Consider the following 72089-nt stretch of genomic DNA (forward strand, 5'->3'; position numbering starts at 1 on the left):
TATGAATAATGTTTTTTCTCTTTGTTATAATTCTTCTTTGAACATGGCATAGTGGGAAATAATTTTTCTCCATGCATAATGCCTTAATTTCTAACCACATAAGAATGGAGAAGAGCGAGATAGAACAAGTAATTTCAATACATTTCAAAAATAAAGTTCTCTCTCATGCAAGTTGGATACCTACATATAAAATATATAAATAATATATATATATAAAATAAATATATATACATATACGTTCCCCGCGTTTCCAAGTATCTGTGAATTGCTCACTTACCTGTCTCTTTAGCCAATTGAATTTTAAGGTGGCATTCACCTTGATGAACTGGGGACAGATATCTCCGAGGCCATTATTTCGCATCTGTTGGATTGTGAATAGCATTTACAATTTTTAACAAAGACTAAATACATATACATATGTGACAGCAACATCAAATCCCACGACTCATTTTAATCTTCATGATACTCATGTTGTTTCAAAATTACATCTTTTATTTCCTAAGCTGTCCAAATGTTTATGATAATTTGGTTTTCAATGTTGTCACAATGGAGCCCAAGCAATGTGCTTCCTGTTTAGTTTCAAGATCAACTCCAAAAAATATTTAAGTTTCAAATTTAAAAGTGTTCCTCAATTTTAAGCTAAGTGCAGTTTATAACGGACCACGTTTCACAGTTGTTACAAAAAATGAGTGTAATCATGAATGCAGTGAAAGTAATTCTTTGAAAATTTTTTGTTTGAAAGTACTGTAAACGTTATGTTCAGAATAATCTGCGCGACTAATTCTAATTATATACACTGCCAGGACTTCTAAATGTGATCAGAGTTATATCTATTAATAGAAATGCCGGACGGATGCAAGATATGTATGCCTCTGTAAATAACCTTTAGATGAATAGAGCCTTCTCTTATATAAGATTATGGAAAAAAAAGGACGGAGGATGTGGTGGATTTTTCATTTTGTGTACATGTGAAACTGACGTCGTCACCAACGTTCAGGTGCTCAATTTTCAATAGTTGTCACCAAGAAGTTAACTTAGGTAGTAAAAAAATCAAAAGTTAGAGTATATATATATATATATACATATATATATGACATGGATTTGGGTGTGATTGCAGGGGAGATGGAGGGGGTAGGGGTTTGCAGAGTATGGTGGATGAATGAATGGATTGTGTTACAATGTTGGCATGTTTTTTCGGTTAGGGCTGCCAGAAGTGGGACAGGGTTGAGGAGATATTTGAGGGGTTTTCAAAGGGGTTTTTCAGGAGGAGGTTGGAAGGGGTTCTGGGGGAAAGGGGTGTGGTAAGAGGCTTATGGGTGTGCAATTGTGTGGAGTGTGCATGGAGGTGGTTGGGGGGGTGGTGGGAGGGATGGGGAAGGAGGGACAGAGGGGATGGGGGAGGGGAGCACGCACAATTCTCTCCCTCTCCCCCTCCTCCCCCCCTCTCACTCTCTCTCCGTCCATCTTGTCTTGTCTTCTTGTGCCCTCTCAAAAAAAAGGTATCTCCATTTTGTCTCGTGTGCGCGTCTCTCCTCCAGCCCGGAAGAGACTCCCGATTGTTTTGCCCGTGCACGATTGCACTTTCACCGGGTTGTCATCGCCGTTGTGAGTGGGTGACTGGGGGGTGGGGGGGAGGAAAGGAATAAAGGGGCAGGGGATGACAAGAAAAGGGGGAAAGAAGATCAAGGAGAAGACCCAAGAGGGTAGTGTGTTTGGTGGTTAGTGGGGGATCACATCATCATGTTGTACATGTCTTCCCCACTCTTTCCCCATTGGCTATTGCCTGTGTGTGCTTACTTGGTGGCGTGCACTATCAAGGAAGGGTGAATGTTCTTGTGCATGTGTGTCTGTTGGTTCACACTGGCGCTGCAGTCCATCTCATGGTGCCTCTGAGGGTTGCAGGGTTTAAACTGAATCAAGTGTTGGAGATGAAGAAGGGGTTTAGGATGGGATTTTTCACATTATGGAATGGATTGCAACGGACGAGAAGGGGGGGGGGATAACGTGTGTGCCCGTGAGTGCTATGAACGAGGGAGTGTGCCGAGTGAATGGTTTTAATTTTAAAACAGTTGGTTTTGGTGCTCCTCACTTTGAAGGGCATTGGATCTCATTGAGAAATAAAAATAAAAAAAACATGAGCATCATGGGAAATGTTTGGACACATTTGAACTCAAGATGATGATGTTTTATAAAATGAAAACAATGGTATATAAAGTTATTGAAATTTGTTTTATTGTGGGTGAAGAATTTTGAAAGCGTGTAACTCAAAAATGAATGGTTTGCTCATAACCGTACCGTTGTCATTAAGTTTGAGATATGTAAGAGAAGGAGGAGAAGTGTATCTGATACTGGGGGGAGTGTGCCACCGACTTTGCCTTCTTTACAAGTGCAAGTTGCTGTGAGGAGTTGTAATACATGATCAATTTATTTATTGATACTTCAAGTTTTTAGATACCAGATGTCACTGATCAAATTATAAGCCCATATATGGCCATCAAAAGCAAACAGGAGAAGCAAACAGTAGACTTTAGCCAGTTATGTATGCAAAATTGGAAGTGATCTGTTATTTATAAGGAGTCAAGAAACAGGAAAAATAAAATAGCTAGTTCATTTCACTTCAGCCATTGTCATGACTTGGACGGGGTCATGCTATCTGTGGGGTGAAAGCTGAAGTTAGCTATTAATGATTATGGCATTGAACAAGTATTAGTTGCATTTTGGAATCAGAGCTTAGATTAGGAAAAAAATCAAGTTTAATCTAAAAGTTACCATCTTTCTTCTAACACTGACCTTGTGTAGCTGCTCTATGTATATTATATCTTTCTTAATTTGCTATGTAAAAATTTTAAAAATTATCACACCACTGTAGATTCCTGGAATTTGGAAAAAGAATTCTTAATATAATTGCATTTAATCATGTTGTAAAACTTTAACGAAGGTACCAGCATCTATTTAAGTCTTGCAATGGCTATATTAAATTGAAGTGACAGTGACATCTGGGTACCATGTGAGTGAATCTTCTCATAAAACAAATGCACGCCAGTACTGAAAATCACCTAGTGCTGATTAAAAAAGAAATGTTTGTAAATTGCTGTTGATAACCTTGAAGGAAGGAACAGAATTGCCCTATTTCAATTGTTGGGGTATTTTTTTTAAGTTAAAGAAGTTCTAACTCAAATATTAGATCTCTTTGGGGTTAAAAAAATCATTTGCAACAATGAAAAATTTATTATTAGAAAACATTAAAATGAGAAAATAGGGGATTAATACTTCTGGAAATTCACTGAAAAACAGATCTGTTTATAAAATTGAAAATGAGTTGTTTAAGGGAGGTGGAGAAAGAAAGATGGGGTTTCCTTCAATCTTTCCAACAGCTTCATGTAAATGGTAAAAGAAAAAAAACTGGAGGAACTTGGAGTGACGAATGCTATTCTAAATGTAAATATCGTTAAACACTTGAAAATCGTATTCCTGACGAATGAACTGTATATTTGTGTTCATCGTTTTTTATTTCCGTGTATGTATGTATGCAAGCATTATCAGTAGTGCAATTTCTAGGCAAAAGATAAGTCCTGTTTGAAAATGTAGCGAGTGTGAGAGAATAAATTGGGGGAATATGAGTGCTCTTCCTCTGTTGGTGACTTTAAAAAAAACTGAAATCTGAAAATGCGCCCAATTTCAACACTACACCACACGAGATGACATATACATCATTCAAGTACATACAGTGACACACACACACACACAAACATAACAGACAGATACATGATATATCAGCTAAATAAGGATGTTAACCAAAGGAGACATGATACACTTTAACATAGAGACATACATTAACACATAATATATACACACATTATACATGCACACACAAAACAAGACAAAAAAAACAAATTATTCAAAGACACTCGACAGTTGTGATCAAAGGAAAGATGCAGTTAAGGTAGTCATAAATCCTTTACATAACAAGGAGGACAGAGCTGTGGGAGTCTTCATGTTTTTATCCATGGAGACGAGCACTTGCTCTCTTTCTCTCTCTTCAGAAATCAATTGCTTGTAAAGTGAATGCCTCATGAAGTCAAATGGCAAGCGAAGGAATATGTGTCACTATGAAAAAAAAAGGTTTTACTGGACTTTAAGGAAGGTTTCCACCTGGCTGTTTTTTTTGTGGGGAAAGTGTCACGACCGAGTAGCTGTCACAAAGTGTTGCCAAAAAAGAATGATGAAGTGTGTATAAGTTCCATGAATGCAATAAAATTCTATCTCTATAAAAAAATCAGCATCAACACTTTATTTCTCTATTTAATCCAATACAATAAAAATCTGGCACCTTTCTTCCCATGATGGAAATATTATTTCCGATGGTGAAGAGGGAAAATATATTGTACACTGCATTGTTGGAAAAGAGAAGGCCACAACCAGGATCAAAACATCGATCCATTAAATTAAGACCCTGAAGTAAAAACATTAAAATTTCTTTGGTATGTTCATCAATGTCAATGCGCAATCATTTTGCAATTTTGTCAAAACAAACTTTGTAATATGTTAGTCACTGACTAGTTTTGAGTGAGCTGTTACTCACTGCTAAACCCACATGCTCACGAAAGTTCAACTGTGGGTTCATGCAGGCGAATGGCTGCTTCACATCCCGAGGGATTTGGTATGCTTCCTTTCCTCCAAAAGGTACAGCTCAAGTTCTTTCAGACTCCTCACCACATGTCCGGGGTCCACCTCAAAGCGCTCATCCATAGATTTCTGATCTTTGCTGACCAGGACAGCATGCCATCCAGCACCCTTGGCCCCCACATAGTCAGAGGAAGGCGTGTCACCTACATGACATGCTTCATGAGGCCCCAGTGTCCCTCTCAGTACCCCTCCAGCCTTCCTGAGTGCCTCCTGGAATATCCTGGCATCTGGTTTGGCCACGCCCAACTCATAAGAAGCCATGGCAAACGCGAAGAAATCCCGGAGTCCCACTGATGCCAGGAGGCGGTCAAGGCGGGAGTCAAAGTTGGAGATGACCCCAAGGAGGAGACCTTCCCTTTGGAGGCTTGTCAGGGTGCCCACTGCCCCTTCTGCCACACTCCAGCACTCATCGGTTGAGTAAGCCTCAATGAGACGATCTGCCACCGATGCCAGCCTCGTCTCTGCTGATTGCCCCAGGCCTTGGATGTCGTTGATCCTCAGGGACGGAGCAGAAAGGAATGTTTGCCTCACCAGAGTCGACCACCATGAGTGCCAGGGGAGCCCTGTGGCTGCTCCAAAGTTTGGATGTTGCTTGCAGAGGATTCGCCACTGCCTCATGAAACCATCAGCCAACTCAGAGGGCTCAGCATGGACTCCCATCTGCATGGCCACATCTGAGTACTGCTCACCAGGTGAGCGGCGGAAATTCAGCAGGGTGCCTGTGATGTCAAAGGTCACAAGTCGAAGCTGGCGAGCTGTGGCCGCAGGCAATGACTTGATGGACATGCTGCAGCCACTCCCACCTCTTAAACCATGAAATGGAGGAATAAATTAAGGAAAACTTGTCTCAGAGGAAAAGAGGTGCATTTATGCATGAGATCAAAGTCCCTTTAAGAGACCCACTTCTTTTACATGGATGTACAATGAAACACCTGGAAATTGAAAAGAGTTACACCATGCTGACATAGATTATTCAATTATTCTAAATAATAATTTGCAGAGTACACTTAATGCATCAATATTTAACAGAAATTAGACCCATTACATGAAATGGTCAAAACTATTAGCGCTGATATCATAATAGTCTTCATTCAAAACATTAAGTATTTATAATTTAAAAATATTTAGAATTAAGCAAACAGTTTGAGTAACTGGTTACCCACCGTACCACAGCTATAGTTGCCTACCTTGTAGGGTCATATAAGTTGATTGTTAGAATTAGAGTATCAAAATTACATCAAATTAGAGCATAGAATAAAAAGCATCTTCAGCTCCCACCTACTGGAAACTTCTAATCCACTGATGAACAACATTTAGAAGTACCTGGGCTGACTAATGCTTTTTAAATGATTTTATCATATAAATCTGGCATTCATCAGTTGACAGATGATGTTATGCCTTAAAAAATGTTGTCAATATTAATGCAAGGTGTGTTCAAAAAGTAAGGTAACTTTTCAAAGTTTGTGGGTAGCATACATTCGATTTTGTTGTTTTGTTTTTTGGTACATTTGTCTCAAACATTTATTTACCGTTTTTTTCATTCATAGCATATTTAGTTTGTTATTGACAGATACAAATATTAGACGTGTTTTGTGGGCTTGGCGATTTTCTACTATAGCAAATATGTATCAAAGAATTGGCATAAAATTTTGTGTAAAAAATGGAATTAAATGCTCCAAAACAATTGAAACGTTGAAAGTGGCATACGGTGAATTTGTTCTGAGTATAAAAATGTTTATGAGTGGTACAAGCTCTTCCAAGATGGTCGAGAAGATGCCAATGACGAATCTTGCTCTGGATACCCCAGCCTGTCAACAACATGAAAACGTTGAAGCAGTGAAGAAAATTATTTTGAAAAATCGTCGAATCACTATTAGAGAAGTTGCTGAGGATGTTGGCATATCATTTGGCTTGTTCCATACAATTTTTTCGAATGTGTTGGGCATGAGACGTGTGTCAGCAAGGTTCGTTCCGAAGCTGCTACTTTTACCAGAAGAACTGTCAATAAGCATTGCTCAGGGGCTGTTAAATTATGCCAATGATGACCCTGATTTGCTCAAAAGGATTATAACTGGCGACGAATCATGGGTTTATGGTTATGACGTCAAAACCAAAGCCTAATCCTCCCAATGGAAGAACCCAGGAGCAAAAGCCTAACTGCTGAGGACTTCCAAGGGTGCTTTAAACAATGGAAAAGAAGATTGAATAAGTGCACAGCAAAGGATAGAGAGTACTTGGAAGAGGACAAAATCAATGTCGACTAAATTCTGCAAAATAAAGTTTTTATGGCCTCAGTTCACGTATTTATTGGACAGACCTCGCAAGAGGGAATTAATTACCTTTCTTAACAATTTTTACAGGTACGTTTTACGCTATCCAACTCCATCCTTTCTCCACTCATCACAGGGAAAGGAAATAATCCCCGGACTCTGATGTGTGGATTTCACATGCCATAGGGTTTAATACTGGGTGAGCTCTACCATCACCTACAAAACCAACCTTCGGGTTGATTAATGTGTGTTTATAACTAAACATACACATCCACACCTATATAGAGCGAAAATACAGAAATGGGATAGGAAGACATAAAGGAACCCCTATTGCGTGTTAGTCCATTTCTCTTGCATTAGTTGAAATAGATCCCGAGCGCCATATTTTGGCCAGAGAATTGGGTCTCTTGGTTGCATAAAACCCTAAGGATTTCACTTAACTCTTTCTTTATTGCTTAATTGGTAGAACCCGGCAAGTCGAAGGTCCGTGGTTCGAGTTCCAGCCAAAGGAAACTTATTATGGATATGAATTCGCAATCGACGGGCAATTTTAGAACGGGATTTAGTTGCAACGGGAGGTGACCGTTGTGAATGTGTCGAAATCATTGACAGGTACACACATATTCACCAGAATTGTTGCGTCAACGATTAAAATTAATTTGGCTGATATTATCAATCGCAATGATATCAACCTAAAATTATCGTGTATATGGTCCACTTAGACGAATTAAAGTTTAAGCTGTCACACCCTGTATTCAACTCGACAAAAATATGCCGCGTTACGTAGAAAATGTATTGGAAAATATATTGACGAGTTAAGTGTTACTCGGTAAAATAATTGCTAAGAAATCAATATTTAGCAAGCTACTTATCAAAAGGCATTACATGTGGGTATTATAAAAATATGTCTGGCTAAATATATCTCGGAAAAAATCTGTAATTATGTGGATGAAAAGTTCCCTAAATTATACTTTTCCCCAATCAAATCTATGCTACACACGGACCTCCATGCTTCAGTCCGTTTCACCATCGACAAATAGAGGCTGATTGCGGATTTCCCGATTACATCATTTGTATTTCATCAGCAAGAATAGACAACCATATTTGGTGAATTTAAATAAATGATTATGAAAATATCTTTCAAGCTTACAACCAGCAGGTGGCTATTATGACTAATTGTTAATTATAATTCAATAATTATAGGTAAATGATTGCAGGTCAAGTCTGATTATTGCAGCTGGTTAAAGCTGATGATTAACGATACATTTTTGAAACCGGACCTTTAAGTTGCATTTGTTCAATCAACCGCAGCGATCAACTGGAAGGCTGATTCTGAAAAAAATGAGGATAGAGCTTTCCCCGATATAAGGCTCGTACATGGTGTCATATTCACACATTGAGCTGTTAATTTATTCAACCAATCCATGGCATCAAGCATTAATGCCCAGGAAATTGCACTGCTTGGATTTTAGATGGAGTTATCGTCTGACGCTAAGCGGGACCATTAGTCAGAAACCGAACATTCTTAACAACCACGCTGTCCCGCCCCCTTAAAGGACAAACCTACAAATAAAATTTCCCCATCAACACTAACCCGGGTTAATTATTTCGTTGTCTTTGATTTCCTCGTGACTATAGAAATGCCGGTTTTTTTCGCGCTATCCCAACTTCCCCCCTTCCCCCTCACTCCCAACCTGGGGTTACAACATACAGCCTGGTAGCTAGGTTGGTAGTCTGCAGAAGTCTCAAAGCAATTGATAGTCATCAGTTCCTCACCTGACTTAGATCAAATTGACGCGCACAACGAAAAATTTGGGGCCCGTGGCTATACCTAACCCCACGATCTGCCTATTACCACTCAAGAATTTCTGAAAGCAAGCACCAGACTCCTCCATGTGTACATAACTTATCGGCCCCATCGCTTCTACCTGAAGTAGCCCATGGCAACGCCTCATCGGCCCGCGGACTAATGTAAATCGCATGCTATCTCTCTTCTCAGCATGGAAAGAATAATAACAGCATAGACTCTTCTCCGAAATGTGATAACAACATACTCTTCTCCTGCGAAGACGAGATATCACTCATATTAGATATTAATGCAGGATCCAAGAAAATTTGCTACTTTGTCCTACTAATTCGTTACCCGAGTTCGTCACTACATTCCTAAAATTTAATTGCCATTTCAATGGCCTAGGAAGTGATGTCAATACATTCCGTAGAAAAAAATTCCTCTCCTATCTCCGATATGCAATTCCAACTCTTTACGGGTTGTAGGAGCTAACGAGATGCATCCATATCACAAGAACTTTTAAGTGCAAGCTATGGGTATTGACTTTAAAATTGGCGATTTTTTTCTTGCTTGTGAACATATGATGCCTCTTACCCCCTGGTGAATTTTATGCATCAAAGGGACTCAAAAATTTCGTATTAACTCAGTACGTTCAAAAAGATTAAAACCAGGAAAAAGAATAATGTCACATCAGAATATATGTGAAATATTTTCATTAAATCACGACTGCAAATGTCTGAGCCAAAAATCGTGAGTGTTTGCGAACTATAACTATAGCCCCAATAAAATCAAAAACAATATCTACTGTGAGCTGACGAGGATTCCGTTTACTGCTTATATTATAAAACAAAGTTGATTTCGTATTGTTTTATAGTAATTAATGGAATTTTAATACCTGACAAAAATATATCTGCATTGTTGGGGAAGTAGGAAAATAAAATGTAGGTTCAGGACGTAATTGGGGTCTTCTAGTAAATGTGATGGCGGGTAAATTATTTACTCAGATTTTTACCGTAATTTTACCGCGATAAATGGAAATTTCAGCACTCGTGCCGATAAAAAAACATCTACCATTTCCTCGAAATTTGACGCTCAATTATGGTAACCTCTGAGACCCTCCCTGTCAGTTCGGAAAGAGAAGCTCGCTATCACTCACTCCGGCACTTTTCTTGTATCGTACGATCTGCTAATGTCGTCACTCTGGCGGAAACATTGTCCTCTTATCAAGTATAAAGCGCAATGAAACCGCATCCTATCTCCCTAGACTGTTTATGTAAATATTAAGATTGTCGCTCTATATCGGAAGATATAGAGCGACATCTTAATATTTACATATACATTCGATACAATGGAGACAAATCTTCTCTTATCAAGACGTCACCCGAAGAGATTTCCTCAGATCACGCAACTAATAACCGAGCCATTTTTTCAAGTTTGCAAAAATAAAATAATCCGAGGGGGCTAAATCTGGCGAATAGGGGGCATGAGGTAGTAAAAGTAAATTTTAATTCATGAATTTTGGCCATTGCAATAACGGATTTGTGAGCTGGTGCATTGTCTTGATGAAACAACACTTTCTTCTTAGCCAAATGTGGTTGCTTTTTCTTGATTACTTCGCTCAAACGTTGCAATAAGTTCGCATAATACTCGCCGTTCATAGTTTTTCCTTTTTTAAGATAGTTAATGCAAATTATTCCACGAGCATCCCAAAAAACCAATACGATGACCTTACTTGCAGATGAATCGGTCTTCGCCTTTTTTGGAGCCGATTCCCCCCTTTTGAATCCATTTTTTCGATTGTTATTTTGTCTCGGGAGTGAAGTAATGGACCCATGTTTCACCCATGGTTATGGAACGACGCACAAATTCTACTTTGTTGCTGTGAAAGTTTGCTAAACACTCAATTGAAACATCTTCACGACACTGGTTTTCCTTGAGTGTGAGCAAACGCGGCACCCATCTTGCACACAGCTTTCTCATGTCAAATTTTCAGTTAGTACGCGATGTACGGCACCTATTGAAATGCCTACTATGTCTGCTAGCTCGTACACTTTCAGTCGACGATCATCCAGTATCACTTGGTGGATTTTCCTCGCCGTTTCTGATTCCTCACCATTTGATCGACCAATGCGTTGCTCGTCTTGACAGCTCGTACGGCCTCGTTTAAACTCTGCTACCCAATGTTTTACTGTTGTAAACGAAGGAGCAGACTCCCCAGAGTAGAATCCAGTTCAGCTTTTATATTGGTTGGGCTGAGGCCTTTCAAATAACAGTATTGTATCACATAACGATGGCCAATTTTCTCCATTATCACTAATTCACTGAAAACGTTCACTATTCATGGCTGCCAAACAAGTACTAAACAACGTGGGGTCTTCAAACTTGAAACATATGCTTAATAGATAGTATACTTTCTAATACAGTGATATTTTTAGAACAACTACCGCTATTCCTAGGTCAGGCCGGGTACCTATGGGACCACCCTCGAATTACCTAACTTGTAAGCCCATGTTCGATACCCAAGAGCGACGTGATTTTCTACTGTACAATAGACAATATTAATCTGCATCGAAATAAGAATACCAAATTCCTGATCCAGTAAATACTCTGTCATGTCGGTCTTTAAGTATATGATCCGTTGCGGTCCTTAGACGATTGCAATCCACGGGAGAGCACACGCTGGGCTAGCGTAGGAGTCTCGGGTTCGAGATCAGGCTCACCTTGGACCGCCTAGTGTGGAACTGGCAGGATGACCGGTAGAAAAAGCTATCTCAGGAAGGCGGCTGGTCTCCTCTAGTAGCCTCTTTCAATTGCGTACACAGGTTCTGTCATTAAACAGCGGTGCTTTATTCCTAATGATAACCAAAGCGGATCTCTTGACTCATTTCCGCATCCTGTGATACGTCGACTTCGAAGAACGGTGTTAACCGTCTCTAGTAATTTTTTTATTACACCTTCGCCACCAGGAAATTCATGACACTATCTTTGAGCATATTTTCAATATCAGGCACCTAATGACAAACCCTGGAATCATATTAAAATACCTAATCTGCAACCACTATTTCTGAGAAATATGGATCATGTAAAACAATAACTTCCCTCTAAATAAGCATCACAGCATTAACCATTTTAAAGAATTAACAGTGACTTTATCACTAAGCACTTAAAGGCTAACTTTATCTGTTATTAAAAAGTAACGTGCGGCTCACCTATACTAAATGCTTTTTACTTTTTGATGTGTCGCCTTCCTTAACCCTTTGTGCTACGTTCCAGGCCTTCAGCTAGCACTCGAACTCTATCACCAGACATCTGAGCTTGTTAGCAATCACAATGTTGAAGCGCCGTGAACTTTCTGCGTTCAGCTGCTCAAATATAAAGAATACCAACCTTTTCATTTTAATTATTTATCCATATAATTTTTATGCAAAATTAAATTACCGTAAGCTCTCAGAATTGAACACGTTTTATATATATATCCCCCATAAACTTGAAAAACCGCACTACAATTATCGTTTTTGTACAAAAAACAATTGTTTTTTATGAACTGAAATGATGACTAAAATTATTTTAATTTCTACAGTTCATCGAATCAATATCTTATCTATTTCGAAGCCTTTTCAATTCGCAAATTATTGGTAAAGTACCACACACTGAATAATGTATGAATAATATATGTTGTCATAGTCGTTATAGAAGCAATTAAGTTGAAATCTACGTGAGATTTAGTGCCTTTGGTCATATGCATGCATTTTAGAATCCTTTGGAAACCTTTTAATTTACATTATTTTCAAAATCAAGGCGAAATGCATTTAATTACAAACGTCATTAAAATTATCTAATAACAAAAAGATTTATCTTTAGGTGTGGCTGCAATGGTATTCTCGCTGCGCTCTTTTTGAATCGTAGCAGCAACTTTACTCCGTAGCTTGCCGTCGAAGAGTGAACGTAAACAAACATGGGTAGTTCAAGAGGTTCCAAAGTAGTTCGAAGAATTATTGTGACAATGCTCTATTTATTAATTCTTCTCTGTGGTTTCACTAAATTTGGCTATTCGGACAATGTGGAGAGTCCCCGAAAATGGAGAGACCCGACCGTTGTTATTGCAATTCTTGCGAGGAACAAGGCTCACACACTCCCCTTTTTTCTTACGTCATTAGAAAACATGGACTATCCTAAAAGCCGAATATCACTGTGGTTAGTTTTTCGTTTAATTTTATTATACTTTGCCGTGTTTGTGGCCGCTCTTGTTTAAGATGTTTAGGGTGTCACTCATCTATTATTTTATGATAGTTGCTCTTGGAAATTTGCTGGTTTTATTATTAGGGTTTACTATTCACTAGGTGAAAATACGTGGCAAATACCGCACTTAAGAATTGATCTCTGATGTCATATTTGTTGATTTTTAATTTCAGGCTAAGGAGTGACCACAACGAAGATGGTACGTTAGATGTGTTGAAGAAATGGTTAAACGCAGTGCAGTCTAGCTATCACTGGGCAAATGTGGTACTGTCAACATCTGTTCCGAACCGCTTTCCCGATGAAAAAGGGCCTGCTCACTGGTCAAATTCTCGATTTGACAATGTCATCCGTCTTCGTGAAGAAGCATTGGAGACTGCAAGGAAATTGTGGGCAGATTACCTCTGGGTGTGTACACTTTGCCATTCACAGTAAAATAGACATTGCTTTGTCACTTCGGCATCATCCCGAGGTCTGCCCATGCATTGACATTATTTCATGGCCTTAATTTTTATACATGCCGGTGATGTTATATCACTCGATGTAAGCGATGTAGATATATTGAAAATGACCCGGTTCACTTTCGGGTTAAACCTAAAAATAGTATAGTGATGCCAAAATTAAAATTGAAACTATTGTATGTAAACCTTTTTGCTGATTTCAAATTATGACAGAAACATCGTTGTTATAATTCTATAGACATTCGCAACAAGTAACGTTAGTATGTTAGTGACGTATTGCCTCCCAATGCAGTATACATATTTCCATATTGCAACCTGAAGAGTGAGACTCAGTGGGCATCATAATGGATTCACCTCTCAATTTGTAAATATGTGTCAGGTTCTCATCCTTTCTTCTTAAAATAATTATATATTATATTAAAAAAACGTGCATTATTGAGCATCTTAGCTTATTACCTTTCTCTCTCTCTTCCTTCGTGGTGTAATTTTATGAATTAGAATTTTTCAGTTGGTCTCTAGACGTGGCTGAGAATCATATTGAAGTAAAATTTAAATGCAGCATGTCACTCTCCAACTGATGTATCAAGCAATGGATCACCGATCATTAATTAATTGCACAAGTGAATTCCATGTGTCACAGAAACACATAGTTTCTCAAACATTCCAAAATTCATGTTAGTATTACATATAATCAAAAGAGGGTGGAGTACTGGAATTCAATCTGAAAAATGTTTCTTGTGATTTAAAACTTTATTGATGGGATATATTCCTTTGTCATGCATATTTAATGTGACAAATATTATAAAACTTCACCATCATAAAATACATCCCTGATGTATTCTCTCAATGGCCAATTCTCCTAACCTGTGTGATGTGTAATATTTTGAAGCTGACTACAGAGCAGAGAGCAGTAGACTTTGGAAAGCTACAGGAACACAATCCTCAGATTGATAACCCATCACAACAATGAATTCTGCCTAAATGTCCATCACCAACATTCATTTTAAACACAAATTAAGTCTTTCCCTGAAACCGTTGAATGTTCTCCATGCATAAAAATACCAACCAGTTTTTTCAAGTGCAATGTTGCTTATTATTAAATCTATGCTGAGCTATTTTCATTAAGGAAAAATAAATGGTTGGTGTGTGGCCTTCAGCATATTTTTTTCCTCGATCCAATAATCCTACCTCATTTGTAATCACCCGTACAGTGGAATACCTCCACTCTTGTTATAATTTTTTATGCTCCTGCATTGAAATTAATATGAAGTATGAAGTAAATACTAGGCTTGAATGGATACAGGGAAGATAACAGAATAATCCAATTAATAGTAAATATTGATAAACAATATTTTTTTAATAATTGTAGAGGTCTATAAAGACTGAAAAACACTAATTTTCTGAATTTATTTACTAGGTACCACCTCATCCTACATTTTGTAACACATAGTAAACCATTAATCTGATCATTCTTAACATAGTGAAGAACACTCCATTTTCATGCTAATGTTAATTGATGGTAGGTGGTGGATGAGTTCATGACAAGTTTTAAAACCATACCAGTTTTTTCACATTGACTCTATTAGAACTTTGCAAATTCAATGTAAAATATTGTATGTATGGTACCCTATTTTCTTCATGTTTATTTGATCATTGCATGAAATTAATTTTTTATGGCGGTTGGTCATATTTGGGTCCAAATAAGTCTGATGTGTATCTAACTCCTGCCACACAGCCTAGCAGTGCCTTTCTGGGTACTAAAATTCAAATATCTAATAATAAAATCCTTTATTTTCAGTTCTTGGACTGTGATACATTTCTGATCAACAACCAAACCCTGAGGAATCTGATGTCCAAACAACTTACAGTTGTGGCTCCAATGCTCAAGTCAGATGGAATGTATGCAAACTTTTGGTGTGGAATGACAGATGATTATTATTACCAGAGGACTGATGAATACAAACCAATATTAAATCGAGAGAGAAAAGGCTGCTTTGATGTGCCCATGGTACATTCATCTGTATTGATTGATTTACGGCATGAGGCTTCGCTATCTCTTTCCTTCAAACCACAGAATCTTGCTGGATACGATGGCCCTAATGATGACATTATAGTGTTTGCTCAATCAGTGAAAGCATCAGGTAAGCTTGTTTGCCTTTGTGTTTTCTTTTAATTAGTGATAATAGTCATGTTACAAATTGCATGTTAGAAATTGCAAAACATAGTTTCCATGACCAGGCATCTTATTGTATTATTGATTGAATATACTTTTGAAATTGGCAATTGCAATCCCATTGAGAAAATTAAGGACTGTTGACTATTTTGGTACAAGTTTCGGGTCCTGGAATACCCTTCAGACCCATTCACGGTGTTGTGTTTAGTACAGGTATGTAGCCTGTATGTGAACTTCATTTGCTCTTGAGGAAAAGTTTGCCTGCAAAATTATGAATTTACCATATGGATTGTAGTATTGGTCAAAGTTACTTTTCATTTGAAAATATTGACCAAAATCTTTGGCTCATGTGCAGTTATCTTCAGCCAAGTAAATGAGTATAGTTTGTGCAAAGAAACATTTTGTACCAATTACAATGAAGATGCATGCAAAAATACCCAGACAATTTATTTATTAGGTAAAGCAGGTTTGATCATTATTTTTTGTTCAATTTCTTCTACATGTATATTTTCATGTATTTAATTGTCTTGTCTTACAAATTGAGTAGCTTCAGGCATGATTTGGTCGAAGTCGAACATAATGAATAACTGATCTTAGCACTTTTCCATTTGATAAGATTTTTATTTGACGACTGGGTTTCGATGTATTACATCAATATCAGTTAAAAAAATGAAATTTGTTGCCAGATTATTATGTAATACATTGAACCCTGGTCGTAAAATTAATATTTTATCAAGTGGAAAAGTGCTACATTCAGTTATTCATTACCTAGTCTTGTATTGTTTGGAAAAACAAGATTGGACAATTTAATAAATGGAAATACGTAACTAGAAGAAATTGAACAAAAAACATGATATTTGAAGAGTTTTGAAATTGTTAGTTTTATTTGAGTTCTTTATAGTTGATTTCACTTTTCATCGTAATTCATGCAGGATTTCTGCATAATTTTATATGATTTCCTAGGATTAAGATGCATGTATGCTTAAACTCAGTAAAATTGTCAATAGCTAAAATTGTAAATTTTAAACAGAATGGTTACAACAGGAAAGTGACACACAGACTTTGCATTTGCCATGCAAAGTCTTGTGTATCACTTTCCTATCATTATAATGGAATCACACAAGCTAGTAGCTACAAAAATCTTGCAAAAAAGAATTTCATTGCTTAATGGCAGAGCTGAATGACTCTGGGAAATTTTTAATGAGTTAATTCATAGTTGTACAAGTCAGGAATAAATATCAGCGAGTCATTATTAATTTGATGTCTCTCTGTCTACGCATTTAAAGTATTCCATTGCATTGTGATGGATAATATATTTCATTCTTGTGCTCATTATTATTATTAGTAGCCTTTCATTAGAATTGGACTCTCCCAATTATCACCATTTTTTAGTGATAAGCCCAAAAATAAGTAGCATTAAATTTATTGGGTATTATTATTGTAATAAATGCTTCTGTTATGTCACTGTAATCTATGTAATTCCTTTCTCTGACTCACATTGAAACTTATTACTTCATTACTTGAGATCACTTACCTCTCACCTGACTTGATGATGTATGATGCTAATGTTGTAATCCTCATGTGTATAGTTCTTTCATTGCTGAACTATCTTCCAAATAATCTTTATTTTTATTTTCACTGTTGCTGTGTATGGATTAATGACTTCAATACATGTTCTAGCATCATCTTATCTGATTATAATTTTAAATAGATAAAATGTTTCTTTATCTGTTTGATATCTAATTCTATACTTGTTTTACCCAATGCTCCATCAGTTAAGGATATGATCAAGGATGTTCATGTCAGGACTTTCCTTCATTTACGCGGAACCTATGAAGTAGCTTGATATCTGACTTCTCCATCTGCTTTTTTTGATCTAATATACCAAATGTGAGAGAGGAAAGGAGGAATGGAGAGGTCCAGGAAATAAGACAACTCACAAAAGTTATAAATTTTATATCACTTCTCAAATGCATATGCTACATTTTACATATAATATCTTTCACCTCTTGATTATATATTAAAATATCAATAGTATTTTGGTAAATAAATTTTACCTCAAATTAATACACTGTTTAATCCATCATGAAGGAGGCTTTGTGGGAATAGGGCTTAGTTACTCACCAAAGGGCTTAGTTACTCACCATATTCCAATCCAGGTGTTGCCTTTAGCACTTCTAGGTAAAAATCACACAAGCTATGTGATTTTTATGGGAACCAGAACTTTATGAGATACTGCAGGTGGAACAGGAAAAGGAGGTGGTCCTACTTATATTTTGCTAACTGTGTACAAGACTCCCCAATATTTGTGTGCTAATATTCATTCATAAAAAACGAAAGCAAATGCAGAATTTCATTCTGTAAGTGGAGAAAATTTCACTCAAGGTGGCAGTAGAGCCTGCATACTCTGAATATGTTGGCAAACATCTACCACCAAATCAGACAATGGCAGATTTGTTTGCATAGATGTTTCTTTACAGGAGAAGGCACCTGCCTTAACAGCTTCCTAACTAGCTCCATTCTTTCATCTTTTAGAAGTCCACTTTCAATATTGCCTTCTACCATCATTCATTCCATATCAGGTTGTTATTCCATGACTTTTTATCACTATTTTGTGTCTGTTGGATGGATAGCCTATGATTGAGTTTCTCCCTCTGTGTATGCTTTTCATCTGTTGTTTTATGTTTCCAAATCTATTTAAATTTAAAGTGGTTCTTTATGATAACAAAGTTGTGGTGATGGTCTATGTTTGAAAAAGAATTGCTTTTGTGGCCTTTTGACTTGGGTTCTGAATCTACATTACAGGAAGTAGTTCATTTTGAATGATGTTCTGCCTACTGGTATTTTTCATTTATTATTTTTCCTTGGTCAGTTCTTGTCAAGCTACCAATATATTATGGGTTGGATTTCATGGACTTTTTTCATTTCTTCCCACATCATATTATAATCTTGGTTTTTATTATTGGCTTTCTCTGCAGAATCAGTCTAATCAATTAGAATTATAAGATTTATGAATTAATTTATTTATTTATTCAGTATTTGTCCGAAAACAGCACATTTTGGCCTTTACATCGAACTATTAACAATGATAACAATGGTCACATTTACAAACACCCAAGCCCTAGATGGAGGGAAACTCACGGAGGCGGAAATCAAACCCGAGACCCTTGGAATGGCAGACGAGGACGTTACCCTGCCGCCACCGGGGTCGGCAATTAATTAATTCACATTTTATGCTTTCATTACTTTCTAAGTACCATAAAAGAGACCTTCAATTTTATTTAATTAACTTCTTTTAGATATTTGTATGTTTTTAAATATTTTACCTGTGGATTCTTTAATTACTTCATTGATGACCTTTGATTGTCCTCCAGGAAATTACACTTTCATTCGTACTCATTTGGAATGCCATACCCTCTCCTGGATCAAACAAATTAAGGTTCAATACAGACGGGAAGGCATGAGAGTAACTTAAACTTGATTTGATGAGGTGATCCTTAGTATATTCCAAAAAATCCTGTAATTTGAGTTTGCCATTCCATTGAATTTCTGTACCAAGAATGTAAGACATTTTCATTGTAATTATTGTTAGTCAGTCTGGTATTGGAGGATATATGTGAATCCCAGAAATAATTACTACCATGGTCTTTTAAGGAATGTTGCACTTTTGAGTGCAGCTTGACATAAAATCCCTTTGCATACAGAAAATTATTTTCCAGTTCCACGGGCTTTATACTTGCATTCATGATGCCCAAAAGACACATTATTTTTCTCCCTCTACCTTATTCTCAGAACATTCTCCGTTCTGATATGTTCTTTGACATTCCATAGCTTTGCTAATACTCCTGCATTTACTTGTACTGCCACTAGATTTCTCCCTGCAACCTTCTCTCTTCCCTAAAATAAATAGCTCTACTTGGTTTGTTTTTCTTTCAACATTTCATTTTCTCGATTCTTGGTCATATTCAACCCTGGAAAGAGCATCCATGCTTATCTTCTTGCCTCAACAGCCAAGTTTTGGCACTTAAACAACAAAAACACATCCCCCGATGTTGAAAATTTAGTTGATCTTTTCATTATATCTCTTCTTGCAAGGGTTATCCCAGAAGTTCCGGACCCAAAGAAGAAAACTCAAAAATTTTGGAGAAAAATGTATTTATTTTTTGACATAATCTCCTTGCAGCTCTGTATACTTTTCCTGGTGATATTCAATAAGTTCAATACCCTTTTCATAATAAGAACTGACTTGCTCCTCAAAATAGTCCATAACTGCCGGCATCACTTCTTCACGGTTAGAAAATCTTTGACCACCGAGCCATTTTTTCAAGTTTGCAAACAGAAATTAATATGAGGAGGCTAAATCTGGCGAATAGGGTGCATTAGGTAGCAATTCAAAATTTTAATTCATGAATTTTGGCCATTTTAATAACGGATTTGTGAGCTGGCGCATTGTCTTGATGAAACAACACTTTCTTCTTAGCCACAAGTGAGTAACTCATTATAATCTTCGTTTGGAGCTCCAAGGATCAGAGAGGCATGGAACATTGGAAAAATGGACCAACAAAGAATTAAGTCCATTAAACATGGTGCTGGAGGAGAATTCAGTAGATTAAATGAAAAAGAAAAAATCAGGAATGAGGAAGTATATCAAAGAGCAGAGGAAAAGACTAAGGGGAGAACTCTACAACAAACAAGAACTAGATGAATGGAACCCAATGGATTAGTTGGAAACAACTTCTATAAGGACACTCACATTTGAGAGAGTTTGAGCTTTCAGCCTTCTCTGAGGTTTCCTTAGTTCAGACTGGAAGGTCTTTTTGGGGAATATGGAGTCTGGGAGGGGGGAGGCGCAGGTTAAGTTGGGAAGGGAATTAAAGATGGCAGTTAAGGGTGGTAATTTTAAAAGATCGGAAAGCTAGTATATATGTGGACTCGCGAATTCTCACCTCTATATCAGTGGTTGAAACGGGGAGGGATTCTAGGATGTTTAGGGAGAAACACTGGTCGATGGAAAGGTTGTGGGAATATGCGTGTGAAGGGATAGGAAGAGAAGAGAGTGAGGCAAAATTACAGGAGTAGGGGTGATTGCTCATTCGAATGAATAAGGGGGGAAAACATTCACCTATGCAAAATTAAGTGCATTGTTTGCATGACAAATGATATATAATGTTTTTTGAGAGGCAATTGGCACGGGACCAAGGTGAGGGGCCAATGAGGGGATGTGGGGAGAGGGCAGTAGATCTGATACGCAGGCATGTTTTACATCAGGGGCGGTTGCAAGAAGGGGAAAGATGAATAAACTTTTCAGGGGGAGGGTGGCAAAGGGTTTGTGGAAGGTTTTTGAGATTAGCGGGTCGTCTGCATGCGAAATAGGTGGCATTGGGGCAGTAAAGATCAGGTGGTCTCCTTGTCGTGTAAAATAGGAAACAGTTGTTTCAGTAAGGTTTTCAGTCTGTGGGATCCAGGAATATAGGTGGTTCAAAGGTTGAGTCCCGCATCAGATGAGGGGTCATTTTTCTGTGGTGTGTGAGGTTGGGTGGAGTGGTGGATTTTATTTTGTCGGAGCTTTTCTGGGTAACTGCGTTTGTGGAGTGAATGGTGTAGATTGTGGAGGTATTTGTTCATCTACATCTACATCAATACCCTGCAAGCCACCAAAAAGGTGTGTGGCAGGGGGTGCAGCACCAGGAGGAAAGGGTAAGGGATGAGGGGATTAGGGTTTTTCAAATGGATGAGGTGAGGGGAACCTGCAAAAAAAATATATAAATATAATCGTATAACCATGCGCAGTCGTTACCTTGTAGGTTAATACTTATTATGTCGAGCCAGCTCCTGGGGGATTTCGATTGCAAGCATTCTGGTTGCTTATTGTTCTTGGAAAAAATGACCATTTAAACCTATCTGTCTTGCAGTCTATCTCTCTAATCTTATATTCGTGATCCCTCCGCCCGTAATACGTTGGGGTTCGTATTATGCTCTTGATGTCATCGGAAAAGGACCCATCTTTAAATGTTTTTAATAAGTTTAATCTATATTGTAAACGTCGCTGTGTAAGGGAATCCCCGCCTAGATTTTCTAGCAAAGTAGTTACGCTACTGCGTTGGTCATAACAATTTTTGACAAATCCAGCCCCCCTCCGCTGAACTCGATCCAATTCCGAAATCAAATTTATCTTTTGAGGATCTCATATACTGGCAGCATACTCTAGGTGGGCCTGACTAGGGCAAGAAAACATCGTTAAGGGTGGCTGTGGTGTGGCAAATTCGGTGTCCGCGGATAGAGAGAGAGAGTTGGGAATCAAGAGTTTGGTTAGAGAAAGCTACAGCTAGTAAAGTTTAGGTATTGCTCATGGTCAGTGGCTTTGATATGTACTGAAGTTGTGAACTTGTTACTGTGAAGTGAGATGTCTGTATCAAGAAAGGTGATAGTGGAGTCTGAAATGGGAGAAGTGAATTAAACTGTAAAAGAAGAATTTAAGGCCTTTAAGAAATTATTGAGGGACTCAAGAGTATTGTGTCCAGAGAATAAAAATGTCGTCTATGTAGCGGACCCAGAAAAGAGGTTGGAGGGGTTGCTGTGAAAAGGAAGTCTCTTCAAGGTGGCCCATGAGGAGATTGGCGTATAATAGCGCCATCCTCGTTTCCATCGCTGTGTCTTTGGTTTGCAAATATGAACAATTTAGAACGAAAATGCGTTTTTTGTTGGGACGAAAGTGGCTCGATTGAGGAAAAATTCGGTGGAAGGGTACTGGGGTGGGGGGCGTAGAGGAAGATAATGTCGGAGAAAGGATAAGCTTTCTGCATGGGGAATAGAGATATAGATGGAATTAACGTCGATGGTGGCCATAATTAGGTTGGAGTTGTGGGGAATGGAAACAGAGTTTTAACGGTGGAGGAAGTAGTATGTCTCCAACAACCAACAACAACATTTTCTAAGCTGAAATAATTTCGAATTGAATCTCATGGGAATCGAACCAGCGACTTTTGGCTCCACAGGCAGCTACGCTACCCCTGGTCTACCCCCGTTCCCATAATAAATGTTTTCTTCGGCTTTCCAGTTTCATTTTACTAGTAAATGGCCCAATTTATACGTAAAAGGCAAATAGTCTGATTGGCTCGAGATAGGGCGTTTCAATTTTGAAGTCTTTGAAGGATCCCTTCTATTGAAACGAGAAGGTTGGTGGAAGGATCCCGTAATCGTATAGTGTCGGCTCATCGCATTTTGAAGGAGGGAGGACGGGCGGTTGGACTCATATGCGGGCGTTGACAAAGTGTCGAGGTAGTTCGCGGAAGACTCAACATTTTGTCACAGACCCCCATAAACCTGGTCACCCTCCCCGTTCACGCTCGCTTAACGGTTCTCAGAAAAAGGGAGAAAGGCAAACAAATCGGGGAATATATTTCGTGCCGCCGTTCACGCCGCACATGTCACTAGATAGCTGAATGATCAATTCACGTACCCAGGGCCTTCAAATTTTATGGATAAATTTTATTCTTTCCGTCTATCCCACATTCTCATCTCATCTATTATTTCTAACCAGTACGTGAGAAAGAAAAACCTTGGGCAAGAATTCCACATCGTTTTTAACGTCAAGGCATGAGTTGCTTACATTTCACGAATAAATATTCGCCGTAAATGCAGATAGAAACTAAGAAGACCTGAAGATGTAATCATGTGGGGCAAACAGGAGGAAATTCACGCGATACTAAATACCAAAGATACAAACGTCACATACGCAATAGTATTTAGGAGCCACCAGAAAACCTATGAGCGATGATATGCGTTGATCACATAGATGGTAATAGGAAATATTTTTATGGCTAAAGTAAAATAATTGTTATCAATCCAACAAATACAAAGCGGACAATAACGATTTAAATGTTTATCGTAGAAGATTTGTTTGGACCTAGCTTTCTGCAAAAGATTATTCGGATTTTTTTAGACTTAATTTATTTTTTTATTTATTTATGTACCCTGCAAGCCACCGCTAAAGTATGAGGCAGGGGGCTGAATACACGACACTAATTTTGACCCGAATAGGACCCTACCGCGGTCGGACAATGTTATCCTGATCCCGTATTGTTCGTGGAAAAAATGACATCTTAAATCTATCTGTTCTGCACTTGATCTCTCTAATTCTATTGACACGATCTCGCCTACCGTAGTACGATGGGCAAAATAATACATTTTTAACATCACTGTAAAGAGACGTCCTTCCAATTTATGCAATACATTTAATTTATAATTTAACCTTCGCTCCGTGAGTAATTATCAGCCTAGCTGTTCTAATATTTTGGATAAGCTACAAAGCTTATCATAGCAACGTTTTACAAATCTAGCTCATCTACGCTGCACCCGATCGGCAATTCGGCAAGAAAATTGAAATTCCAAATTATTTAAGATTTACTAAAAAAGACCAGCTGTTCAATCACTCCGTTTCGTATGTTCCCACTTTTTCTTGTGCGCCATCGGTTAAAAAAATATGAAAAAAGTATAAAACAGAACAGATATTTAAAATCAATCCTTTGTTAAGGGTGGATTGCTTGTCGCATCAGACTAAATAGAAAGACATTTGGTATTTTGATTTCGTATGTTGATGAGTATTAATTACTAGGTAGTACCCTAGAATAGTTCAAAAAAGAAATCATAAACGTAGTATTCAACCCGAAGGTGGATTGGTAAGTGATGGTAGAGCTCACCCAGTACTAAGCCCAACGGCATGTGAAATTCAGACGTCAGGATAGGGGGGGCATTCCTTTCCCTGTGCCGGTAATGTTTTCCCAACAAGATCTGGCAATCATAGTATCACACAGCTGAGATGAAGTTCAAGGTACCTATAGGGGTATGCCTGAGAATCGAACCTTGGCCCACCCGTCAGTAGTCTAACGCTCTACCCCTCTACTACCGCGCCCCATTCTAGAGCAGTAACACTCTCAATCTCATACTTTGCTAGATGACTCCCTCGAAATACACCTTTTCACCTTGGGAATTATTGGATTGCGGTAATATTTGACGTGAGATTTTAATCTGTCTAATCTCTTCATACATGTAATATAACATGTAATAATTAATATGTAAATAAAAAAACACAATGTAATCTCTATGCATGCGCCTTATAATCCATATAACGGTTAATAGACTGGGTTGGGAACCCTGATGGAAAAGAGTATGGGAAACCGGGTAAAATGACGCTGTTAGACACGCTATTAGATGACATTTTGTTTGACCATCACGTATTGTTCGCGGGAAAAAATGTTCCTAAAATCTGTTAGCTGTGGAATTTAATGCAAATTGTTGTCCCACAATCCGATCGGTAAAGAAAAGACCGTAAATAATAGTTTAAATCTCAATAGTTGGTTTTTGTTTTAACGTTTTTTCCATTTTCTTCCATTCTATTAATCGTCCCTCTTGTGACACATGGCTACTTAATTCATTTTCATTCCTTAAGTCGCACACATTAAAAGAATATGCTACGACCTTAAAGAAACTTAGCTTCAATGAACGGGCTTGGGTTGATTGTTCCTGCTAAAAAATAAGGCAGAGCTTTCATATTGTATCAGTCGCTCCAAATTAGGAGTATGCAAGTGTCTGGGATATATCAGGGAAAATATTTATTAAAGAATTATATTTCAACAAATTTCTTGATCTAATTTCACAATACCATGTTAAACGTAAAGCTATACGCTAAAAAGTATGATCGACCGTGTTAATTTATCACCTAAATTTTTTAGATTATATTTTATAGTCGAATTCCTACCTTTCGCCTCGCTCGTATTTACTTTACAAGTTCTGGATTCCCTTGTCGATTGATACCTAGTCAAGACCGCTCATGGGCGAAAGTTTGCATTACCATCTTTTCTAACCCTGGCGTCCTTCTGATACACCCACCAGAATGAATTATGCGTTGAAATAAGCCGTGCAGCATACGTAAATCTCAGATTAACAGGATAAGAGATGGGCTTGCTCCTATCACCATGCAGGCTGCGGCTTCCCAGAAAGTTCTAGTACCCAAATATTCCACTTAAATTTAGCGATAAAGTGTCAAAGGCATGACTCAAATATGAACACCCCAATGTACTCCCTTGGCTACCACACCTCTAATTTAAATATGAATTCTCGATATTCTGTGTACCTTAATTTTTTTCTCCAACAAAAAGCGATTCTGAACGTTGTTAACGACAGAAGAGTCGTATTGTTTCAAGCCCTCATCAAAAATTCTTGGCTAAGCTTCTGTTCACGTTTTTATGCAGTGGAAGTACCGTATATTAGTAAACATTATGCGAACAGAATATGCTAGAGAGACAGCAATCCTCAGGCTACGTTTTACATTATATTTTAAGGAACTTCTTATCAGGATCTCCACTGAATTCCTCGTTTGAATCATTGTGGAATAATTATTGCATTACTTGCAGGAACTACATTGAACGTATGCAACGACGAGGTGTATGGGTACATCATGGTACCGCTGGAGGAACAGAATGACATCGAGCATGATTATGACCAACTGACCAACTTGAAGATGGAAATAATGGGTGAGTGTGATGTTTTCTTCTCCTTACAAAATTTAACCAGTTGTTAAAAATGAAAACCCTCCCATGTCCTACAACCTTTCATGGTGGAAGGGCTTGTGCGATCCGATGGCCCATTGAGCTGTGCTGGCGGGAGAATGATTATTGCTCCCGGTAGGGTCGTCCATGCCAGGCAGGTCCAAGAATAGGAGCCAGAAGAAAGGTAGTCCACGCAGCGTCTGTTCCTCAGTGAGGCGGCTGCAAAGGCATCTGACCCAAGAGGGGCGGCCATTGAGGGATGGTACCACATTAAAAACATAATTGAGGAAGGCAACAAGAAACCGCCTCAGTTATTACCAAGATTTATATGATGGGCAGTATTGAGAAAATGAGTCCTGGGACAATGGGACTCGGCCCAATCGGCCGTGTCTCGGCAGCTGTAGAGGCAAGACTTCCGCGGTCCCCATGTTACGAAACCCTTGCAAAGAAACCCGACGTGCAGCAGCACAGAAGACGCAGTGGAAGAAAACCAAATTAGTTAGAATAGGAACTTAGAATGTTAAGCCAATGTTAAGTACAGAACAATTAGGGGATATAAAGTGAGAAATGGAAAGAGGAAATATAGATGTTGTAGGTCTATGCGTGGTGAGATGGAAGGATAGCGGAGATTACTGGAGGGATAGTTATAGAGTAATATACAGCGGAGGAGACGAGAGCCAGCGAGGGATTGCAATAATATAAAGGTAGGAAGAAGCGCAGTCAGCATAGAGAAAGCAACAGATAGAATATTATTATCATTTACATTTCGTTGCAATTAGGCAAATAGCCCGGTGGCAACGGTCTAGTGATGAACCCTTGCTAGTAGAAGTAAAATCAGAGCCGACGAATTTGGCCATTATTCAAGTCTACATCCTACCAAGCAATCATATGGGAAGAAATCGTACAGTTAGAGGATATAACAGGGTGGGAGAATGTTTGGCAAATGAGGAAGGGGCGGAAATAGGATAGAAATGTAGGAATAAGGGGAGGAAGGAGTATGTAAGTATACGGAGATGAAGAGGGATTTGGTTGTTGAGTAGTATGTTGGTTGTGTTTTGTTAGGAGAGACAAGTCATTTATTTAGTACTTGTGTCCATTCAGAACCTACCTTAACCAGTAGATTACCTAAAATAATAGTATAAAAGCAAAATATCCGAGTCGAGGGTTCCCGGTGGTTCACTTACGAATTGTTGATTCAATTCAAAGTTATCTGTAGTTTATGTTCATTTCGCTTTCGGTCAGTTTCATTTATTTGGAATTACAAAAGACTGGATGCTCAAATGCTGCTTGGAAATCCGATATTGTTATGTTTAACTCAACGTAAACATAGTGTTTGGACTAAGCACGGGTGTTCGAGAGTGGTTTCGCGTTAAATAACGAAATTCTTCCGACCGATTACATTATTTTTTTCATTTTATCTTCACAGTAAGCGTGAGCGGTAATTAGAAAAACCAGTATTTTAGTGGCAGTATTTAAAGTCAATAATAGCACCTTACTGACTAAAAAATACCGGAAACTATTTACTTGATTTTTTATATGTACAACGGCTTTCCAGAAAGTAGTCTCCGTTTTGCTATAAAATTACTCTGGAATGGATGCAGAACCTTTATTATTTTCATCTCAAAACTACATATCTGTACTACTTTTTTACATATGCGCCAAACAGATTTAAACATCTGTCATATCTCTTTAACTAGTTCACGAATTCCTTCAGCTTACAATTTTGCAGCCTGAGATCGCAGCTAACCGATGACGACGTCTATAAGTTCCTCGTCGAGATTTGCACAAAAAATGTGGTGACCTTCCAGTCGTGTTTTCCATGCAACATAGTCGTAGAAATCTGTGAAAAACTCTCTAAAGATTTCTGATAAATATCGTTAAACACCGATTTTCCCTAACGTTTTCGTCAATTTTCCAACGCAGTTAATTGTTCTCCACAGACGGTTGGCCACTTCTGTCATCATCATGGACATTTGTGTTCACTCTTAAACGGACGACAACATTGGAACATGACTCTGTCCCTCATTACATGTGGTCCGTACAGAGCAAAAATTTTCCGATGAATTTCAACAGCTTTGAAGTATTTTTATCAGTACAATCCTTATCACTCATCTCTACTACTTCTTACTTTACACGAAAACGGCAGTTACTTTCTGGACAGACCTCGTATGTATTGGTGTGTGTGCACATATGGCAAATTTTATCTACCAGTGAAGGAAGCTCGCAATTTTGTGTCTGAATTTTTATTTTTAGATATTTTGCTAGATGGCCTTTGAAATTCAATCCTAACTTAACTGCATAAATGCATTTGCCATCCATATTTTGGTCTTGAAAACTATTCATTAAAATTCGTTGTTACATTCCGTTGGGGTTATCATCTAAGAGACTCATTTCGAGTCTCTAGTCAAAGGGTAAATTTTGCGTGTGGTTACTGTCGAATGCTCTTGGGGTTCATTTTTTATTTCCCATATCAATGCATCACACGTAGTTTGAGCGATGCGTTTATACTCAACACTTTCTTCTTAGCCAAATGCGGTCGCTTTTGCTTGATTTCTTCACTCAAACGTTGCAATAAGTTGACATAATACTCGCCGTTGATAGTTTTTCCTTTTTCAAGATAGTCAATGAAAATTATCCCACGCGCATCCCAAAAAACCAATGCCATGACTTTGCCTGCAGATGAATCGGTCTTCGCCTTCTTTGGAGGCGGTTCTCCCTCTTGAATTCATTGTTTTGATTGTTCTTTTGTCTCGGGTGTAAAGTAACGGACCCATGTTTCACCCATGGTTATGAAACGGCGCATAAATTCTGCTTTGTTGCTGTGAAACTTTGCTAAACACTCAATTGAAACATCTTCACGGCACTGGTTTTGCTCGAGTGTTAGCAAACGTGGCACCCATCTTGCACGCAGCTTTCTCATGTGCAAATTTTCATTTAGTATGCGATGAACCGCACCTTTTGGAATGCCGATAATGTCTGCTAGCTCGTGCAATTTCTGTCGACGATCATCCAGCATCACTTAGTGGATTTTCCTCAGTGTTTCTGATTCGTCATCTCATTTGATCGACCAATGCGATGCTCATCTTGACAGTTCGTACGGCCTCGTTTAAACTCTGCCACCCTATATTTTAGTGTTGTAAACGAAGGAGCAGACTCCCCGGAGTAGAATCCAGTTCAGCTTTTATATTGGTTGGGCTGAGGCCTTTCAAATAACAGTATTGTATCACATAACGATGGCCAATTTTCTCCATTATCACTAATTCACTGAGAACGTTCACTATTGATGGATTTCTGCTACTCCAGCGTTAAATTTCACCTTCTCCTTCGATAAAATGACGTTAAGACACCGTAACTCTCTGGAATTTCTCCGCAAGTCCAACTCAAACAATTTTCATAATTAATCATTTATTGTTGAATTTCTGCACATTCTCCTCAATTCCAATACAGAAAATGTTGACAATTAACCAGTATTAGTTGAATTGCTGTGTTTCTGATTTCTGTTTATACGGTATAGAATTACATTACTTTAATTGAATTGTGATTAATATTCATTATCTATATTTACGATTCGGTGCTTGTGTGACTCGTTCTTGGTTGATTGATTAACTAAACCCTTATCATGAGAAGAGCGAGTGCTTCGGTGGAAATATTAAAACGCGCGAAAAATAACGGCCAACCCCATCTCACCTTATTACTTAGACTGTCCTTTCAGATTCTGCTACCGCTTCTCTTAACTTGCCCTGTCTGATTTGGTAAAGCTTTGTGAAGCGAATTTAGGAAAGCTTGTAAGAAGGGTATTCCTTCAATCTCCTCCCGTCTTCTTCGCTATTATGATTGGATTTTTCCACTCTAATTTGTGGAAAATCTCTCTGAAGTTCTAGAACAAGCCGAGGTTGATTAAATTTCTAATTAGATTATCGATCACACCTAGATAGTGTTCTCACATCTGCGGTGGCGTACCTAGATCCAACTTCCACTCCTCGTCTGTGAACCTGCCTAAGGATTTAACGAAGAACTCCCTGACCCACTGTTGCATACTTCAATCATGGTTTTGCGCTCTAACTTTACCGCGTAATCGCCCCGCATTTCCCTAATTCCATTACTCGACTCTTTTTTAATCCTGGCATTAAAAGAGATCCCAAATCTTTTGGATGGTGCCTCCCGCTTAGGGCAAAATTCATCCAAGTTGTCTCTATTTTTTTCCGTGTAGTTCTTGAGTAATCCCTCCCAAGGCCTCTATCGCAATTCCCCTGATCGATTTTAATACCTTTGTTGCTTTGTTGTGCCTGGCATTTCTGGGGTCCAGACTGTGTCCTCATTTGTCACTCTTCCCTGTTATTTCTCTGACAGGCGAAAATTCCAAACGCCGTTGTTGCCATATGAACTGACTGGCTGACTTAAATATCTTATCCTTCCACTAACGAAGTTAAATATTCTTTTTTTTTGACTTCTCACATCATATCACTTTTTTCTCTTCTTATGTTTGCTTTTTTTAAATACATAACCATTTCCCGGACTCTGCATATTTGAAATGATTACTTCTCAGTTAATTAGTCGCTCGATCGTGGTTCTTAGAATTACTTTTATCTGAATAAAGTAATATGTTTTCGTCAAACGTTAACTGGAGGACAAGACGTTTTAGTGTAGTGTGGATTGAGTGTGCTCTGTCATCATAAACATCATGAATCATGAACATAAATCATAATCATCATAAATATAAATTTGTGGTTTTCGGTGGTATTTTTGAACAATGACGTCTAGAAAAATAATGGAGGTAATTCGGTGAAGAAGCACCATGGTAGTGAATAAATCAAGCTTCGGAAGTCGTACATTCGATGACAGATAAGCATATTATTAATCGAAACGAAAGTTTTGGTAATTGATCAAAAATTTCGACGTTGAAAAATTTTGCATAGCGTGTTTATGTTGAAAAAGATAATCGGTCTCATGGGTGTGATTACTTTGGGTTGATTTATCGACGAAGCTTGCTGATCTCGAGAGAATTGTCGCCAAATATTTTCGCTTTTCCAAACAGGTGAATGCGTACTCCAATTGAAGCCACGTGATGTTTTTCCTAATCGGTGAAATAATTAAGCGTATGGAAATCATGAATTATTCGTTTTTTGTCTTCCCCCAACGCGGTCTTGTTACTTTATTTCTAAATCATCGCTTAATCTCCTTTCATTGAACGCATGTAATTCTTCCACCTGTAACTTGATGGTTCGAGGATGCGCTGATAGTATTTCCGCGTAATATTCCTATCGTATGTTAAAATCGGAGGAAATTAGCGATTTGGATTAATATTCTCGTAACATCCTAAAAATATGCATTTTTGGCCGGTAGGGAACGGCGTGAAGGGTATTTATGCATACCCATTACCCATAGCAGAAACGTTTTGTTCCAGATGTACTACATGTTCGATAGAAAGATGAAAGTGTTGAAGTCCGTTCGAGGGAAGGTGATGAATGACAATGATGTCGATTCTTTTGCCCTCAGTGGATCAACCGCCTTTACCGGTGAGCCCCCTGCTGCAGGAGTTCGTGCCTCGGAAGCCTAAGGACAAGATGGGCGTGGACGAAGTGTACATGATCAACTTGCTCCGGCGGCCGGAGAGAAGGGAAAGGATGAACAACTGCTTCGAGGAGCTGGGATTGATGGCCACACCCCTCGACGCCGTGGACGGAAGGTGAGTATTGCGAATGATGGCTCGGGCCTTTTCTAAAAGCTACGGGTCTGGGGGGGTGTTGGGCCGTCTGCTTTTAGGGTAATTATTCATCAGTAGCTGAATCAGAGTTAATGGCCGTAATTAGAAATTAATGATGTTGACGTAGCTACGATTGCATTTTTGAAAACAGATAATGTTCACAATGTGGAACAACCTTTTTTTATCGTCAAATATCTGAAGATAAAATAATTCAAAAATGTATTTGTGTAGTTCAGCTCATGCTTGACATGTAAGACAGTATCTTTACCGTTTACGTAGATTTACTTCGTATTCTCTTTACCTTCTCTAAATATGTGTCATTTCAGGTAGTTATTGTTTATATCGAACATGTTCGGTCGTTTTTCCCTTGTTACCTTGTCGCAATTTTTTTTACAATTATTATTAAAAATATAATATTTCAATGTTTCGCATTCACGGAATTTTCTATTTATGTATTTATTTTTCTTACAACCATTTCTCAAGAGCTATTTTGATAGCTCATCCTAGTTTATAACTTATTGTTAGTTCTCTATCAATCGTTACCTCTCCTTGTCCTCTCTTTTCCATCCTCTTAAACAACCATTTTTTTAAATTATCGATTCCTTATGCATCAGCCTGCACCTCCAGCCATTCACTGTAATCCATTTTTAATCGATTATTTCATTCAGTCCATCGAAGTGGGCTTTGCCAATTTCAACTTTCCCTTATATTCCCATTTTTACCTCTACCTGATTCTCACTCATTCCAAATCACTTCAGCTGTCATTCATTTCCCCTAATAATTACTCTTACAACGTTTCTGTAATCGAAACCGACCCATGAATTAAAACTTCAATATGCCAGGTGAGGCGTAGAAAACTATTAGTAGTTAGTCGTTTTGTTCGTCCAAAGTCTTGTCAAGCTATTCATTCAAGATCCTGTTTTCTTTCAAATTAAAAGTTGGTCTCAAGTCCAAAGTGGTAGCCAGTGCTGTTTGTCATTGGATAAAATTTGGTACACAAGACAATAATAAATATTTGATCATTATGAAAGTTTTTAATGAGGTTCGATCCTGATTGCACGAGTTAGTTTATCTAATGTTTTAACCATTGACTAAGTTTGATCTTATCCCAATTAGTTAGTTTTTTGAAATCTGTTAAGGCATTTTTTTACTCCAGTCTGGAGTTATTTTTTTGGGCATGAAGCAAGAGAATTCAAGCATTTGTTACCGAAGTGAATAATGGATTCCATCTGCTATTCCTACTAGACCTTAATATAAGACTCATTGGGTATGGTATCATAATATTGACGTCGAAAATTTATTCCTTCTTAGTCCTATGAATAATGAAAGATCCCCATGACTGAGACTTGTGAACAGTTTCCTCAGCTCATGGATTTTTACAAGAATCTTTTTAATTTTTTTTGCTGGATGTCGTAATGTCTAACTCGCAATGTATTTAAAATAAGTTAGTCCAAGAGTAGTTTCTTATAATAAAAATAGAGAATGTCAATCTTTTTTTTTGTAAGAATTTGGCATAACTTACTACAGTTATCCGAGAAAAGTAAAATAATATAGCCTATGATAGGTAGAAAGCCTTACTAGTTGAGAGATTTATTTCACTTCTTCGAATATTTCAACACGTTTCATTGAGATTACAAATCTTAAATAATATCATCTGCTTGCCGACAAACAATGTTCATTCTGCCGACAAAATGTTCCCCTTGTCGTATTGAATTGTTTGATTTGTATAAATGATATTTGATTTAATCTTCTATGCCTCAAAGTTAATCACTAGCAGTGTATTCAGATCCGGAATTTTACAAAACTTAGGTGAACTTAACGATTGCATACAGCGGAATAATCTGGGAGATATTTTCCTTAGAAGATGAACAAGTTGTATATGAAACTCACTGGTCAAGTCTCATGCTGCTAAATAGAGAAGGTCGCGTGTTAGGCAGGGCAATCTGAAAGCCAAAGTTTTTGTTTGCCTTATTCATATTGTCCTCTTGATTTCAGTATAAAATAATTGATCCATAAAATAGTATAATTCAACCATAATTGTAATCATGTTACTGTTCCGTTTTAGCTCATTTGAGAAAGTTTTCACATACTTCAATGATCAATGACTTGGAGCTCCCTCAGTAAAAATATTCACACTGCGCTACTAATTGCCATCGTTGTATGGCTATTGTGCTTTCATTCAGAACGCATTGAGTTTCTATAAAATACAGGAACTTTTCCTTTGACGCTACTGCGAAAAGGTTACTAAATGAAAACATGAAATTATACCTTATCCTTGGTGTAAAGTAATCAATATGACGAAGCGTAAATTTTCATTTATTTCTTTGAACCTTTGCTCATATTACTTAAGTATTCCGATAGAAAAAACTCATTGCTTCCCTAATGTGCACCTGGCCTACATAGGATCGTATTCCAGCCATGTTGCGGATAAGTAAATGCCCTGTGTCTGAATTTTGGAAAATGGACGATCTGCGAGAAAGTGAAAATAATATTGTTTCATCGTTCTTAATGGATAAATATTATATAAAGGCAACAACTGTGTACATATTTTCCGGATTTTTAGTATTCCATTTTACTGGAAATACATGCAATACGTGGTCCAGGGGGTAGAGCGTTGGACTACTGACCGGGTCCCGGGTTTGATTCCCGGGCAAGCCACCCTGGGCACCTGCAGCTCCACCCAAGCTATGTGATGTCTCGGGTACCAGATCTTCCTGGGAAACCATTACCGGCACAGGGAAAGGAACTGGTCCCCGTACCCTGATGTGTGAATTTCGCACGCCGTCGGGCTTAGTACTGGGTGAACTCTACTATCACCTACCAAACCGACCTTCGTGTTGATTTTTGTGTTTATGATTTTTGTACATGCAATACATATTGTATGTATTTTATGCTAATACGAGACGAGAGCTAATAATTGTACATTATTTGTGCTAGTACGAGATTTGGTTTTATCCTTTTCCTTTTTAACATCGTCCTTTTATTAATAGCGTTATTTATAGCTAAATACATTTATTTCAGATTTATTATTCGTTGCCAATGTACGTGACATACTTAACCTCGTGTATTTTCCTGAGATCGGCCTCCTCAGCGACGGCCGTATATAACACCATAGTCCCACTTCATTATGCTCCTGGGTTAGGAAAACTTTAGTTCTCTTAGTTGGTTCGCTTTATCTGAAATAACTTGTTTCTGTCCCATCGCTAGAGATGTAAATATTAGACATTGAAATCAAGGAAATGTGCTCAATTCGAATAAATGGAAGGAACCAGGAAGAATGGTATGGTTTGCATGTTGAATTTATTTAGTGGAAGGGTAATAAATTTTTGGTGTCCAAAAATGATTTTTATTTTTAATCTACTTTGCAATATTTTAATTTGTTTGTTATTCATTTGTTTTGCGTTAATTATTTTCACGTATTTGCATATGTCACCACGATTCTCATTTCTTTTTCACATTAATAGCATTTTCCTCGGATATGCTTGTCCTTTGCTTGTTGACACGCTTTTATATAGTTTCGTTTTGTTACATTCAAAATTTGAGGTCAATTTTGGACGCACTACCGGCGTTCAATTAACTTGAAGCTTTGAATAATTACGTATTCCTGTATAAAAGTACAATTTTCAATCAATTTTACTTGACTCCCCCCCTCTCTCTCTCTCTCTCTCTTTATGAAATTTCGCATAATTGGAAAGCCTCAGTAACATGGGAATCTAATTCTGAGATAGTGGGAAAAGGTTCGAATCTGATGAAGGAAAAACATAATCGTGAGGACTTAAGCGTTGCAGTTAGTAGGTATATCGTAATATAGCGTGAGTGCTGGAGTAAAGATCTAGGAACGAAATAGTAATGAAAAGTTAAAAAAGAAAAAATGTAATAAATAAAAATGTATTTCAAAACCACACATTTATTAAAAAATAGTAGTAAAAAGTAGAAAATTGATTTTTCTTCGGTAGCAAAGCTATTTTCACGTAGGCGTTGCAGAAATAAAAGCGAGGACACTTTTCACTCTTTCCATTAGCTTATGATATCTTAACTTGGGGGCCATTATTGCCTTGTAAAAATTTCTGTAAGTACGAATATGTTCTGCTAGCATTTCGTTACAATCGGCGCCCAAAACGTCTATGTTTAGTCATGTACCTTAGCAATCAACCCGAAAGTCGGTTTGATACATTTAAGTGATAGTAGAATTCACCTAATACTAAGCCCAATGGTGCCGCATGTGAAATACATACGTTCAGGGTAGGAGGACCAGTTCCTTTCCCTTTGCCGCCTGCGGTTTCCCAGGAAGATCTGGTACCCGAAAAATCACACAGCTTGGGTGAAGATGACTTTGCCTGGATACGTCATTCGGGATCGAACCGGGACCCACTGGTTAGCAGCTCAGCGCTCTGATCACCGTACTATCGCGGCTCCTTTTTTCATCTGGCTATAAAAATTTACTTTACAATTTTCACGACATTTTGTACTAAAAGAATGTTTAAAGACTTTTTGAATATATGTCTTTTTTAAGGGCTCAGCTTGCGTTTTCTACCGCCATCCGCATTGTGTCCTCTCCCTATAATTATTTTGTTGCTGTTTCCGCCTGAAGAATTAAAACGCTAACCCCATCTCCTCCTTGAATTAGTGCTCTGTTATCTGCGTTGGTAATAGGCTGACGATTAAGGTTGCTGAATTGATTATAATGTCTACAGATTTCGATGAAATTCCGTCAAAACGCACTAAAAGATGTTTAATGTTGTCTTCATGAAGAGGGGAATGATATGTTGCCGGGTTTTTGTCACCGGTAAATTTGAGGTTTTAAAAAGATTCTATCCAACGTTATGGTGGCTGCGATATTTCCGAATTAGTTCCACTATTTTTGTGTACGCTTTCTCTGAAAAGTTGGAAAAGATATTTATAATCGTAAGGTTCACACATTTTATAGAATCGGTACTCGGTACCCTCCTTAATTTTCATATAAATTCGCTTCAGAAAATTGCTATATTGGTTGTTGTTAAATTCTTACGTATACAAAGGAGTCAACACAACATTTAATGAATGAGCACAAACTTTTAAAGTAATAACGTTGTTTGATTAATCTTTCTAAATGAGTTAATTATTATGTTATTTATTAACTCTAAGGTTTAGGTTCTCGAATTTACTGGCCAGTAACAAAAAATCAGGCAAGTCAGAAACACTCAATCACAACTTCCACTCAAGCCACCTTGATTTCGAAGCACTATTCCGAAAAAAACGCGCGGGCCGCAACCGCTCTGAGGTCACGCGTGCCTTGTCCCACTCTGATTTAGCCACCGTTTCAGCCGTGGGGGGGCCTGACAGTTGATGGAAGAATATGAATTGGATCTCATGTTTACGGAATCGCTGTCTTGACGGGCGGACGATCTGTTCTCCGTCGCCCGTGCCACAGGCGTCAGCCGACGAAAAAAATGGAATTTGGTTCTGCTTTCAATGAAATAAGTGGAAACGTACGAGAATAGATTAAACCTGGGAACATCCAATAAGGTTATAGGAAGTAGAATAGTTTAGGAAAAGAATAAATTACCCTAGAAGAAAATAGATTCAAGTCAGAAGCACAGGTCTGGATTTAAAGGGACGCGAAGTTTTAAAGAGATCGAAGAGGGGGAGGGAGAGCAAAATCGAAACTTAGACGTAAAGAAATGCCTATGTAACACAAGAGGCGGTTCCATAGGGCTAGGCACGATAGCCATGGCCTTTTAATAGTGTTCTTGGCATTAATATAGTCCAAATAGAAATTGTGTGCATGTCCGACAGTATTTCTGAATGCCTGCTCTCCCCCGAGCGTAAGTTTCCACCTAGTGGTGCGTCATTTTAAAATTTAACGTGATTTTCTGGTTTATTTGTATGAAAAAGTTTATCGAGTATTTTTATTTACGTTTGAAATTGAAGTTTCGTGTTTTTGTCCTTCCCCTTAGAGGTTGTCCAAATACTGCCGTTACTACTTTATTTGCAATTGACAACAAATATACAGTTCGTGGGTCTATTTGTAGGACCTGTGAAAGCGTTTTAATGTTACAACTGATTCTATCTTCCAAGCCATATCGGACGAAAACTCCAGATCATTTACGAGGACTACATCGCCCGAAAACTGTGTCTGCTGCCATTTCGGAAAACTCCTTATTAATTAATCGAGAAACTCAGGCAAATGGTATTTCGTGTGTTGACGAAGAAAAAGGTTTATGGAGGTAAACGGAATTGTCATTATATTATGACTGAATAATCGGCCGCCTACGGGCATTTTCCATTTTTAGGTTCAACGCGTATGGTAAAAGAAAAATTCCACGGTAGTTAGCCCAGTGTTTAGTTTGATAGGTGAGGATGGCCTCGTACCTAGCTGTATGAATGGCTTCACATTAGAGCGAGTGCAATAAACACGGCGGGAAGAGAGTTCAATTCCTTTCCCTCTCCTGTTTGAGGTTTCCCTAAAGCTATGGAACCTAAAATACCGCATAATCTGGTTTAAGCTGGGAGAGCTTATCGTATAACAAACTGGAATCGAAACCTGACTGTCCGGTTAGTAGAACTCTCAGACACACCGTCTTTCACCTCCTCGTGTTTAACTAACTATCTTGAATAATTTTACAAAAGTTATTCTACAACCGGAAATTTAACTGATTTTTTTCTGATTATTAAAAGCCAGAATGCCATAAACTGTTAATAAAGCAATCGAACGTGAAGTTACTTGTTCATGTTGTCTCTCGTCGTGTAGAAAATGTCAATTGGGTAGTTGACTGCGTACGTAGTGTAATCTCGGTATCTGAAACTTATCGATATTTTTGTATTGATCCCAGCGTATCCAAATTCAACTAAGACAAGGTCTTACTGTAATGACCGCATGTAATAGGTCAGTTAGTAACACATATCCTTCATGCCTGCCATAAGTTTACTTAGAGCCTGTGACTTAGAGTAGTTATATAATGTACACACACTATAAGTGAAGTGCCAAGTTTGTTATTAAAGTATATTTCAACTTCCCAAACAATTGATTTATATGTTTATCCCAGCAGGTAAAATATATGTAACGTCTCGTATGCCCTCGGCAGAAGAAAACCTCTATGAGAAACATGATAATTTTTTTGAAAGAACTTAATTATTCTTTAGTATCTATTTAAGTGCTCTCATAAGTGCGAGATGTATAAAAAATTGTATTATTTTAGTAAATATTTACCCTGGTTTTTCGAAATGAGTTCTTTTAGATTATGCATTGCACGTATAGTATGTGCAAGATTCATAAAGACACAGGAGGATCCGCTTTGTCATATACACTGAGTTACTACTCTAGCCAGTTTTTCTCAGATTAATTGTGCCAAAATAAAGTTCATACGCGCCTTGATGTAATATTTTTTTCAAGAGTTTATAATTGTTTGGGAAAAGTATCTAATATTTTGGAAGGGTAAAAAAATATTTATTTTTTAAAATGTTAATAGGTTTCCTAATTAGCTTTTCTTGGAGGATTATCCTCAGAAAACCGAAACTCCTGAAAAAGCAGTCATTTTCGCACATTACCGTAAGTTATCCCGGTAGTTTATCTCCCATGTAACCTAAGGTAATATGCGCATTCGTAGCGAAGGGCAGCATATTTTATTCTTAAACGGCTTTTTCCTCCCACATTACTCATACCGGTTGACTCGCCGCGCGCTTGTCTCATTCCGAATCCTACATTCTCCCGCGTCCCTCCTATCATCTTTAACAACTGCAGTTTCCCCCCACCAACTACCAATCGACTTATGCGCTCATTGTTTATTCTACTCATGTTCTTTTCCAGTCTCTTTCTCGAACCTCAATTAAATTAAATTATGGAAAATTAAAATAATTGTCGGAAAAGTTATGATTTAGACAATCTTTCGGATTCTTGGTAATATTGGAGCTGAAAAAAATCTGAAATAATGCAGAACGAGGAGATTTTGGATAAAGTTATTGGAAAAGGCGGAAATTGTATCCAAAATAAATGAAATCAGAATCTCCTGTAGGAAGTCTGGTAAGAAGCATCTGGGATTAGTAACTCACGAATCGTTCCAACCATGCAAAAGGCACTCAGGTCAATAGTATGCAGGTACGTTTATGTAGAGAAAAATCGCCTCGTTAGACTGCCAGATGTGATATTCCAAAAAATGATGGGCAATTATGACAAAAAAGTATAAGAGAGATTATATCTTTCATAGGTGAAGACACATTTAGAATATGCAGGAAGTGCTCGTATTAGGCGTCTACAGGAATAGGTGGAATTAAATAAATTGATTAAAAACAAATATCATTCGCGAAATTTTAAAAATGTTGTTGCCTTGTAATTGTGACATAGTTACGGGAGGAAAAAGGAGCACAGGATGCTACTACTTTTAGAAAAGCACAGAGCTCTCGAGTTTAATAATGGCACAGGAGGAATTATTAAGACTAGATGCTACATCTGGCCGGTTACGCCAACCGAATAATGAAATTGGATAGTTAAGAGGGCTGTAATAGTTTCACCATAGTCATTAGGGGTGGCGGTTGGCAACTGGGGTCATTTGCGAAAATGGCGCCTACGAATTATCAAATATCCTTCCTTTCCTTGTCGACTGGCGAACACCGCAACACCAAGTTCAGGCGTCCAAATAATTTTGTTTGAAAGACGTCTATTAGACGTTGTTAGACCATCCTTCAATCTATAGCCGAACACGTTTTCTTATAATTAGACAATAATGGCTCATATCCTAATACCGTATTGTTCTAATAAATGAAAAAGAAACACTTTGTTCCAATCCACCAATTTATAATAAATGAAAAAGAAACACTTTGTTCCAATCCACCAATTTATTACAGGTACGACTAGTTTCGACGCTACGGCGTCATCCTCAGGTACAAAGTTTAAAGTCACAATCATTGTATATATACTCTCTTCTGGAAAGGGTGGGGGAGTTGTGGGAAGAGGGGGCGGGGAGGGGAGTACGGGGGTAGGTACGAAAGTATGTGGGAGAGGGTAGGAAACACCAGGAAAAGCGTTAGTGAGTGGGGGGGATTGGAAGGTGGGTTAAGAAAGGGGAAATTAGGGGAAAGGGGAGGGGATTAGTAAGCTAGGGATTTCATTGGTCAGTATAATTTGAGTCAATGGCTAATGGGGATAAAGGTACGGGTTAGGAGTCAATGGGAGTTGGGGGGAAGGGGTTATTGGTTCTGTTTTTCTGTTATTGCTAGGGAGGCTTCCAGGAGAGGTGATACGTTTTCAAACAGAATGTCATTGAGTAAAGGATGTTTCTTCATTGTTCTCCGGATCTCCAACTCTTCCTTCTTGTCCATCCTCCTCCCTTTTTCTTCCCGATGTAGTATTTTGGGGATGAAATCGCTGGTGTGATTTTCCTCCCACAGGTGTTTGGCAAAGTGGGATTGGGCTAGGTTACACTTCTTGTAGCACCTCTTGTGTTCCTCCGCTCTTGTCCGCACCGCTCGACCACTCTGCCCGATGTACCTCGCACTGCAATCCCCGCAAACCATTTCATATATCCCACTGTTTTCCAGTGGCTCAACTTTATCTTTAGTTTTGTTTATGAAAATTTTAAGATTTTGTTTGTTATAGAAAGCAATTCTAAATTTGTCTTTCGGGAATAATTTGCTAATTTTTTCGGACGGGACACCATAATAGGGCAATTTTACCCACTTAAGTTTTTCCTTAATAGTTACCCCTGAATTGTAAAGTAGCTGTTGGGCTCTTATGGAGCGTTTCTTGCGGAGCATTTTGTCCACCATTTTTTCACTGTAGCCATTTGTAGTTGCTATAGATTTGATTTTCATCAATTCCTCGTTAAATTTTCCTATCGAGAGGGGAATATTAAGTAGTCTATTCAGTAGGAAGTGAAATGTGGATAACTTTTGGGATATATGATGGCGGGAGTCAGCAGGAATTACATGGTCTGTAGTGGTGGTTTTGCGATATAATTGAAAATCGAATCCTTTTTCCCTTTTAGTCACTGTAACGTCAAGAAAACTTAGTTTTCCTTCATTTTCTTTTTCACACGTAAACTTAATATTATTACACTGAGAATTTAAAACCGACAAAAAACTGTGCAGTTGTCTTACAGTGCCAGTCCATATTGCAAAGATGTCATCCACGTAGCGGACCCAGAAGTAAATGTTTTTTGTGTTAACTGAACTATTCATAAACAATTTTTGTTCGAACTCGTCCATGAAAAGGTCGGCTAGGAGCGGTGACAAAGGTGACCCCATGGCTAAACCTTCCGTTTGTCTAAAATAATCACCATTAAATTTAAAATAGTTTTGCTCCACACACACTTTGGCAAGGGTCACTAGGTCACTGACGACGTTTGTGTCCGTCACTGTATTTGATAAAACTTTCTTTGCCACATTGACTGCTTCCATCGCCGGGATGTTGGTAAAGAGGTTCACCACATCAAAAGACACTAAAAAATATTTGGTGGTGGGGGGTTTTATTTTGGAAAGTTGCTCACAAAAAGCCACAGTATTCTTCACTCCATATCTTGGCTGGAAATTAGTCAACTCTCTAAATCTAGAATTCAGCACCGCCGCGAGTTTTCTGGAAGGAGAATTCACACTGGAGATGACTGGTCGGATAGGAATGTTTAATTTATGCAATTTAGGGAGGCCGAAAAAGTTGGGAGCTCTTGGATTCATAGTAGTTGCTTTGTAAATTTCGCTGGACTTTAGAAAAGTTGGAGTGGAGGAAAGCGATTTTTTCACAATTTCCTGGAATTTTTTAGTGGGGTCCGATGAAAGCTTTACTATCTTGTTATTCTTAATGAAGTCGTAACATTTATCCGTGTAGTCCTCTCTCTTCATCACTACCATTGCGTTCCCCTTGTCCGCCTTTTCAATGATTAAATTGTTCTCTCTCAATCGCTTCTGAATAGAACTAATAACTTTGCGCTCCCCCGACTCGGTTCTCGTTGGGACTTTTAGTAAGCTAGGGAGTTTTTGAGCGATTATAGTTTTCAAACCAATATCCCGTTTCTCCAAGGACACATCACAGTCTAGTGCCAGATTCTCGACCTCCTTTGCTCCGACTGGAGTACTGGGTACAAACTTGAGTCCTTTTTCCAGTAGGGCTATTTCTTTCGTGTCGAACACTACGTCCGAAAGATTGATCACTCTGTCGTGGAAGGTTATGGGAGCGTTCCCCCTTTGAGGTTCCTGATGGGAAATCAATTTTTTCTCTTGCAAGCGCTTAAGTTTATCATTGATGACTAACCTCTTTTTACGTGCTATCACACTGCTCTTTTCTCGTACATAGTCGTCTAATAAGGTCCATTCCGTCCAGTGAAGGTCCCGCCACAGTTCCCTTGTGAGTAGGAACCTGTATTCTTCCATGCTGTTCCTTTTTGCGTACCATCCTTGGAGTTCCTTCTTAACCCATATGCGTTGCGCTTCCTGGACTGCTTGACGTCCTCTTGTCGATCTGCTGTTGGTCTTCACGTTGACGTAGTTCGGGACACATCCTAAGGCGAGACATCTACTGTTGAAGTAGATGTTTAACGACGCTATCCTGGATTTAATTGTCACAGTCCGGTATAATTTGGCCTTTTTCGCTATACTTGCGTTCTTAATTAGTTCAATAGTTTCAGCCTCAACTTTGTGGAAGTTCATTTTAATAAATGAAAAAGAAACACTTTGTTCCAATCCACCAATTTATAATAAATGAAAAAGAAACACTTTGTTCCAATCCACCAATTTATTACAGGTACGACTAGTTTCGACGCTACGGCGTCATCCTCAGGTACAAAGTTTAAAGTCACAATCATTGTATATATACTCTCTTCTGGAAAGGGTGGGGGAGTTGTGGGAAGAGGGGGCGGGGAGGGGAGTACGGGGGTAGGTACGAAAGTATGTGGGAGAGGGTAGGAAACACCAGGAAAAGCGTTAGTGAGTGGGGGGGATTGGAAGGTGGGTTAAGAAAGGGGAAATTAGGGGAAAGGGGAGGGGATTAGTAAGCTAGGGATTTCATTGGTCAGTATAATTTGAGTCAATGGCTAATGGGGATAAAGGTACGGGTTAGGAGTCAATGGGAGTTGGGGGGAAGGGGTTATTGGTTCTGTTTTTCTGTTATTGCTAGGGAGGCTTCCAGGAGAGGTGATACGTTTTCAAACAGAATGTCATTGAGTAAAGGATGTTTCTTCATTGTTCTCCGGATCTCCAACTCTTCCTTCTTGTCCATCCTCCTCCCTTTTTCTTCCCGATGTAGTATTTTGGGGATGAAATCGCTGGTGTGATTTTCCTCCCACAGGTGTTTGGCAAAGTGGGATTGGGCTAGGTTACACTTCTTGTAGCACCTCTTGTGTTCCTCCGCTCTTGTCCGCACCGCTCGACCACTCTGCCCGATGTACCTCGCACTGCAATCCCCGCAAACCATTTCATATATCCCACTGTTTTCCAGTGGCTCAACTTTATCTTTAGTTTTGTTTATGAAAATTTTAAGATTTTGTTTGTTATAGAAAGCAATTCTAAATTTGTCTTTCGGGAATAATTTGCTAATTTTTTCGGACGGGACACCATAATAGGGCAATTTTACCCACTTAAGTTTTTCCTTAATAGTTACCCCTGAATTGTAAAGTAGCTGTTGGGCTCTTATGGAGCGTTTCTTGCGGAGCATTTTGTCCACCATTTTTTCACTGTAGCCATTTGTAGTTGCTATAGATTTGATTTTCATCAATTCCTCGTTAAATTTTCCTATCGAGAGGGGAATATTAAGTAGTCTATTCAGTAGGAAGTGAAATGTGGATAACTTTTGGGATATATGATGGCGGGAGTCAGCAGGAATTACATGGTCTGTAGTGGTGGTTTTGCGATATAATTGAAAATCGAATCCTTTTTCCCTTTTAGTCACTGTAACGTCAAGAAAACTTAGTTTTCCTTCATTTTCTTTTTCACACGTAAACTTAATATTATTACACTGAGAATTTAAAACCGACAAAAAACTGTGCAGTTGTCTTACAGTGCCAGTCCATATTGCAAAGATGTCATCCACGTAGCGGACCCAGAAGTAAATGTTTTTTGTGTTAACTGAACTATTCATAAACAATTTTTGTTCGAACTCGTCCATGAAAAGGTCGGCTAGGAGCGGTGACAAAGGTGACCCCATGGCTAAACCTTCCGTTTGTCTAAAATAATCACCATTAAATTTAAAATAGTTTTGCTCCACACACACTTTGGCAAGGGTCACTAGGTCACTGACGACGTTTGTGTCCGTCACTGTATTTGATAAAACTTTCTTTGCCACATTGACTGCTTCCATCGCCGGGATGTTGGTAAAGAGGTTCACCACATCAAAAGACACTAAAAAATATTTGGTGGTGGGGGGTTTTATTTTGGAAAGTTGCTCACAAAAAGCCACAGTCAATGTGGCAAAGAAAGTTTTATCAAATACAGTGACGGACACAAACGTCGTCAGTGACCTAGTGACCCTTGCCAAAGTGTGTGTGGAGCAAAACTATTTTAAATTTAATGGTGATTATTTTAGACAAACGGAAGGTTTAGCCATGGGGTCACCTTTGTCACCGCTCCTAGCCGACCTTTTCATGGACGAGTTCGAACAAAAATTGTTTATGAATAGTTCAGTTAACACAAAAAACATTTACTTCTGGGTCCGCTACGTGGATGACATCTTTGCAATATGGACTGGCACTGTAAGACAACTGCACAGTTTTTTGTCGGTTTTAAATTCTCAGTGTAATAATATTAAGTTTACGTGTGAAAAAGAAAATGAAGGAAAACTAAGTTTTCTTGACGTTACAGTGACTAAAAGGGAAAAAGGATTCGATTTTCAATTATATCGCAAAACCACCACTACAGACCATGTAATTCCTGCTGACTCCCGCCATCATATATCCCAAAAGTTATCCACATTTCACTTCCTACTGAATAGACTACTTAATATTCCCCTCTCGATAGGAAAATTTAACGAGGAATTGATGAAAATCAAATCTATAGCAACTACAAATGGCTACAGTGAAAAAATGGTGGACAAAATGCTCCGCAAGAAACGCTCCATAAGAGCCCAACAGCTACTTTACAATTCAGGGGTAACTATTAAGGAAAAACTTAAGTGGGTAAAATTGCCCTATTATGGTGTCCCGTCCGAAAAAATTAGCAAATTATTCCCGAAAGACAAATTTAGAATTGCTTTCTATAACAAACAAAATCTTAAAATTTTCATAAACAAAACTAAAGATAAAGTTGAGCCACTGGAAAACAGTGGGATATATGAAATGGTTTGCGGGGATTGCAGTGCGAGGTACATCGGGCAGAGTGGTCGAGCGGTGCGGACAAGAGCGGAGGAACACAAGAGGTGCTACAAGAAGTGTAACCTAGCCCAATCCCACTTTGCCAAACACCTGTGGGAGGAAAATCACACCAGCGATTTCATCCCCAAAATACTACATCGGGAAGAAAAAGGGAGGAGGATGGACAAGAAGGAAGAGTTGGAGATCCGGAGAACAATGAAGAAACATCCTTTACTCAATGACATTCTGTTTGAAAACGTATCACCTCTCCTGGAAGCCTCCCTAGCAATAACAGAAAAACAGAACCAATAACCCCTTCCCCCCAACTCCCATTGACTCCTAACCCGTACCTTTATCCCCATTAGCCATTGACTCAAATTATACTGACCAATGAAATCCCTAGCTTACTAATCCCCTCCCCTTTCCCCTAATTTCCCCTTTCTTAACCCACCTTCCAATCCCCCCCACTCACTAACGCTTTTCCTGGTGTTTCCTACCCTCTCCCACATACTTTCGTACCTACCCCCGTACTCCCCTCCCCGCCCCCTCTTCCCACAACTCCCCCACCCTTTCCAGAAGAGAGTATATATACAATGATTGTGACTTTAAACTTTGTACCTGAGGATGACGCCGTAGCGTCGAAACTAGTCGTACCTGTAATAAATTGGTGGATTGGAACAAAGTGTTTCTTTTTCATTTATTATAAATTGGTGGATTGGAACAAAGTGTTTCTTTTTCATTTATTAAAATGAACTTCCACAAAGTTGAGGCTGAAACTATTGAACTAACCGTATTGTTCTTATTTTTTAAATTTAATGAGTAGAGAGGCTGCAAATGGTTTTGTTTTTGCGAAATTTATTCCTTTCGCGATGATTCTGCTCGGAATAAGGTAACTGTCGCCCCTCTTTTCCTCACTTACCACATGGTTCCATTTTGGAATTGCAGGGATTCTTCTCTCCTATGCCTACCTCATCCAGCTCCACTGCCATAACATCCCACGTCCCCACCTTCAATGTTTCGGCACATCTTCCCTACCTTAGTCCTCCGTACACCTTCTTCTCACGTTGTCTCCGTAAGGTTTCGTCGTGATGAATACAGATTAGGATAAGTTTTAAATGTTGGAGAAGAATATTTAATTTCCCATGAATATTTGTGTTAAGAGAACATTTCCTTTCAAGTTGTATAATTTTAAATTAGATTGGAGTGATATCTTCGTATAAATATTTAGCTTTTAGTTAAGCCTCTTATTTAACCGTGGGAAATAATCTTGCCGCCTTAGCCATTGCTTCTCTCTTTCCCTCGACGAAAATTGCGCGGCTAAGATAAATTTATGAAACCTCGTGGTTGAAATCGGTTCGCAACAATTTTAAGTTCTAATTTAATAACAATTTAAACGATTCACGCTATCCAATATTAAACTGTATGCATCGTACCTTAAGTGTTATTTTTCACATCCCGATTTTCCAATCGATAGTCATAAACTGAAAAGGAATCTTCGTTTTACCGTTGTATTCACCCTGAGTATTCAGGCGTACAATAAAACTCAGATATAAATAGAGTCGAGGCACCGAATACTATTAATGTTAATAGCGTTACTCGTCCTATCCGTTGCACGTGACAATATGTTGCATGCTCTATCACTCATCGTTGTCTTGTCTATCTCTGACTCTCTCACACTCACACGCTTAAAAATGTTAGCTTCTCCATGGGTGATCAACAAACTTAGATAAAATAAGTTATGAGTTCCATCCCAGAATCACTGATTGCCGACCAAATATATCTTTAAAATTGTTGGAAAATACACTCGCCAGGAATTTGGAAAGTATATTGGAGGAAAGAGGAACCAGATAGAGGAAAAGTATTGGGAGTTATATTGGGAAAAGTATAAGTAAGGGATATTTGGGGGCACTCATAAGGAGACAGGTGTATTGATCAGCAGTGGGATGTTGAAGACTGTGATAGAAAGTAGCATATGAAGCAAACGAGGAATGGGCAGAAATAGGATAGGGATGTTGGAAGAATGAGGAGAAGGAGGAAGTAAACAGAGATGAAGAGGGACTTTGTCGTAGAGTAGGATGTTGGGTTGTGTTTTGTTAGAAGGAACCAGATATTTATTTGGTAGTTGTGTCCATGCAAAGCTTACCTTAACCGATAGATTACTTAATGATATCCAAGATCAACCTGTAAGTGCTCGGTTGTACTCAGCTGAGCGCATCAACGCGGAACTCGATATTTTCTATGACCATACTGATGCAGCTTATTGGTGTCCCAGATCTTTTTTCTCTAGGGGTCTCACTCACTCATAATTAAGGACAGATATTAAACAAAATATAAGAAAGAGAAAAAACTTTAATTCTCTATTGTAAGCCCATATTATTGGATATCTGTAATTAATCAAATTAAATGGCATATTATATTTACGCCAATAGACAGTAGCTCCTCGTTTTCTGAGTCATCATATGCTACGTAGGAGTGACCAAATATGGCAACAAATTATGAACTCAGGGTTTGTTCGGATGAAATGTCTGTTCGAGCCCTCCATGCAAATTGATGAGCTGATTAACCATTGTCTTCACTCTTTTGTGACGAAGGTACAACGGGTTATTTGGGAGGAGCTAGAGGTTTAGAAATAGGTCATCGATAAACGGAGACAGGTGCTACCTTGTCAACAAAAGTATTAATGAAGCAGCTGTTGAAGAGTCAGGTTTATGAGAAAGAAATGAGTAGCCCAATTGTAAGTCGTATGATAATAAAACCACAAAGATAGGGTAAAATAAAAGATATTTTGAAAATATATGAATGTTAAGGTTAAAAGATGACAGGTAAAATATTGATTGGGCAATATGTGAGGTAATGAATGGAATTAAATGAGGATCTGTTAGCCAAGAAGCCGTGGGAGATGCCGTAGACGTTTAGAATCATTTGTAATCGAGGGAAAAGTCCAGTGAGTGGAATAGAATGCGAAGGAATGCGTGAGGAAGTAGCAGACGGAGTCCACAGATAAAGAATATGTGCCTATCAAGCAAAGTAAGGAATACAGTTACAAGGATGCGAAGGCTAGGTCGCCTCCAAGTTATGGTGCGGGATAATTAGAATTGGCGATGAATTTACCTGATAAACCGTTGCAGATGTTGAAGAGTTTACCTGAGAGATGTTTCAATGGAGAGAAGTATCAATGGAGTAGACATACTTTTACATTACTCATATTTATGAAGAAGGTCCAGAGATGATCGTAGGAGTTACATAAGAACAGTCATCGCTTTTATTGAAATGATGTAATTCAGTTCTATTAATAATAGTTTTGAAAGGGATATTAGGGGAAAAAAAGAAGAATCTAGTGGGATTTACAGCAGAAAGGTCAACGGTAGCTATTATTTGAACTTTCAAGCTGTTTTCGGAGAAGCGAGAAAATGAAAAAAAAGAGTTGCTCTTATTTATTCAGAGAAAGCATACGAAGATATTTCCATCTATAATTAAATTTAAGAAGAGTTGGTGAAGTTGGATATCAACCCCCTAATTTACTTGATTTAGTCAGCAGTTTTTACGATTAATCTACGGTAATTAGGAAATATAGTATCAGATGAGTTTCATATCACTAAAGGGCCAGGAGTATGGATTATTTTTTTGTTCGATATTAAAGTACTGACTCATAAAATTTCGGAATGGAAGTTTATTTTAGTGAATTAAAATATTTACTCATCAAGTTTCGGATGGACGAATTGTGTTAGCGGAAAATGTAGACGATTTTAGCGCAAGCTGCGTCCAAGCTGGTTAGGGTTTAGGGACCATGCTTATAGGTGCCTAAATTTTAGGCGCCTAATGAAAAGGCAGATTGAGTTTGGACATCCTAAGCTCTGGTACTGCCGTCTATACAGCTACGAATAAGGAATTAACAGACGATGTCCGAATGTAAAATTTTTATATTTGAGATAGCTAGCGCAAACATTCCCGTTTAGTTGCAAAATCGCATAATGGTTTTTGCGTTATTCTGGGTTCACTTTACAATTCATTCTGTAGTCTTTTATAAAAGTTGTCCATTTCTTTCTTTTAATTTACTAGCTTGGACAATGTTTGTTTCTAGTTTCGTGTTCATGTTCTCTCATCAGACTATATTTAATTCTTAATAGATTATCCATTTTTTTATATTTTGTTTTAAATATTAGGTAAGATAGTATTACATTTCAATAATTTTAAATAATTTTCATCTTACTTCATGGTATTTTCTCCAGGGTAATTTTTCGGTCATTAATCCTTGTCTGTAAATTTTTTAAGATATGTTTTGTGTCGCGTGTAGTTCATTTATATTTATGCGTATTTTTCTTCATAAAGGTTTGATATTTTGAATTTAACCTTAGTTTCGATTAAATATACATCCTACAATCAGTCTTTGTCGGCACTTTTTCATTTTTGTTGGTTTTATTACTTGTGGGCTTACGTAGTAAAACGGCGACTCCTTTTGCAAAGGTTTGGCAAACGACTCATAATAACCCAGTTGGATTCGTGCAGGCAGCTATACATGTATTTTTACTAACGGATTACTCTCCAGCAAAACGCTACGCTTGAAGATTATTTTCCGTAATGTTACAATACAAAAATAAGATTTAGCAAGTACACAAACGAGGCATAGACGATGTTCTTAGTCATGAGATTAAGCACCAACTAAAGAAATAAGTTCTCACCCCTACATTTCAATTGTCTGAATCCAGTAACTTGATAAAATAAAGTAATTACAAGAAATAAACTACACTCCTGCAGAAGATGCCAAATTTCTCTTGCCCAAGGACAGCTCCGCCTTTTTCCACCTCGCGCTAATAAAGTTCTTCGTTTTTTCAACGAATAAAAGTGTACTCTCTCAAAGAAATAACCAATGTTATTGGGACCAACCTCTATAATACACCCCCACCATGGCGATTATTCTTCTACTAGTTGTCTCGCTCCTAGCTCTTGGAATTATTGGGTTGCAAAATGGCGTATTTAAGATACGCTTCTTGTGTCCTAAATCTGGGGGTGGAAACAGTGCCTGGTTATGCGCCTTATTCCTGCCTAACGAGTTTGAACAGCTATCAAGATGGCGTCCTGCCTAAATCGAGCGATTCAGGTGCCTAAATGGCGAGTCTGGATGCAGCTTCAATTTTTTGACATCTTAAAGAAGGATGTATTGCTATTCTTAACACATGCGTGTGTGTGAGTATCTGGAAGAGAGAGGGCAGATGATGCTAAGTCAGACGGAGAGAAGATAGATAGAAGATAGATGCGTGGTATAGAGAAAACAAGATATTTAGGTTTGTTGTTTGATAATTTTGGAAATGGTAAAAATTAATTTCCTGAAAGAATGAATAAAGGCAGGAACATGATCAGTGCACAGCATCGAGTTTTTATGGAATGGAAGAGTATACTGTTAAGTCAAAGATGATATATGGATGGTTCGCCAGTAAAAAGCGTTTTGTTATATGGAGCCGAGGCATGGAATATAAAACAGAGAGGTAAAGATGGCTTGATGGCAACGGAAATGGATTTTTTTGCGGCGTAGTGTACAGAAAGTTGGATTGGGTGCTTGGAAAAACTGAAATTGAGGAAGGATTGAAAATGGTCGGCGATATTTTACATGACATTCAGTGGAGGAATGCGAAAGAAGCATTTTGCGTAAAACGTGATGGAACATTTAACGCCTGAAATTAGGAGTTTGAAGCCAAGGCGCAAATGGACTGACGGCTTAACAGAAGCAAGGGTAGCGAGGGATTTGTATGTATTTTGAAGACTTCCAAGGTAGCCTTCGACGAAAGCAGGCGGAGAGGCGGGGAGAGGAGTAGAAATACGTAGCAATAAAAATATAAGGTTTTGTTCGACGACCCGTCTGCGTGAGCGCTCCCTGTGCATGGACATGTTGAATAACTGTTATATTTCCTATTAACCTATCTTGTTGACGAATGCAATTATATAGGCTTCAGAAATATTGGTTTCTTATTTACATAAGCAACTCTCCTCAGCATATCTACTATATATCCTTTTCAAAATCTTGCTGTAATTGAATCAATGACGCATTCATGAAATTTTTCATGAAATTCCCGTCTTCCCTGCTTCCAATTTAATTTTTTTTATCGACATTAATTTTTTTCAGTTGCTGTTATCTCATAGTCTCCGTATCCATTACGTAAAACTATAAACATCTGTTTAAATCTTCCCACTGTCTCCTAAATCTCCATTCGACGTTATCTCTCTCAAGTATTTAAGTGTATTACTCGTACAACTGCCCACTCTCCATTAAAGCAGTCCTTTGAATCCATGTAGTTGAGAATATCAATAAGGGTGACATTATACGTACATAGTGGTGATATTTATTTCAGCGAGGTGTTCGTTTGCGTTAACGGTACATCCTGCTGAATTCCAGTGAGAATATGCATCAATCATGTTTTAATGGCTTCATAATTTCATGTTTTTATTTAAAGTATGAGTGAGATTTAGTCAGTATTCATTTGTGTACATGGGTTCTACTCAGCGAAAAAATCCGAAATATTGCAGTAATATCTCATGTTATGGGCTAAATTCTTTAAATGGAGAATTTTTAATCACGGTACCATCCCGTGAAATCGTAACTGAAAGAGCCAGATATTTTTTTTAACCAGTACAATGTCGTTTAACTGGTGTTACTTCGTAATGAAGCTTCGTTCATTTTATCGCCGATGTTCTCCCCGTTTTCTCGTGTTAACGACTTAAGATCTCTTAAGATCCCTTTTGTGACACTTTCAGCCGAAACTCTCATCTCATTTCTCAATTTCCGCCTCTGAAAGTTCATCACATTTACAAACTTTGGGTCAATGATTTCTCGGGGACGTAGTTATTTCCAGATTCTCAGCGAGAAATCCTTAGTGTAAATTAAAACTACTCAACACAGTACAAGTTCTTTTAGCGCCAACTCCATGCCGAAGACCATGCAGAAGACCTGGCTGCTAAACCTTAGGTCGTGGGTTCCATTCCCACCATTCACCCGAGTATCTGTTTATATCTCGTGGTTCGACTCCTGGGAAACTTGATGGAATTCAAAGCACTGACTCAAAGAGATTCCAGGGGCATATGGGATCACTACCGGTGCCCGAAAAATAAATTCATATTATTGCCATGTATCAGAGTACACGCGGTACTGATCATAACTTCGTGTGTAGGGTGTCTTGAGACCCTCAATTTGGGGAGTCACAGTCTGTCCGTAGCTTTTGAAAATAATAAGTACTAGAAACTTGAATACTTAAAAAAAACTAGTATTTTTTTTAAATATTGCTAAAATTGTTGCAGAACAAAAGCTAGACGTAATGTGTTACTTTTTGCCAAATCGATGGCTGCATCGATATCAAGCCCAGTGTTCCTATGTATGTGCAATAAATTAAGTTAAATAAGCCCGTTTTGGGGAGGACGTAACCCCTTCCCTCTATTCATTTCATGTACGCTGATGGTTTAAAACTTTCAGCTTACATGATGATTTAAAACAGAGTTGATAGTGGAGAAATGTAGCAAGTCTATGCCCATCAGTGTAGTTGCTTTCACGATGGAAAATTGTACTTATTTTCGGACAAACAGTTAAAAACCGAAAGTTGTGGAATTATTCAGCAACAAAAAAATATTATGTGGGTTCTTGAATGTAATAATAGGTAATTGAATGCTACTGTGACTTTTAGATCAATTCGGCCTGCGATGACTCGATGCAAATCTGCTTTGCGATCATATCAAGCATTTTCAATTATTTAATAGTGTAAATTTTAGTTACCATTAGTACTTTTCACGAAGAAAGTATGTAAAGGGTGACCTAAGTATATTAAAGTGATGCGCAATCTACATGGTGCATGATCGAGAAAAAACTATCTTGAACCTGTTTGTGTAATATAGAGCAATTTAGGCGATACAAGAAAGTGCCGAAAAAATTCCAGTACCTTTTAATGCTGAAAAATATTTCCCACTTCTCTGAGAATGTGCCAATTATTGCTTATATGTCTGGTATCATGCTAATGCTTCGAAGTTTGAACTGTTTCATACTTTACGAATAAAGCTTTTCATCATCGCGGAAACCAATTGTCTTCGGTTAATTAAGTATCTTGTTAAGGTCGACGTGAACTGAAGGCTCCGTACCGTTGCCAGGCATCAGATTCAATCAATTTATTCATGTGACCTTTTCCGAGTGTTGGTATTTAGTTTATCAAGAATTAAATTTGGTTACTTAAATCTCTCCCAGAATAATGTTCAGAGGTCAAGAATCTCCCCATAAGTTTTTCATTATAAGCTTCAATTTCGTTTCCTTACAATTTAAAGAAAAAAATGCGCCTCTTCCGAATGGCTGTGTTACTTCTAAGAACGCATAGTCAGATTTTTGTTTGGTTTTACTCGATAGAGCATGAGTTGGAATATAATTTATGGTACTCTTTATTGTTCCTTAAAAAATAAAAATTGAAGGGTTTGTCGTGAAACGCTTATATTATTTAGAATACGGTTAATATTTGGGAAGAAGTGGAATGGGGCATGGAAATATCAGTGAGTAAACATAATTTATTCGTATTATGTCAGTTTATGGTTAGATTTGAAAGATTTAACTGTGGAAAAGGTAAGCCAGAAATTCTTATTAACCTCATAAATATTTTATCAGCATTTGTAAACATTGCTTTATTATCAACGATGAGCTAACTGTATAGGTAATTAGTCGCGGAGATGTGAAATCTAATTGTGTCCACCTTAAATATTGGATACAAAGTAGGTTTCTTTGTGTTGTTTCGGAAATATTTGCGACCCGTCACAGTAATTACCATTACAATGTGATATGCCCGAATATATAGCCACTTAAAAAATATATTCGTGAGCGCATCACACATTTTAGATGGAGGAAATATAAATATTGTCCATTCTCTCGGAACAACACTTAGAATTCAAATTTTAAATTCGAGAGAAGACAGGCCGTATATTTTATGCTAATAAGACTACGGGAAAATGATTTATAATTAAATAACAATACACATGTACGTACATATTATGTACATTTAATGCCTAGTACGTTAATATTCCGTTAGGCGTTGACAGGCTCATGAATTTTAATAATGTTACACGGATACAGATTAGTAATCAATAGCATAAACAATTTGCTTGTGTAAAATATTTTTCACAGCCCATTTAAGGTTGGACTTGTTGTCTTTATGTAAGACATCAGCTTCAATTGAGTATTTGTTCAGTAAATTTCGAATAAATACACTTTTTTATTTTCTACCATAATCAGTATAGGTATACCCTAGATACTGTAAAGAAATTGCCTCATGTTATATACATATATGCCTGCATTACATTTAAAGATTTTCTAAATTCTTCGCTAAAGAAGTATTTACATAGTACAATCTGTTAGGTCTAATGCAGATACTGCTAGGTTGATTATGAGATGACATGGTGATTAAGGTCAAGGTTTTAAATCAGGAAATAGAATTTTTGATCGGCGATACCTTGTTCTTGCATGCCACGTAGAATGTCGCGGATTAAGCTTGGTCGAGCCTTTTTATGTGAGTAAGGGCGTGATTACTGTTTTACAGTTCTTTTAAATATATTTATGTTGGGGTTGAATTTCAAATGTAGCCATAGTAACATGATATATTTATCTGTTTCTTTCCGAAATTTCTCTGATATTTTTTTTTAATTTTAATACATTTAATGGTGGATTCATACTTTTAAGCTAAGTTGACCCAACCCCTGGGGCATGTCTCCACGACACATACGTATTGCATCTTTTCTGAGTGAGTTCTTGTGTTATTGCATGGAATGATCCTCCTTTTTGTTTCGAATATCTTTCTCGCGTTCTTCCGACAGTTTTTGGTGAAATTTTGGTGGATATTGATCTTACCTTTTCCCAAGTTGTGATTTGCATTTTGAGGGGATAACTCCTGTCATTGTTTTTTAAATTTTAGCAGCCACAAAAAAAAGACTGCGTCACCGAATTACCGTCCCTGTGTATGTCCATATCCTTTCGCTTTAATTTCCTCGCGAAAGGCTGCAAATTCGATTGTTGCGTTTTTCAGAACCCATTAATTAGAGTTTATCTATTATTTATATCAATTAAAAGTAATAAATGAATAATTCATTAATGTGACGTCTTGTATCGAGATTATGTATTAGGAATTTGGTCAGTTGACAAACATTTTGAATGCATACCCTTTAAATTGAACATACGAAAATCGAAGTTTAAAACCCTTAATGGAATTGAAAACCGTTAGTCGACTTTTCGAAAAATCTTTTATGAATATATTCTCATCGTTGTGCATGTTCACCGAAGACAATATTTCCCATACTTTGGTAAATGGTACATGCGAGTATATCGATGGAAAATAAAAAGTTCCAAGGAAACCCTGGTAGTAGTGGAACGTCTGAAGTAAGCAGCTACTTAGTGGAGATTTAATTATGTACCAGCCCTTCTGTACCAATCTTTCCCTGTGTCCGGTCGGCAACGGTAGGACAAGAGTGCATAGTGAGATTAACTTAGCGAATACAATTTTTCGTTCCCAAAGCTCTTTAATTTGTGATCCGATGCTCGGTCACTGGCTCATAAAATCAATTTTGGTATCTTTGATTCTATGGATTAACTTCGTCATCACCATCATGCCTTTCATCCGAAGATTGTTGGAGCCCTCCATTCTTTCCTTTCTCATGCTAACTAGGATACTCCATGGAAGGTCTTTCAACCACCCTTCTTATTTACTTGGAATATGTGCTTATCTCTTCGTCTTCATCATGGCGCTTTCCCACTATTATATTCCTGACAAATGCTCCACGTCTCAGGGTGAACCCAATCAATTTGGTTCTGCTTTGGTTAATTGTACGCCATATTATCTATTCCTCCTGTAATATATCGTATTCTTCTTCATTTCTCGTCCATCTGTTCATTTGCATTTTAGATTCCGCCTCCAGCACCGGGTTTCCAAGGGCTCTAATTCTTCTCTGGTCGGCAAGTGCCAGAATAACTTTCTGTAATTAGTGAAAAGAGAGATGCGATTGAATCCTTCTTAACTGAAGATATGTTACAAAATTTGAAATGTGGCTTCGGAAGTGTATTAAATATATACGAGGGCTGTCCAGAAAGTAGCCTCCGTTTTCGTGTACCTTGAGAAGTAGTACAGGGAGCCGAATGGTCTCTGTATTCACGGGCACAGTAAATCAGTACGCCTCGAGCTGCAGTGGTTGAAAGGTCGCGACGCTTATCTTTTGTTTACAATAGCGATCCACAGCTAAAATACCCGCCAAATGTGAAGTCCTTTCAGTGACAATGTTTTTATTGATAAAAAAACTTCAAAGCTGCCGCGCTCATCGGGAAACTTGTGCTCTGTGAGGACCAAAGTTGATGAGTGACAACATTTTGCGTCAGTGGCCGCCCGTCTGTGGTGAACAATGAATTGTGCCGGAAAATTATCGAAAACGTTAGTGAAAACCGATGTTTAACGGTATCTGAAATCTTTAGAAAGTTTTCCACAGATTTCTAAAACTCTGTTACATAGAAACGCGACTGAAAAGTTAGGCCACCAAATTTTTTATCCACTTCTCGACGAGGAACTTCAAGACGCCGTCATCGGTTAGCTGCGATCTCAGGCGGCAAACTTTAATGCTGAAGGAATTCGTGAACTAGTTCAGAGAAATAGCAGATGTTTAAATGATTGCCGAATATATAGTATTTTATTGTGTAAGAGATAGATTTAAGATGTCATTTTTTCCACAAAGGATAAGGGATCAGAAAACATTGTCCGACCGCGGTAGGGTCATATTCGGGTAAAATTAGTCTTATGTGTATTCACCAACTGCCACACACCCTAGGAGTTGCTTTCAGGGTATTAAAATATCTATGTGTAAATATATTAGAGATATATATGTTTTGAGAGGAAAATATAAAATTTCTCTATCTATTATAGTGTATTTTTATGCCATAACAATGGTTACTTTCGGGACAGCCCTATTAAAATGAAATATGAATAGGCACCTTAGGAGGAGAAAGAGCTTTGATAGAAATGATATCGAGAAGGAAGATTACTTGAGTGGGTCATATCGTGAAGTATGACTTTTCATTGAATAGAATCCCCGAAGGAACGATACAAGAGAGGAAAAAGGGAGAAGGAGATATGGAATGCTGAGGGACTTGGAGAGTGGCAGAAGATCCTATCAGACAGGAAGTATGGACATAAAGGAGAGGAGTGGAGAAAAATGTACTTGAAGGGTTCTCCTTAAGAAAGTTATTTGATGGCTTCTTGATATTCCACGCGCGGTGATTTATTGACTTCGACCCGTCATCGGAACGATTGCGGCATTGTCGGAATTGCAAATGCGAAATAAATGCGAAATAAATGCGACATTTTGATTTGAAAGAAAAAAATGAAAATGTTTACAGTATATTTTTACTGTTGGCAATGTTGCGCTAAAATCAAGGTTACAATGGGGGGGGGGGGAGTTTAGGATATTAAAATTTTATTTCATTTCTTGGGATATAAATCACCATTGGAAAATTTCGCCATGATGTGTTTCATAAAACACAAGTGACACACATTCGTAGGAAAAACTGGAATAAGCTAAAATGAACGACCGCGATACAATATCCCGTCGGCTCATGGAAGCTTCATGATTCCATAAACCCAACGTGTCGTGTTTTTTTAAAAATTCACGAGATTTTCAGTCTTTCGAGAAACTTCACAAACATCCCGTTGAATGACGCTTATAGCTCACATTGTATGTCCATTACAGTTCCCTCCCCACCGCCCCACTTGGGATTTTCAAATCCGGAATCAGGAATTGCACCCATTGAAAGGGTTTATTTCCCTGCATCTATTATTTTAGAAGAGAGAGGAAAATGTCGCATTTCATCCCAAGCTTAGCGCTACTAGGCTCGTGGAGTAAATGGAGTCTGTACGCGGTAAAAATAAAATAAACTCCTTCTTGTTTCAAATGAAAGGATCGTATTATTTGCCTTTGTAACGGGAGTGAAAAAGGTGACGGGGAGGCCCATTTCGGATAGAGAGAGGCCCGTCTGAAAATTCTATCTCCAAAAGCGTAAAAAGTCTAAGAATAATATGGGTATTTAAATTAAACCTGTGAACATAATATCCTTGCTCATTTTTTTCAGTTACCGCGTATCCAATTATTTTCTCTTCATAACAATGTTTGATGTGCGTAGAGGACACCATTACCACGTAATGCGTCGTAAATTGTCTGCAAAGATTCGCATGACATTGCCTCTTGTTACCATAACAGTTTAGGTAACACATGTGTGGGAAATAAATTATGAATTATGTGTAGAGGTCGGATGCAGTGATGAAATTTTCAGCAATGGTGGCGCGCGCGGGCCGACATGATCCGCCGAAGAAAAGGTGCGGACGAAAGACATGCTGACGTGGAGATTGCTGTAGTTAAAAAATGACCGGGCACGAGAAATATGAAAGAGAATTCGATCGATTTCCGTGATGAGGTGCACTAGTACCCGAAAATATTAAGCACTTCTTGGTCGAAGATATACATAAAATCAAGTTATCCTTAAAGAATGCGGGAGAGGGTGTGCGACTGCCCAAATTGCTGCTGTAATGCGAATAATAGGGTTTTAAAAACTATTACATTACCAGTGGACATTTTTAGTGAAAAAAATTGATAACTTTCTTCCCTCACTTTTGAATTGTATTTTCCCTCTTAATGTGTTGGCCCCCCCTTGTATTTTATATATTATACCGTATTGTTCCTCTTAATTGTGTATACATAAAATAGGCATTGCAGTCAAATGAGTAGAGCTTTGGGCTACTGAGCGGGGAGCACGGGATCGATTTTGGGTAACGCTTTCGTTCACCCTCAGCTTTACCCGAGCTGTGTCTTTTTTCGGAATATTCCTATGAATAGACACTCAGGGAATAAAAGGGAAATGAGCTTGACCCTTGCCTGATGCGTGAATTTCACTTGCTGCTGGGTGCAGTATGAGTGGAGCTTTAAACTCTTCTATCAAACCAACCTTCAGTTGACCTCTGTGGTTTCCTAGCTGAAGCTTAATAATGGTAGTAGAGTCGATACGACGAAAAATCGAGGAGAGAGAAGTATATGGGTTGACATCGAGTCTAATCTTCGCTCAACGCACGTTAACGTGTTAGCCGTCATTGCCAATATCTTGACCCAGCATAATCACCATCATGTAAAAAATACAATTCGATGCATTTGATGCAAGTAAAATCAATGGATTTGAAGAAGCACATACCATATGTTTACGTAGATGTTCATTGAGTGTCTGACCAGGAATTTTAATACTCTATACATTTTTCCTCTCCTCTATTTAATAAAATAATCAAAAAATGTACTTATATTTCCGATTTTAAAACGAAATCTCAGCTTTATTCACAGTTTCAATAAATGTAAAGTACAGGACAGACGGATGCCATTTTTGAGCTGATAGAATAGCTTCATGGGGGGGAAACAATTTTAACCTTTTGGTAACTTGAATGTTCACGCTCTTTGGCAATAGTTCAAATTATCCTGGAGTATAAATTACATCTCGAAACATCGATTAGCATCTAATTCGAGAAGATTTAAAAATATTGCCTCTATTCAGTCTCGATAATGTAATGTAGGTGTTCATGAATTATTATCGAAAAGGAGAAGACAAGTGTGCTCTCTTTTTAAATAGCACTTAAAGGTACAAGGTGATGAATAATTTTTGACACATCTATAATATTTCATTAGCTCGTTCAGATCTTGGAACTTAATTCCAATTTCCGGGCAGTCAATTCGTTTTGTATTTCCTGCAAAGAGGAAGAATGTATGTGCCAAGGGAGATGGTCGTAGTAGAAATATTTTTTTTCACGGTGGGACTTGAAAATACACTTCGGAAAAAAAGCACTCAACTTCTTACGTTGGTGGCATACATGCGCCCAGCCTGAAGCTCCTCTTTCTTCTCTTCGCTAGGAGTTCTTGACCTCCTTTATTCCTTTTGGCCTTTTTCTCCCCCTTCTTAAATCGATCCGGGCGAGATGGAGAGGATGCCGACTAAGGGCACTTTTTTTTATATAGTGCTTCAGGACGCCCATTATGCAATTTGAACATCTCTACGTTTTGAACAAGAATGACGTCCATTGTTGTCGAATTTCGTGTGTCAAGGACTTAGACGCGAGGAGCTGGATGTGCGTTTTCGATAGAAATTCGACAACAATGGACGCTATTCCACTTGATGTGTGTACATTGAAAAAAGCCGTAATTGTCACATAGGCGAAGTGGATTCACCAAATATGGAAATGGGATGATGATTCATGGTGAGAGTACATAGGAGTGAAACTTTGAATCGAGAGTGGTTTGGTCACGAATGTACACTCGTCTTTTCTATTTTGTCAACTTTAGAAACTTTTTTTCCGCGAGGTGACCGCTGGAATGTGTAGGAAATACCGAAACACACTGGTGCTAAGAACTAACTGCCGTTCAATTAGCTGTAGTAACAGGTATTTCCTTCATTGAGTAAATACAGAGCGGTGTTTAAATAACTAAATGAAATCTTCCTTTAAATATTTACTCCCGCGGACTTCAGTTTTTGTCGAGATGTATTTATTGCTCGTAATAGTGGCTTCTTATACCCTGACTACCATTGACTCCTTATTCTCGGATGAAGGACCGCCGAAACATCGAAGTGAGTTGTACTTACGTTTGTTTTAATCTTTTTTTACTATTTTATATGTATGCATATAAAATTATATATATATATATAATTATATATATATAATTATATGTATACACATATCATAATAATCATCAGTATTGAAATCCTAGGATTGGTTTACTGTAGCCCTCCATGCTACCCCATTTAATGTCAGTGCCCTCAATCCTTGATACCCTCTCTGTTTTACGTCCTTCTTAATTTGTCCTATATACGAGGGTCATCCGGAAAGTAGTACCCGTTCGTGCCGCATGAAGTGCTGACGACGCGAGTAGCCGCTGGACGAGGTCAGATAGCTTCAGTGGCTTGTCTGCCTTCTCTGAGCCAAGTTGCGTGACGCTAGCATTGCCTGTGTTGTTTCTGTGATTGTTTACAATGTTTAAAAAAATTGAGAACGCCGCCAGTTGTGAAGTGAGGGCAGTGATTAAATTCCTCAATGCAAGAAACGTTCGCCCATGTGATATTCATCGCCAATTAAAGGAGGTGTATGGAGACAATGTAATGGACGAGTCGTCTGTTCGGCGGTGGTGTCGCAACTTCAACATGGGGAGGGGGAACACACACGACGATGAGCGTTCGGAGAGACCGTCTGTCATTACAGACCAACTGGTGAGCTCAGTTGACGAATTCGTGAGGAACGATCGGCGCGTCACAATTGATGACATCTGTGAGCATTTTCCCAATGTTTCTCGAACAATTGTTCATGAAATTGTTAAACACCATCTGCATTATGCAAAAATTTGTGCAAGATGGGTCCCTCGCGTATCTCAATGAGCTGGCGGCGAAGGACTATGCAGCAGGAATACAGAAACTTGTCACACGTCATGACAAATGCCTTAATTTGCTTGGAGATTATGTTGAGAAGTAGTTTAAAGTATCCTCTTTCAAATAAAATTTTTTATGTTTGTTAATATTTACTTTTGTGTCTTTATTTCACGAACGGGTACTACTTTCCGGATGACCCTCGTACATGTCTCTTGGTCTTCCCCGTGGGATCTTTTCTTCTATTTTTCTTTCTATTATATTCCTAATTAATCCATTGTGCCTCAATTGTGTGTCCAATTCACATAGTTCTTCTTTGCCGTAGAGTTCTCCTTATGGCCCTATCCTCCTCTGCTCTTATTTATACTTCCTCGTTTGTTACTTTGTCTGTCCATTTAATCTTCAGCATTTACCATGTTTCAAAGGCTTCTATTCTTCGCTGGTCCACTCTTCCAATGTTCCAAGTCTCGGCACCATAGGGCGCCATGCTCCACACAAAAGTCTAGACGGATTGTTTCCTTGTTTCCGGCCTTAGATTCTTTGAACATTGTAATTGCCTCTCCTTCATGAATGCCTTCTTAGCTTGTGCTATTCTTCGCTTGATGTCCGGTGCATTTCTTCCATCCCATGTTATGCTCCTGCCCAGGTAGATGAAGGATTCCACTTGCTCTAGTTTCACACCTCGAATGGTGATATCTGCATTCAGCTTCTGTCTTCCGCACACTATGATTTGAGTTTTCTTCCTGTTGATGTTCATATTATATTACCCCAGCACTTGATCCATAGCACTCAGAGTTTCCTGCAGGTCCTCTCGCGTTTCCGCCACTACTGCAATGTCATCTGCAAACCGGAGCATATTGATTTCTTCTCCATTTACCTTGACTCCTTTGATACCCAGTTCTTGTGTTTCTTTTATTGCCTCTTCCAGGTATACGTTGAATATTGCTGGCGAGAGGTTGCATCCTTGTCTTACTCCTTTGTTTATTTTGGCGTCTATTTTTCTTCTATTTTTCGTTTGTATTATCGTGACCTGATTCTTGTAGAGGTTATGGATAAATCTTCTGTCTTTGTAGTCCAATCCAAACACTTCCAGTATCTTGAACATCTTGTTCCATTGGACGTTGTCGAAGGTCTTCTCCAAATCCACGAATGCCACATATAATGGCTTATTTACGTGTCTCTTTTTCTCGGCCAGAACTCTCAGGCTGAGAATTGCCTCTCTTGCTCCTCGGTTTTTCCTGAATCCGAATTGGTTTCCCGAGAGGTTTTCTTCTATCCTTCCTTCTATTCTTCGGCTAATTATCCTTGTAAAGATTTTTGATGCTTGAGTTACAAGGTTCGATGTTTTGTGTTCTTCGCATTTATCTGTTTTCTTCCAGTGTCTTTGTGTTCCATCTGGGTTGTTGTGTCTCTTTCTTCATCATCGGTTGTATCGCGGTCTGCTCTCCATGATCACCAGGTTGTGGTCACTAATTATATCCGCGCCGTGGTAACTCTTACACTTCTTAGTTTTGTTATTCTATCTCTTCCTGACAAGGATGTAGTCAATTTGGTATCGTGCTTTGTCTCCAGGTATTTTCCATGTGTATCTTCTTCTCGGATGTTGATCGAAGATGGTATATACCACCACCAAGTTTTTCTCGTAGCAGAATTCTATCAGTCTCTCTCCCGCGGCGTTTCGTTTTCCCAATCCGAAGTATCCTACGCTCATTCACTCTCGCCCCTCGCTGACCACCACGTTCCAGTCTCCCATCACCATGAGGTTTACCTTTCTTTTTACTGTTGCTGTAGCATCTTCCAGTTATTCGTATACTTCCTCTATTTCCTCTCCGGAATGGTAGGATGTTGGCATATACGAGGTCTGTTAAAAAAGTATCGCGACTTTTGTGTTTTTTCAAATATTATTTTTTTATTCATGAATATCTATTTTGCCCCCTTCAAAGTAATTCCCATTAGATATTATACACTCGTGCCTACGTTTTTTCCAATCCTCGAACCACTTTTCCATCTCGTTCAGCTTCTCCTTGGATGCAGTCTTTATCTCGTCATTCGTAGCGTAGCGTCGTCCTTTCATGAGCCTCTCCAGTTTCGGGAACAAGAAAAAGTCACTGGGGGCCAGGTGTCGGGAAAACGGTGTCTGCGGCACTATTAGTGTGTTGTTTTTGGCGCACAAGTAACGATGTGTGAGCAGGGGCGTTGTCATGGTGCAAAAGCCAATTTTTGTTCTTCCACAAATCCATTCGTTGGTGGCAGATTGCTTCGCGCAAATTGCGTATAACTTGTAGGTAATATTGGTTGTATACCGTTCTACCCTGTGGCTAGAACTCATGATGCATTGGGAGTTTTGGAGTTTCCACATCATAACCATAAACCCATTCGTCACCAGTTATGACCTTCTAGAGCATTTGGGTCGTCGTGGATAGTCCAACACCTCATTAGCAATGTTAATGCGTAGCCGGTTTTGGTCGAAATTGAGCAATTTTGGTATGAATTTCGCAGCGATCTGTGTCATGCCCAAATCATTGGTAAAAATCGAATGGCACGAGCCAATCGATATGTTTAGGTCCTTAGCAACCTCTCTAACGGTGATTCGCCGATTGGCCAATACTATTTTCCTCACTTCATCAATGTTTTCCTCTGTCGTTGACGGGCTCGGGCGTCCGGCACGCTCTTCGTCCTTCACATCTTCTCGGCCCTCTGAGAACATTTTGTACCACCGATAAACGTTGCTTCGGTCCCAGGTAGCTTCTCCATATGCCACAGTTAACATTCGGAATGCGTCCGCGCCCTTAATTTCGTTTTTCACACAAAATTTGATACAGATTCATTGATCCATTTTTTGGAACAGGCAAAAACGAAGACAAGCCAAAATACGTTCAAGCAAAACAGCTGTTAACATTAACTGAACATTCAAAATGGCCGGACTTTTCGGCATAAGGGAGAGACGTAAGTACAATACGTAACGCTACGAAAAATCAAAAATCACAAGTACCAACATAACGCGACAAAAAAATCGAAAAATGTAACCCGCGATAATTCAAAATTCGCTATACTTTTTGAAAAGACCTCGTATATTTTTTGGGATTCTCATCGCGGGCCCGCTACCCCGGGAATTTCCCTCGGCGGTCGTGAATTGAGCTAGAAAGGGTGCCGCTTATCGTCGAAATCCCGCCGTAGAGTGTGATGTTGAAATATATCCCGATATTATGGAGCTTTGATTGAGTTGTTCTGTTGATTAAGTTCTTCTGTTTTTCACGGTGCTAGCGTTATAAATGTATACTACTTTTAAAGAAAATTAAGCCATAATTAAATAATGCGCCTATGTTCCCATCTGTTATTCAATTGTGATTGCGATGAGTAAAATCAGGAGAAATCGACCTCTAATTGGGACTTGGGAGAAATCAAGATATGTAATTCAGGAGTCTCTCGCCGTACCTGGGAGAGTTAGCTTCCGTTTTGCTATGTAGGGTTTGGACGCGCACCAATTTCCCCCGGCGTAGAGAAGATTGATTCTCTTCAGGCATCCTTCCTCCGTCTGTTCTCATCTATGCCTCCCACTCTCAGGTCGGAGCCGCAAATAGAGGCAGCGCCGTTAGATTTCCATGCCTCCCACACCTTTTCCAGCGATTATTTTGTTTGGCTCATTCTGTTGGATCCCGACCGGACGCCCTGCTGCCACCTGTGGCGTCAATAAATCAACGGCCGCAGTCTCAAACACCCACAGGTTGGCAGCGTGATGAATGAGCGGCGAAAGTTTAGTGGGACGGCGTGATGTCACAATTTCCTCGGGCCTAACTGTGACGCCATATCTCATTTTCATTTTAAGAGTAGGGCAGAGGCGAAAACTTATTTTTGGCAAAGGCCTTTCTCACCCATTTGGTAGTTACTTTAACGGGCGAAATTGAAAATGCATGAGGCAGCACTTCTAAAGTTGTTTTTACTCTGAAACTCAGGAGTTTAGATCGCTCGATGAGGAGGAGGGTTGTCTTGATGGAAAATGGCACACGAAGATCCTTTTTCGGAAATTTTTTTTCAATGATGGAAAGACCTTTTTCCGCAAAATATATCCGTAGGATGCAGTCGTTACCGCCATTGAAACGCAGTGGGTGAGGATTATAGCTTTGCTGTCCCGAAACTTGGTTACCATAATTGTCTTTGCCCTGGGTTCCGTGGCCCTGAGACCCTGGGCTCCTCATCGCACAGCACCTCGAAAGGGTGAACCCCAGCGGACCAAGTGAGGAGCAGAAACAACACTTCAGGAAATTACACCCTGAGCACAATATCACCTTCATACACTGATATTTAACCGTTCACAAGCTTCAAATCGCCTTCAAACTATACTTCCGGTCGTGTTATACAATTATAGGTATTAACGGTGCTAAAATTAAATGCATGTGAAGCACGTACCAGGCGAACAACTTGGAAGTAAAAGTGATCTCTTAAAATTATTGCTGTTCGCGTCCTATTGTGAGGCTCTGAATGCACTGCCGCTGATTTTAACTACTTTCACCACAAATGGGATCTTATAATTCCACCCTAAAGAGATATCATCGGCGAGGCGATGGGAAAATACGATCTGTTCAAGGTTTCATGTACATTTGTTAAACAAAACAACTCGGGCAAAGACGCACCTACCACTGTTCGTCAGTTGAAGTACAGTGTATAGGATTATTTTTAAACCCACGATACTCCTACTCCATTGAACCCCACCTACTTTAATTTTGCGCTTATTTTCCAAATATTTCTTAATTTTTTGGAAAATAGTTGTCTATCAGACAAAAATAGAGCTTTTGTTTGCCTCTGTGCTATTTGTTGCGAACCTTCTGTGACAAACAATGATATTTGGTGTTGGTTATTTCCGTATTCTGTCCACGCCATCTCGTAATGAGGTATCCAATAGATATAAGCGGCAATTATTATTATCAATCCTTCACGGTGATGAGTGCATTGAAGAGAGTTTTGTTTAAAATTTTGAAAACAGTTAATATATGATTGCAAAAAGGAAATAGAATAGTATAAATGTAATATGCAAATGAAGACGACAGATATATCTCCAGAATTGTGCAAAACAATTGACCACGACGTGCTTCCAATATTTTACTTGTTGATGGTGAGATACAAATAACAAGTCTCCTTAGCAACGCTAGCAACGTGATCAACACTATGTCAGTAGCATGCTTTAACACATTGGTTACGGCTGTATCTCCCTGCCGAAAGTGTTTAAAACGGAAACACTATGACTGGAAACCCAAATTTTTGTTCTTCCGGGATCGCGGGATGCGTTTCGGGTGATGAAACATCAAAGTCTAATCATGTAGGAGGTTCATTTTTTTGTGAAAAAAGTGGCACATCTGAGGAGAAGAAATACTGTAGTTTGCACAAAGCTCATTGAAAGAAGGAAAGCAGAAGGTAAGATTTTCGTTGCAATGCGCATTAATGTTGTAGCAAAAATGTTGACAGGCATTTCATAATAAAAAGAATGAGCTCGGGTAGCTCAAAATCCATCATCGGGACGTGAGAGGCCTTTAATCAAAGTCGATCCTTTCTAAAACTCTTCTAAATCTGCGTGTATAGTTGTTTTAGTATAAAACAAACAATGCCTACCTTGACGGGCCAGTTTGTTCAATAATAGATCTGGAGGGCGCGTTATCCGATATTCAGGTTGTAGCTAAGGTTACCGTATTCCAACCAGTTGGAAAGTTGCTGCTGAGGGTTGTAACTAAAAATTAAATTTATTTTGCTCCCTTGAACCATAATCTTCATTATATAGCTCATTCATATTGCTAATGATAATTAGCTATTAAGTTTCCGTTATACCCTCCTCTATTAAAAATTTATTATCAATTTGTGAATTTTTAGAAAACATAATGATACTGAAAAAAATAGCGTCATACTCTTATTGGGTATTTAAAATCGTCCTGGAACCTCAAATTTTGCTGCTGGTATTTTTGCATAGTTAACGACTTGCTCTCGCGATGGAAGATCTTAAAAATTCTGCACAAATATCTGCCCACGGACGGAATTTGTCATAGTCTATTATTATCATGCAGGTAGGTAGTATTACACCGAGGATTTCGTGAAAAACATTCACTTGACGAACATTCTAATGCCTCCAATGAGAGCGGTTTTAGTTTCCGTTCTCTCTTTCCTCGATTTGACCAAGAACTCACTTTTTAACAGGAGGGAGGGTGCTACGCCGCTTGCCATTCATACCATTGATGCCATTGTAACCTGTGCGTGAATGCTCCGTTATTATTGCAGAATGCCCTTTCGTGTAACATCAAACCATATATGAGATGATTCCGCGTTCAAGTTTGCGTCATAGGGTACTTTTCTTTAAAGAATTCACTCTATCTCTGACTTCGAGTAGTCGTAAATCACCCGAATATTCTCTGGCTGCAACTTTTTGAACTCTACAGCATCCCGTTGAAAGGGTTTGAACGCTTAAAATCTAAACACACCAGACCTGAGTTTCAGTTGTTTACTTTCGTCATCAGTTAAGGTGTGTGGTGCTCATTTCCCTTGTGTGTGGATTGCCGTTTAGGTGTTTGAGAGAGAGTGGATGGGAAGAAGAAATTGAATATAGTGAAATGGAATAATTTCGGCACAGATGGGGAAAAGGCGGAATTAAAGTGGGTTATAGGTTGATATGATTCACTTTTGGGTCACAGATACTTTCTTAAATATTCATTTGAGTTAGCGTTAAGTTAGTTATGCAAAATGGACATTGACTTGAATCGCTAAAATAATTAAACGTTTTTTTTAATGGATATTTAGTAGTGTACAGTTCAAACGTTTTCATAAAAATAGTAAGAGTTATTTTTCTTTCGGTCAGAATATCCCAAGACGCGTATCAAACTTAGTTGATTCCACTTCTGTATTTGTTGTTCATGGCGTATTAACCCTTCACGAAGAAACTTTTTTTATACTCCCTAATTTTGAAGTCTTGCAGGATTCGTCTTTTAGAATAAATTTGAAATGTCTTGTGTGGTGTTGCCTAACTACATAAAAGTAACTTTTTTATCTATCCTTGCCTACTTCTAATCTAAATGTTATTTGCCTAAACATATGGGTAAAAACCCTTCATGCTGTTCCTATAAAGGGTACACAGAGTATGTAACATTCTATTTAACTTATTTCATTTTCCTTATCCTTTAACTTGCTCTATAAACGTTATTTAAAATTTGCTTCGTATATTTATGAAGTATAAAACATAAACACGGTAATCAATCATACATGAAGTATAAAATGTGTAAATCAAATTTGTGGGCACTACGAAGAATCATTTATTGGTCGATGCACCTGCTAAAAGAATTTTTAGTTACAGCAGTAACTCATTTTTTTATCAGAGTATATTCGTATTTGGTTTCATGATGCGAAAAATATTGGTTCCTTAAAAAGGGAGGGGGCATGACAAATCCATACTCTCTTGAAAATTTCCGAAAATTAAAAAAAATATTACCATAGCTCTCGAGCAGTTGAGCACTTTATTTTCTAGTGCATTTCCACATTCATGGGGGAGTGATAGAGTGCGTAACTTCCAAGGCCTGGGATCGAAATATTTTGGCGCCTCTGGGCAATCTCAGCTTCGCGCGAGCTGTGAGATTGTTCGGGTACCAGATATTACTGGAAAACTGCGGGTGGCATTGAGGAAGGAACTGCCACCATCCTCCTCCTACCGTGTAAGTTTGGATATCACGTCAGATCACAGTAAGAGGGATCCTTACCCTCGCCTATCTGACTGATATGCGGGTTTATTGCTTTGGGTTTTTCTTCCTCACTTATAGATTATCCAACAGTAATACTAATTAATAATTTACTTTTCGTGCTTGGATAAATTATTTTATTGCATGTGAAAAATTTTGTTAAGCGATATTTTAATCTTTATAAATATTTTAATAAGATCCTTTAATAATTTATTCATTGTATTTACTTGAACAGAAGAACAGTAGTGCTCCATTATTCCATATTCAGGGCATTTCTCTTATATCCCGAAAGCTTTTTCGTCTTACATCCCCCTTTTATTTGGTGTGCCGTTTTGTCCTCACGTCATCCTCATGGGATCTTACCCTTCTCTCTCTCTCTCTATTCGACATACGTACGAGGGTCATCCGGAAAGTAGTACCCGTTCGTGAAATAAAGACACAAAAGTAAATATTAACAAACATAAAAAATTTTATTTGAAAGAGGATACTTTAAACTACTTCTCAACATAATCTCCAAGCAAATTAAGGCATTTGTCATAACGTGTGACAAGTTTCTGTATTCCTGCTGCATAGTCCTTCGCCGCCAGCTCATTGAGATACGCGAGGGACCCATCTTGCACAAATTTTTGCATAATGGAGATGGTGTTTAACAATTTCATGAACAATTGTTCGAGAAACATTGGGAAAATGCTCACAGATGTCATCAATTGTGACGCGCCGATCGTTCCTCACGAATTCGTCAACTGAGCTCACCAGTTGGTCTGTAATGACAGACGGTCTCTCCGAACGCTCATCGTCGTGTGTGTTCCCCCTCCCCATGTTGAAGTTCAATGAACAGGCAATGCTAGCGTCACGCAACTTGGCTCAGAGAAGGCAGACAAGCCACTGAAGCTATCTGACCTCGTCCAGCGGCTACTCGCGTCGTCAGCACTTCATGCGGCACGAACGGGTACTACTTTCCGGATGACCCTCGTATTTGACCCTTGACCACCCTCGTGGGACCTTTCCTTCTGTTTTCCCATCAATTATGCACGTAATAAAACATTCTGTATATAAGCATATTCCCAATTGATCTCTTTATTGTTTTCTGTCAAACGCTACATATTGACATCTCCTCTTTTTTCTATGTACTTCCTACAATCCCATTTTATTTACCCTTTCTTTGAGGCAAGACGATGAGAATGGAATAGAGACTTTTGTGATGTGGGTGTGTGGAAGGATGGAGGAAATAAATTAGACAGAGAGGAAGTACAAAGTACAGAGAAGTACATGTATAAAGTTTTGAATTCAAAGAGATGAAGTTGCCAGGGGAAACTCATAGAAGGCAGAAAGAGTGTGCGGAGGACAAAATGATAGGAAGTGAGATGCTAAAAGCCGTCCATAGAAGGGAGAATATTAGGTAAGCGGGGAAGAGTAAGGAAAATAATTAGCTTTTGGGACATGAAGAAAGGTAGATTGTGCGTTGAAACGGAGGAGGACATAATTTAGGGTAAACAAAAGGAAGAATATCATGCTATACGCAGAATACAATAGTTGTTAGGGTCTCACCTAAACTTACTGTTAATTTGTATATTACCTTACTATTTCGTCATTACCATTTTCTTTCAGCGATATTCCTCCAAGGCTCGTAATCCTCTCTGTTCTGCTCTGCTAATGGTAAAGGTGCTTTCTTATTTGTAAACACCTTTGGTAATAGTTGTACCTTTGTGGTGAACTACTATTTATGTTACACTATTCTGTGTTTTAGAACCTTCGAGTGTATTCCATTTCACGTTATGTCGCTTTGCATGTACGAGTACGTACGATTGTAGGCTCCACTTTTATTAATTTTTCTGCTTTAGA

The 72089-nt window shown here is 38.5% G+C and overlaps 3 protein-coding genes across 8 annotated transcripts in view; 2 read left to right on the plus strand and 1 right to left on the minus strand.

The window, feature by feature from the left end:
- Positions 1 to 1244, plus strand: part of Glut1 (Glucose transporter 1) — a 391116-nt gene extending 389872 nt beyond the window's left edge. For all 5 annotated transcript variants that reach the window (XM_071590166.1, XM_071590167.1, XM_071590162.1 and 2 more), the window contains one exon: positions 1 to 1244. This exon is cut by the window's left edge and continues 2063 nt beyond it. The gene's annotated coding sequence lies outside the window, so the exon portion shown is untranslated.
- Positions 1245 to 4268: 3024 nt separating this feature from the next.
- LOC139691998 (rhythmically expressed gene 2 protein-like) lies at positions 4269 to 12065 on the minus strand. 2 transcript variants are annotated; one of them, XM_071589998.1, is made up of 3 exons: positions 11955 to 12058; positions 11466 to 11769; positions 4269 to 5491 (listed from the first exon to the last, which is right to left on the minus strand). In XM_071589998.1, the coding sequence occupies exon 3, from the start codon at positions 5470 to 5472 to the stop codon at positions 4642 to 4644; it is 831 nt and encodes a 276-aa protein (XP_071446099.1). In that variant the 5' UTR covers positions 5473 to 5491; positions 11466 to 11769; positions 11955 to 12058; the 3' UTR covers positions 4269 to 4641. The 2 variants fall into 2 exon arrangements, with proteins under 2 accessions (XP_071446099.1, XP_071446100.1); XM_071589999.1 differs by lacking the exon at positions 11466 to 11769 and having other exon boundaries at positions 11955 to 12065.
- A 619-nt stretch (positions 12066 to 12684) lies between these two features.
- On the plus strand, positions 12685 to 31852 carry LOC139692378 (glycosyltransferase 25 family member). Its single transcript, XM_071590536.1, has 5 exons — positions 12685 to 12939; positions 13158 to 13389; positions 15241 to 15583; positions 26028 to 26147; positions 31659 to 31852. Exons 1-5 carry the CDS (start codon positions 12701 to 12703, stop codon positions 31850 to 31852), a joined length of 1128 nt encoding a protein of 375 aa, XP_071446637.1. The 5' UTR covers positions 12685 to 12700.
- The last annotated feature ends 40237 nt before the right edge of the window (positions 31853 to 72089 follow it).

Source organism: Hetaerina americana, unplaced genomic scaffold, assembly GCF_022747635.1.
Source record: "Hetaerina americana unplaced genomic scaffold, ioHetAmer1.1.p SCAF_4, whole genome shotgun sequence".
NCBI lineage: Eukaryota > Metazoa > Arthropoda > Insecta > Odonata > Calopterygidae > Hetaerina > Hetaerina americana.

Coding starts and splice junctions, on each gene's coding strand:
- LOC139691998 (XM_071589999.1), bottom strand. CDS start 5,472: ATGTCCATCAAGTCATTGCCTGCGGCCACAGCTCGCCAGCTTCGACTT.
- LOC139692378 (XM_071590536.1), top strand. CDS start 12,701: ATGGGTAGTTCAAGAGGTTCCAAAGTAGTTCGAAGAATTATTGTGACA. Junction 12,940..13,157: donor AAAAGCCGAATATCACTGTG/GTTAGTTTTTCG, acceptor TTTTAATTTCAG/GCTAAGGAGTGACCACAACG. Junction 15,584..26,027: donor TCAATCAGTGAAAGCATCAG/GTAAGCTTGTTT, acceptor CATTACTTGCAG/GAACTACATTGAACGTATGC.